Here is a 72,089-nt window from a genome sequence, read left to right as displayed (position 1 = left end):
TGTAGTAGTATTATAGTAATGTAGTAGTATTATAGTAATGTATTATAGTAATGTAGTAGTATTATAGTGATGTATTAGTATTATAGTAATGTAGTATTATAGTGATGTAGTAGTATTATAATAATAATGTAGTATTATAGTAATGTAGTAGTATTATAGTGATGTAGTAGTATTATAGTAATGTAGTATAATGTAGTAGTATTATAGTGATGTAGTAGTATTATAATAATGTAGTATTATAAGTGATGTAGTAGTATTATAATAATAATGTAGTAGTATTATAGTGATGTAGTAGTATTATAATAATGTAGTATTATAGTGATGTAGTAGTATTATAATAATATAGTATTATAGTAATGTAGTAGTATTATAGTGATGTAGTAGTATTATAGTGATGTAGTAGTATTATAGTAATGTAGTAGTATTATAGTGATGTAGTGGTATTATAATAATGTAGTATTATAAGTGATGTAGTAGTATTATAATAATAATGTAGTATTATAGTGATGTAGTAGTATTATAATAATGTAGTATTATAGTGATGTAGTAGTATTATAGTAATGTATTATAATGTAGTAGTATTATAGTGATGTAGTATAATGTAGTATTATAGTAATGTAGTAGTATTATAATAATGTAGTATTATAGTGATGTAGTAGTATTATAGTGTAGTAGTATTATAGTGATGTAGTATAATGTAGTATTATTATAGTAATGTAGTAGTATAGTGATGTAGTTTAATGTAGTATTAGAGTAATGTAGTAGTATTCTAGTAATGTAGTATATTGTAGTATTATAGTAATGTAGTAGTATTATAGTAATGTAGTAGTATTATAGTAATGTAGTATTATAGTGATGTAGTATAATGTAGTATTATAGTAACGTAGTAGTATTATAGTAATGTAGTATTATTATAGTAATGTAGTATTATAGTAATGTAGTAGTATCATAGTAATGTGGTTATAGTGTAGTATTATAGTAATGTAGTAGTATTATAGTAATGTAGTATAATGTAGTATTATAGTAATGTAGTAGTATTATAGTGATGTAGTATAATGTAGTATTATAGTAATGTAGTAGTATTATAGTAATGTAGTAGTATTATAGTAATGTGGTATAGTGTAGTATTATAGTAATGTAGTAGTATTATAGTGATGTAGTATAATGTAGTATTATAGTAATGTAGTATTATAGTGATGTAGTAGTATTATAGTAATGTAGTATAATGTAGTAGTATTATAGTGATGTAGTAGTATTATAATAATGTAGTATTATAGTGATATAGTAGTATTATAATAATAATAATGTAGTATTATAGTAATGTAGTAGTATTATAGTGATGTAGTAGTATTATAGTAATGTAGTATAATGTAGTAGTATTATAGTGATGTAGTAGTATTATAATAATGTAGTATTATAGTGATGTAGTAGTATTATAATAATATAGTATTATAGTGATGTAGTAGTATTATAGTAATGTATTATAATGTAGTAGTATTATAGTGATGTAGTATAATGTAGTATTATAGTAATGTAGTAGTATTATAATAATGTAGTATTATAGTGATGTAGTAGTATTATAATAATGTAGTAGTATTATAGTGATGTAGTATAATGTAGTATTATTATAGTAATGTAGTAGTATAGTGATGTAGTTTAATGTAGTATTAGAGTAATGTAGTAGTATTATAGTAATGTAGTATATTGTAGTATTATAGTAATGTTGTAGTATTATAGTAATGTAGTAGTATTATAGTGATGTAGTATATTGTAGTATTATAGTAATGTAGTAGTATTATAGTGATGTAGTAGTATTATAGTGATGTAGTAGTATTATAGTGATGTAGTATATTGTAGTATTATAGTAATGTAGTAGTATTATAGTGATGTAGTAGTATTATAGTAATGTAGTGTTATAGTAATGTAGTAGTATTATAGTAATGTATTATAATGTAGTAGTATTATAGTGATGTAGTATTATAGTAATGTAGTATTATGGTAATGTAGTATTGTTATAGTAATGTAGTATTATAGTAATGTAGTAGTATTATAGTGATGTAGTATAATGTAGTATTATAGTAATGTAGTAGTATTATAGTGATGTAGTGTTATAGTAATGTAGTATTATAGTGATGTAGTGTTATAGTAATGTAGTATTATAGTAATGTAGCATTGTTATATAGTGATGTAGTATTATTATAGTAATGTAGCATTGTTATATAGTGATGTAGTATTATTATAGTAATATAGTATTGTTATCTAGTATCATAGAAACCATGATTTCGGGCACGGTCGTGCGCAGGGGGCCTTAAAGTTTATTAAAAATCAAAAAAAAGAATTTCTTTGCCATGACTAAGAGCACAGGAGCTGCTCGAAACGCGTAGGCCAGGGCATACCGCCTACTCACAATTTTTCTGGGACTGCGTCTCCCTACGATTTTTATTTGTATCACCCCAATAAAGATGGGAACACCGCTTCCTTTTTAATTAACAACTGAACTCAGCGCTGGATCATTTCCTCTGTTACTCCTGGTTTGACTCGGCTTGTTTACTACTCTTCTGCTCTGCGTTTGGCAACTCGTACTCTCCTGGTTTGACTCGGCTTGTTCACTTCTCTTGTTGCTCACGGTTTTGCCGTGGGCAACTGTCCCTTTCTCCCCCTAGCTCTGTGTACCCTTGTCTGTTTGTCTGTCGTGCACTTATTGAGCGTAGGGACCGTCGCCCAGTTGTACCCCGTCGCCTAGGGCGGGTCGTTGCAAGTAGGCAGGGACTGAGTGGTGGGTAGATTAGGGCTCACTTGTCTGTCTCCCCACCCCCGTCATTACATAATCACAAGCCAATACCTAGTCTACCCTGGTCCCTGACACCACTATGGACGCCCTTGGGACCCTGGCTCAGCAAATGCAGGGTCTCTCCCTACAGGTCCAGGCCCTGGCTATGAGGGTCAACCAGCCTGATGCTACCATGGTAGTCCCCCTCACCTCACCTCTTGAACCCCACCTCAAGTTGCCCGACCGGTTCTCAGGGGACCGGAAGACTTTTTTCTCCTTTCGGGAGAGTTGTAGGCTCTATTTTCGTTTAAAGCCCCACTCCTTAGGTTCTGAGTGCCAGCGGGTGGGTATAATTATGTCCCGGCTCCAGGAAGGGCCCCAAGAATGGGCCTTCTCCTTGGCTCCTGACGCCCCTGAACTTTCCTCCGTTGATCTTTTCTTTTCTACTCTCGGACTAATCTATGACGAGACTGACAAGACTGCTTTTGCCGAGAGTCAGCAGGTGACCTTACGTCAGGGTAAGAGACCTGTTGAGGAGTATTGCTCTGACTTTAGGAAGTGGTGCGTAGCTTCTCGGTGGAATGACCCTGCCTTAAGGTGCCAGTTTAGGTTGGGTCTGTCCAACGCCCTGAAAGATCTGCTAGTTCGTTATCCTTCTTCTGACTCACTAGACCAGGTTATGGATTTAGCGGGACGACTTGACCGACGTCTCAGGGAACGACGACTTGAACGTCTTGATGTTTTCTCCTCTGACTCCCCCATGATGCCTCCCGAAGTTCCGTTGCTTCGTTCCTCCCCGGAAGACTCAGAGGTACCTATGCAACTCGGGGCCTCCGTGTCCCCCCAACAACGTAGAGATTTCCGCAGGAAGAATGGTCTCTGCTTCTACTGTGGGGATGACAAGCATCAAGTGAACAACTGTCCTAAGCGTAAGAAGTGATGATTGGGGAGGTCACTTGGGCGCACAGGTATTTCCCGTAAATATGAAACGTAATAAAATCTTGCTTCCCTTTCAGGTCTCTTTTGGTGGTAGGTCTGCTACCGGCAGTGCCTTCGTGGATTCAGGGTCTTCTGCTAATATCATGTCTGTGGAATTTGCTATGTCTCTAGCTATGCCTTTGATTGATTTGCCTAAACCTGTAACGGTAGTGGATATCGACTCCACTCCTCTTGCTAATGGTTGTTTTACACCGCATACCCCTGTTTTTGAACTCCTTGTTGGCTCCATGCATTTGGAGCAGTGCTCTGTACTGTTAATGCAGGGATTATCGTCCGATTTGGTTTTAGGCCTTCCCTGGTTGCACTTGCATAATCCCACGTTTGACTGGAATTCTGGGGACCTTACCAAGTGGGGTAATGAATGCTTGACGTCATGTTTTTCTGTTAATTCTATTTCTCCCCCTGAGGTGGTGAACACGCTACCTGAGTTTGTTCAGGACTTCGCCGATGTTTTCTCTAAGGAGGCCTCCGAAGTGTTACCTCCTCATAGAGAATATGATTGCGCAATCAATTTGGTACCAGGAGCTAAGCTTACTAAGGGTAGGATATTTAATCTCTCTTGTCCCGAACGTGAAGCCATGAGAGAGTATATCCAGGAATGCCTGGCCAAGGGTTACATTCGCCCCTCTACTTCTCCGGTTGGTGCTGGCTTCTTCTTCGTAGGGAAGGATGGTGGTCTTAGGCCATGCATTGACTACCGAAGCTTGAATAAGGTCACTGTAAGGAACCAGTATCCCCTTCCTCTGATTCCTGATCTCTTTAATCAGGTTCAGGGGGCCCAATGGTTCTCTAAGTTTGATCTACGGGGGGCGTATAACCTTATGCGCATCAAAGAGGGGGATGAGTGGAAGACTGCGTTTAACACGCCCGAAGGTCATTTCGAATACCTCGTCATGCCCTTTGGGTTGTGTAATGCTCCCGCGGTCTTCCAGAATTTCATAAATGAGATTTTAAGAGACTACCTGGGGTTATTTCTTGTAGTGTACCTTGATGACATACTTGTGTTTTCCAAGGACTGGTCCTCCCACATTGAGCATGTCAGGAAGGTGCTCCAGGTCCTTCGAGAAAGCAAACTGTTTGCTAAGACCGAAAAATGTGTGTTTGGGGTGCAGAAGATACCATTTTTGGGCCAAATCCTCACTCCTCATGAATTCCGCATGGACCCCGCCAAGGTCCAAGCTGTGGCGGAATGGGTCCAACCTGCCTCCCTGAAGGCGTTACAGTGCTTCCTGGGGTTCGCTAATTATTACAGGAGGTTTATTGCTAACTTCTCGGTCATCGCTAAGCCTCTTACGGATCTCACTCGCAAAGGTTCTGATCTCCTCCACTGGCCTCCTGAGGCTGTCCAGGCTTTTGAGGTCCTTAAGAAGTGCTTTATCTCGGCCCCGGTGCTGGTTCAGCCCAACCAAATGGAGCCATTTATCGTGGAGGTTGACGCGTCCGAGGTGGGAGTGGGGGCTGTCTTGTCCCAGGGTACCAGGTCCCTCACCCATCTCCGTCCCTGTGCCTACTTCTCCAGGAAGTTTTCACCCACTGAGAGTAACTATGATATTGGCAACCGCAAACTCTTAGCCATTAAATGGGCATTTGAAGAGTGGCGCCACTTCCTGGAGGGGGCTAGGCACCAGGTACCGACCACAAGAATCTGGTTTTCCTAGAATCTGCCCGGAGGCTAAACCCGAGACAAGCTCGTTGGGCGTTATTTTTTACCAGATTCAACTTTGTGGTTACCTATAGGGCTGGGTCTAAAAATGTTAAGGCTGATGCACTGTCGCGTAGCTTCATGGCCAGCCCTCCTTCGGAGGAAGATCCTGCTTGTATTTTGCGTCCAGGTATAATCATTTCCGCTATTGATTCTGATTTAGTCTCTGAAATTGCGGCTGATCAAGGTTCAGCTCCCGGGAGCCTTCCTGAGAACAAGCTGTTTGTTCCCCTGCAATTCCGGCTAATGGTACTTAGGGAAAATCATGACTCTGCACTATCTGGCCATCCTGGCATCCTGGGTACCAAGCACCTCATTGCCAGAAACTATTGGTGGCCTGGGTTGCCCAAAGACGTTAAGGCCTACGTCGCCGCTTGTGAAGTTTGTGCTAGGTCCAAGACTCCCAGGTCCCGACCAGCGGGCTTACTATGTTCTTTGCCCATTCCCCAGAGACTTTGGACCCATATCTCCATGGATTTTATCACCGATTTGCCTCCATCTCAAGGCAAGTCGGTGCTGTGGGTTGTAGTAGACCGCTTCAGTAAGATGTGCCACTTTGTGCCCCTCAAAAAACTACCCAATGCTAAGACGTTAGCTACCTTGTTTGTCAAACACATCTTGCGTCTCCATGGGGTCCCTGTCAATATTGTTTCTGATAGAGGGGTACAATTTGTTTCATTGTTTTGGAGAGCCTTCTGTAAAAAGTTGGAGATTGATCTGTCCTTCTCCTCTGCCTCCCATCCTGAAACTAATGGCCAAACTGAGAGGACTAATCAGTCTCTAGAACAATATTTAAGGTGTTTTATCTCTGACTGTCAATATGATTGGGTCTCATTCATTCCCCTCGCCGAATTTTCCCTTAATAACTGGGTCAGTAACTCGTCAGGGGTCTCCCCCTTTTTCTGTAATTTTGGGTTTAAACCATGGTTCTCTTCCTTTTCACCTGGTAGTTCCAACAATCCCGAGGTAGAGGTCGTTCATCGAGAACTGTGCACAGTCTGGGCTCAGGTTCAGAAGAATCTAGAGGCGTCCCAGAGCATACAAAAAACTCAGGCAGATAGAAAACGTTCTGCTAACCCCTTGTTTATGGTCGGGGATCTGGTGTGGCTATCGTCTAAAAATTTGCGCCCTAAGGTCCCGTCCAAGAAGTTTGCTCCCCGGTTTATAGGGCAGTACAAGGTCATTGAAGTCCTCAATCCTGTCTCCTTCCGACTGGAGTTGCCCCCATCTTTTCGAGTACACGACGTGTTCCATGCCTCCCTCCTTAAACGCTGCTCCCCGTCCTTGGCTCCCTCGAGGAAACCTCCGGTCCCTGTTCTCACCCCTGAGGGGGCAGAATTCGAGGTGGCCAAGATTGTGGAAAGCAGGATGGTCCAAGGCTCCCTCCAGTACCTGGTCCATTGGAGAGGATACGGGCCTGAGGAGAGGACTTGGGTACCCGCTCGGGATGTTCATGCTGGGATATTGGTCAGGAGGTTTCACCTTCGTTTCCCCAGTAAACCAGGTCCACTTAGAAAGGGTCCGATGGCCCCTCATAAAAGGGGGGGGGGTACTGTAAAGGATCTGCCAGGCACAGCTTCGGGGTTAACGCCCATAGATAATCAGTCTGCACCTGCTTCTATGTCTGTGAGACTGACTCCATCTTCCACCACTCAGGGTGGCAGGCTTAGGAGTGGGAGAACCTATCACAGCCTGGCCAGACGGAGCTAGCTCCCGCCCTCTGTCTATTTATACCTGCCTTTCCTGTTCCTCCTTTGCTTGTGATTCTTCTCGTTTGGTTTCCTGGCCCTGCTGCAGCTTCTTGTACCATTGTCCTTGCTTCATATTGACCCCGGCTTGCTGACTACTCTCCTGCTCTGCGTTTGGTACCTCGTACACTCCTGGTTTGACTCGGCTTGTTTACTACTCTTCTGCTCTGCGTTTGGCACCTCATACTCTCCTGGTTTGACTCGGCTTGTTCACTTCTCTTGTTGCTCACAGTTTTGCCGTGGGCAACTGCCCCATTTCCCTTAGCTTCTGTGTACCCTTGTCTGTTTGTCTGTCGTGCACTTATTGAGCGTAGGGACCGTCGCCCAGTTGTACCCCGTCGCCTAGGGCGGGTCGTTGCAAGTAGGCATGGACTGAGTGGTGGGTAGAGTAGGGCTCCCCACCCCCGTCATTACAGTTATGTGATATCAGAGGACATTACAGGGAGGAGGTATAAGAGGAAAGGACTACAACTTCCATCATGTCCAGGCTGTTATTATGTGATATCAGAGGACATTACAGGGAGGAGGTATAAGAGGAAAGGACTACAACTTCCAGCATGTCCAGGCTGTTATTATGGGATATCAGAGGACATTACAGGGAGGAGGTATAAGAGGAAAGGACTACAACTTCCAGCATGTCCAGGGTGTTATTATGGGATATCAGAGGACATTACAGGGAGGAGGTATAAGAGGAAAGGACTACAACTTCCAGCATGTCCAGACTGTTATTATGGGATATCAGAGGACATTACAGGGAGGAGGTATAAGAGGAAAGGACTACAACTTCCAGCATGTCCAGGCTGTTATTATGGGATATCAGAGGACATTACAGGGAGGAGGTATAAGAGGAAAGGACTACAACTTCCACATGTCCAGGCTGTTATTATGGGATATCAGAGGACATTACAGGGAGGAGGTATAAGAGGAAAGGACTACAACTTCCAGCATGTCCAGGGTGTTATTATGGGATATCAGAGGACATTACAGGGAGGAGGTATAAGAGGAAAGGACTTCAACTTCCAGCATGTCCAGACTGTTATTATGGGATATCAGAGGACATTACAGGGAGGAGGTATAAGAGGAAAGGACTACAACTTCCAGCATGTCCAGGCTGTTATTATGGGATATCAGAGGACATTACAGGGAGGAGGTATAAGAGGAAAGGACTACAACTTCCAGCATGTCCAGACTGTTATTATGGGATATCAGAGGACATTACAGGGAGGAGGTATAAGAGGAAAGGACTACAACTTCCAGCATGTCCAGACTGTTATTATGGGATATCAGAGGACATTACAGAGAGGAGGTATAAGAGGAAAGGACTACAACTTCCAGCATGTCCAGGCTGTTATTATGGGATATCAGAGGACATTACAGGGAGGAGGTATAAGAGGAAAGGACTACAACTTCCAGCATGTCCAGGCTGTTATTATGGGATATCAGAGGACATTACAGGGAGGAGGTATAAGAGGAAAGGACTACAACTTCCAGCATGTCCAGACTGTTATTATGGGATATCAGAGGACATTACAGGGAGGAGGTATAAGAGGAAAGGACTACAACTTCCAGCATGTCCAGGCTGTTATTATGGGATATCCCGACGTGGTTTTCAAGCCAAAACTACATGAAAAAGTGATGTTACTTCTTTTTTTCCGTGGTGCGGTTTTCAATTCCACATGCAGAAATGTGGGGCTGCTTTTAGATTAAAATCAACGGGAATAAAGTCGTGTTATTTATGATGCCTGGTGAATGCCGTAATTTAACTCCTTAACGACTGCCCACCGTTATTTGACGGCAGGCGGTGCATGTCCTTCTTCTACAGCGACGTCTTTTTTCAGCTCCTGATCTTAGAGCAGCCTGCTGAATACAGCTGGGGTCAGAAAACATTCGGACCCCAGCTGTTTAACACTTTGATCGCCACAGTCCTTTACCGCGGCAAAATCAAAGGGAACTCCCCGGTTTGATCTTGTCATCGGAAACCCGGTGACGTGATCAAACACCGGGGAATCCCTCTGCAGTCAGCCCTGGGGACCTAGAAAGGACCCCAGGGCTGTCTGTTCAGTTTGCCTGATGTTAGGGCACACTACGTGATGTCATTATGTGATGTCATAGTGACACAGTATGATTTATTAGCATGCAGGAGTATGCTAATACATTACAAGTAAAAAATAAAGTTATAAATAAAGTAATCCCTTAAAAGGGATTAAAAAAAGTAACAAAAAGAAATAAATAAATAATAGTCATTATTTTACATAAAATATATTTTATTTTTTTTCTTATTCAAAAATTTGTATTGAGTTTTAGAACACAAAATTACAGAACATATTGGAGGGAAGGCCTCCACCCATAACTAAAAGAACAAACAAGGTCAGTGGACCAAAGCAAAAACAAACAAGAAAAAAGGGAAAATCAATAATGTGCATCACATCTTGACATGAAACAGAATTGTCAGTGTACAACAGTAGCATGAATAATCCTAGAGGCATAACATCAGGAGGTACAGTGAAATCACTTAACTCAAACAGAGAAGGAGAGGCACATAGCCCTAGTCAGGGGGAAAGAAAGTACAGAAAAAGGCCCCAAGAGAGGGAAGGATAGGAGGGAGGGGAGAGGACAGGAGGGATCCTGGACTCCAGTTCCGGCGTATTATGAGTAAAAAAAAAAAATTCAACAGCGAGCAAGAGCCGTAGTGTATTTCACAGGGGCATAGGCCGACTCAGGTTACAACCGTGAGGTAAGAAGGCGAAGAAAGAAACACTATCCAAGGAGACCATGTAGACGTGTACTTTACCACAGCTGCCGGGGAGTGAGCCACCAAGTGTTCCATTCGCTGTATCAAGGCAACTTCCCAAAACCACTCATCTAATGTTGGGGGTATTGCCGTTTTCCACCTGCGCGGGATCACTGACTTTGCCGCCTGAAGTAGATGTCTAGTTAGGGAGCTTTTATAAATGTGTAATGGCATCGGGAACATGAATAAAAGAGCTGCCTCCGGAGAGTTGGGGACAGAGACTCCAGTAACCTCCAATATCAATTTAAGTACCGCATCCCAAAAACTCCTCAACAAGGGGCAACTCCACCAAACATGAGACATGGAACCTCCTACAGCACCACAGCGCCAACAATTATCAGGCACAGACGGATACCATTTATGAAGCGCAGCCGGGACCCGATACCATCTAGAGACAATTTTATAACTAGTTTCCTGGGCCCTAATGGCTATAGAGGCTTTTTGTGAGAGGGAGAAACACCGCTTCCATTGTGTATCAGTAAATGTAGTATGTAATTCTCTCTCCCAGGCCCCGCAGAAGGAGGGGAGTTGTTGGGAACGCTGCGAAAGGAGTAATTTATATATTGTGGATATGGTATGGGTAGGGGGCTGGGAGGAGACACATAGGCGCTCAAAGTCCGTCAACGACCTGTGAAGACATAAAATATATTTTATTGCCTCTACATTACATAAAAACAACAAACCTACACATATTAGGTATCAGACCATAATATCCTGAAGAATTAATCGAATGGGTTATTTAGCGTGAAACTTGAACGGGATAAAAAAAAATAAGAAAAACGTTGCTAAGAATCACTTTTTCTTATATTCACGCCGTAAAAATATTTTTTTTCTACCTCCAAACTATGAAAAAAAATTTAATTTCTCCCGCATAAAACAAGGCCTCATACGGCCGCGTCAATGAAAAAATAAAAACGTTATGGCTGCTGAAATGCAGAGAAGTAAAAACTGAAAAATGTAGCTGGTCATTAAGACCTTTTCAGGCCCGGTCATTAAGGGGTTAAAAAAAAAGAAAGAAAAGAAACCAATGGCGGAATTTAAAAAAACAAACACGTTTGTGTATCTAGGGCAGATTAACCACTCTCGAAGAAGACGACGTATTCTTAGGAAAATAAACTGAATAAGGTCTAACAAGAAGTAGCGTTCTAGAAGATTTAAGAACGTCCCTGTCTGACATGACCAGGACCAAAATGGTTTTCCAAATTTTCACAGTATTTATTATCTTATTAATTTCATTTATTTCTTAATATTTTTAGATTAGACTGCAGGGTCACTGAAACGTAAGACAACGTCAAGGTGAAAAGGGTGAAGAATATCTTCACTGACCTCCGGCGATGGACATGGGCAGGAGCCATGTGACTAAGAGACTGGTAAATCTCACCTTGGAGATCATCTACTTGCTGACCGGAGAGGTGAGGTCAGATATTACAAAAAATATTGCAGTATTGTGAACCATAACAACGGTGACGTTTCTCTCAGGATTATGGACCTTTGAAGAAGTCAGGTTGCGGCTCCACACCCAGCCGCCATCACTGTACATCAGGATTCAGGAACGCTCAACACCCCAACATGATGCCGTTACCCGATTCAATGCTTCATAACAGGCAGAAGCAGATGATTCAAGATCTCACCAACCAGATCATTGACCTGGTGACGGGAGAGGTGAGCGCTGCCGGTAATGCTGGGACATTATATAATAACTCAAGGTATAATGTGTCTGGGTGATAACTGTATCATTGTGTGTCAGGTTCCTATAAGATGTGAGGACATCACCATCTATTTCTCCATGGAGGAGTGGGAGTATATAGAAGGACACAAGGATCTGTACAAGGACATCATGATGGAGAACCACCAGGCCCTCACGTCACCGGGTAAGAGGGATCTGTACAAGGACATCATGATGGAGGACCACCAGGCCCTCACGTCACCGGGTAAGAGGGATCTGTACAAGGACATCATGATGGAGGACCACCGGAACCGCACATCACTCGGTGAGGAAAGATTCATCGTGATCCTTACTCTTATAGCAGTGTTTATAAATACGTTTGTGGATGGATGTGGGAGTCAAATATAGAGAGGATTTTGCCGAACTGTCTCTGTCCCTTCTGTCATGATCTCATCGTAAGGCCTCATGCACACGACCGTATTTTTTCCCACCCGTAAATACTGGCGTAAATACGGGTCCGGTGTCACACGTATTCCACCCGTTTTGCACCAGTATTTACGAACCCGTGCTCGTAAATATGGGTCCGGTGTCACACGTATTCCACCCGTATTTACGAGCACGTTTTTGGCGGCAAAATAGCACTGCACTAATCGGCAGCCCCTTCTCTCTATCAGTGCAGGATAGAGAGAAGGGACAGCCTTTTCTGTAATAAAAGTTAAAGAAATTCATACTTACCCGGCCGTTGTCTTGGTGACGCGTCCCTCTCTTCACATCCAGCCCGACATCCCTGGATGACGCGGCAGTCCATGTGACCGCTGCAGCCTGTGATTGACCTGTGATTGGCTGCAGCGATCACATGGCCTGAAACGTCATCCAGGACGTCGGGCCGGATGTCGAGAGGGACGCGTCACCAAGGCAACGGGCGGGAGACCGGACTGGAGGAAGCAGGAAGTTGCCGGTAAGTATGAACGTCTTTTATTTTTATTTTTTACAGGTTTATACTGATCGGTAGTCACTGTCCAGGGTGCTGAAAGAGTTACTGCCGATCAGTTAACTCTTTCAGCTCCCTGGACAGTGACTATTTACTGACGTCGCTTAGCAACGCTGCCGTAATGACGGGTGCACACATGTAGCCACCCGTTATTACGAGAGCTCCATAGACTTCTATGGACTGTCCGTGCCGTTATTACGGCCAGAAATAGGACATGTTCTATCTTTTTTAACGGAACGGGCACCTTCCCGTGAGAAAACGGGAAGGCACCCGTCGCCAATAGAAGTCTATGAGCCCGTTATTACGGGTCGTGATTACGACCCGTAATAACGGGAGTTTTTACGGTCGTGTGCATGAGGCCTAACTAGGTTTTTTTTTTTCTACCGCACACAACTCACTTGGCTTATGAAAGCCCATGGTAAGATTGGGCTGGACAATGCCACAGAATAATTGATGGTCAAAGGGGTTGTCCAGTCCTAAGCACCCCCCACCCCCCTACTGTACCGTATACAGGAAGAGTATCTCCAATATGGCCACCCCCGGGGAAGGTTTTATAAATAACTACATCATTTTAAAAAAGGAGAACGAAAAATGATCTATATACACAGTATTTTTCCGACTATTAGACGCACTTTTTATCCTAAAACTTGAGCTGTAATCTTCTGGTGCGTCTAATAGTCGGAATGCAGACACCGGCCAGTGTAAGAAGAAGCTGGAGACTGAGCTCCGTGATTCAAAAGGCCCTCGCAGTGCAGTGTTATGAAATCAGCATGTCCTGTGCGGTGTGTAAAAAAAAAAATCTTTGTGTTACCTGTAAGTCACATCTTACACACATAATTCTGTAAAATCTGACTGTTCAGTAAGCAATTTGTATACACAACACAGTAAATCTGTGCCGGTACTGATCTGCAAGGACCTTCTAGCCCCACCCCTTCCTATGAACAGTATCAACTCTTAGGGTATGTTCACACGCAAACTCAAAAACGTCTGAAAATACGGAGCTGTTTTCAAGGGAAAACCGCTCCTGATTTTCAGACGTTTTTTAAGCCACTCGCGTTTTTCGTGGCTTTTTTTACGGCCGTTTTTGGAGTGGTTTTCTATAGAGTCTATGAAAACTGGCTGAAGAAGTGATCTGCACTTTTTCGCGGCCGTTTTTCAAAACGGCCACGTAAAAAAACGGCCCGTCGGAACAGAATGCCGTTTTTCCTATTGCAATCAATGGGCAGATGTTTGGAGGCGTTTTGCAGTTACGATTTTTCGGGCATTTACGGCCCGAAAAACGGCCGAAAACAGGCAGTGTGAACATACCCTCAAACAGCGACCTCAGCAGATTCATCGCTATTAACCACTGCCTCTCCACACCTATGTCTGGTGAGTACAGGAGAGGGTGGCGGCACTATAGCTGCCAACATATTGTATCACTATGGCTGATATTGTTTTCGGGCACTGCATCTGTACAATATTACCAGAATGTTACCCATAGGAAAAGTACAGTAGAGGAAAAACAAACCAACCACTTTCTCTTTTATGCTTCAAATTATAGGTGCCTTATGGTCCGGTGTGTCCTATAGTCCAAAAAATACGCTACTTAAATCTAACCAATTAACCTATAATTAAGTACATCACATTTCCTTTAACCCCTTCCCGTCATAAACATCTTTCAGATTTTAATTTTTAGTTTTTTCCTCCCCACCTTCCAAAAGCCAGAACTTTTTCATTTTTCCGTCGATATAGTCGCATGAGGGCTTGATTTTTGTGGGACGAGTTGTAGTTCTTCGTACAGCCATTTATTGTGCTATATAATGTACTAAGGAACGGGAAAAAAATTATTTGTGGGGTAGAAAATGAAAGAGGGAGATGAGGTGACCGAAAGAGAGATTCTGGCGTTTACATTTTTTTTTTTTTACGGCGTTCACCGTGCGGGATAAATAATGTGATATTGTTATAGTTCAGACTTTTACGAATGCGGCGATACCAATTATATTTATTTTTTTACTATGCTCTAGGGGGAAAATGGGAAAAGGTGTTTTTTTTTAACTTTTAATTTTTTATTTACATAAAAAACAACTTTATTTTACAAATTGTAACTTTTTTTATTAGTCCCCCTAGGGGGACTCCAACCAGCGATCGATATACTGCAATACTAATGTATTGCAGTATATTGTCTTTCTGACAGGCATCTATTAAGATGTCAGGGCTTAGTAGGAGCACAAAGATGGCAGACCTGGGGGTCTTCATTAGGCCCCCAGGCAGCCATAGCACCCATCGCCACCCCGCGATTGCATTGCGGGGGGCGCGATGAGCTGCTAGAGGGGGTTACCCCCTCTTTCTAACGATTTAAATGCCGCCGTCGCTATTGACCGCGGCATTTAACGGGTTAAATGAGCGCAACCCTGCTTGTTACTGTGAAGTGTCGGCTGTAACATAAAGCCGACACCCGCATCGTATGGAGCGGGTTCACTCAGTGAGCCCGTTCCATACTTCCCCCTACCCGGCTATGACGTATGGATACGTCAAATGTCGGGAAGGGGTTAAAAGAGGTCTGGATGTGTTTACATGAGATCTAGGTGTCGTGTAAGCATGTTTGGGTTACATTGTATGCACAACCCATCTTTGGCCAAGCTTGGAGCAGGTTTAAAATTTATTTACGTTATGAAGAATCCTTTTGATGTCCCCAAATATTTTGCTAAAATTTGGGTTCTAAATATATTCTATTTCCCCACAACAGGTTTACCGGAGACCATTAAAAGATCTGGAAGGACACAATGTTATTCATCCTCCGAAACAAAAACATATACAAATCATACACCGCACTATCCAATTACCAATATTAAGGAGGAACTGCTCTCATGTGACTGGGGAAAGCTCACACCCAAAAAAATTACACCTGCCCGTAGTACACAATATCCATCTACTCCTATTACTAAGGACCCATTACATGGAGGAAATCTCTTAGACACCGACATTTACTCACTCGAAAATCATACACAACATGAAGCATCTTTTCCAAAGCTGCCAGCCTTACGGGTCAAAGAAGATATCACAAACTCTTCCCAATGTTCAACCATGGACCAGACACCATATAATTCTGCAGATATTAAGAATGAGCCCCTCTCTTGGGCTGGAGGAGGAGATCTCATAGTCACTGACATTTTAACACCCACAGACCCTACAAAACAATATTTATCTCTTCATGTTAAGGAAGATGCGGCCTCACATAGAGACATTAAAGGAAAGCGAAGATCTACAGCTATTTATACCGAACAGCCTTCCAATCAGGAACATCAAGTGAATCAGAAATTATTTTTGTGCGCAAAGTGCGGAAAAAACTTGAAATGCTTTTCAGAACTCATCTCACATCAGAGGAGCCACACAGGGGAGAAGCCCTATACGTGCTCTCTCTGCGGCAAGGGATTCTCTCTCAAACGAAACCTCTTAAGCCACAAAAGGATCCATAGTGGAGACAACATGTTTTGTTGCTCGCACTGCGGGAAGAGTTTTATAGGCAATTCCCATCTTATCAAGCATCAGAGAATTCATACGGGAGAAAAGCCATTTTCTTGTACGGAATGCGGAAAGTGTTTTATCACTAGGTCAGATCTGATCAGGCATCAGAAAATTCACACGGGTGAGAGACCGTATTCGTGCTTGGAATGCGGGAAGTGTTTTATGCAGAACTCGGATCTTATTCGTCATCAGAGAATTCACACGGGGGAAAAGCCACATTTCTGTTTGGAGTGTGGGAAGGCTTTCAATCTCAAATCCAATCTTCTAGTTCATAAGAGGGTCCACACAGGGGAGAAACCATATTCCTGTTCAGAGTGTGGGACTCGCTTTATTAACAAATCACAGCTTCTTATACATCAGAAAAGTCATAGAAAATAAACGTGCCTTTTAATCTGAAGGCGGGACAAACTCCTATGTGGTTACAAATCAAAATCACTATACAAAAGATACCTTGTGCTGAATAAAATATATGCAGATCATTTAAAAAGCCTTAAATATATTTTACCTAAGGGGCCAACTAAGTTTGTGGTGATGCGCCAAGTTTTATTATGCTATGGATTTTCCTTAAATCAGAAATTTGGGTGGAAAATGGCCAAATGAAGTTTGAGTGTGTGTGTGTTATTTGAACCTTATACACCCTAATGTGTACATTTAAAGAGAATCATACAAAAACACCATGGAACGCATATGGAATCCAGACATAGTGTCCTCTGTTCTACAAAGCTCTACAACTCCTCCGACACAATTTCTTAGTAAAAGTATTCTCACTATACACCAAGTGTCCCCTTGTCACTGCGGCATCTCCAGCATCTGTCCGATACCGGAGGGTAGATACGATGAAGGAATTCCGGAGTGTGAATTCTGGTATGCATCAGAATCTTATATTGGTTCTCTTTATATGAAGCACAAAGAGACGACTTCGCTGCATGGGACCAGATAATTTGCCACAGCGACAAGGGGAGCTCCCTACCCAGATATGTCTCCCATGTAACCATATACCTATGCCTGGCAACCATAGGCACAGTCGGAGAGGAGAGAATAGCATATATCGCAGATATTAAACAGACGGTCGTTTTGCAGAGAATTTAAAAGGGTGTGGGCTTAGAAAAACTACTCTCTGAATACAGAGAATTGGAAAAATAGGTAATTTGTAGGTAGCTGAAGTACATAGTTATATAGTTTGTACGGTTGAAATAAGACACATGTCCATCAAGTTCAACCAAGGGATGGAAAAGGGGAAGTAAAAAATTTCTACACATAGGAGCTAATATTCTTTTGTTCTAGGAAATGATCTTTGCCTTTTTGCAGCATCTCATGTCCCTGCTGTGACAGCTCCTGCGGTGACTATTCCATAGATTCACAGTTCTCACAGTAAAGGAGGCTTGTCGCCTCCGCAGGTTGAACCTTTCTTTCTCCAGACGGAGGGAGCGTCCCCTTGTTTTTTGAGGGGGTTTTACATGGAACAGGATTTCACCATATTTTTTTGTATTCATATATTTATATAAGTTAATCATGTCCCCCCTTAGTCGTCTTTTTTCAAGGCTAAATAGGTTTAGTGCTTTTAATCTTTCCTCATAACTTAGATTCTCTGCGCCCCTTATTAGCTTCGTTGCTCTTCTTTGTATTTTTTCTCCTTTCTATGAACTGGAGCCCAGAACTGGACTGCATATTCGAGATGAGGCCTCACTAATGCTTTGTAAAGTGGTAATATTACATCCCTGTCCTGCCAGTCCAGGCCTCTATAATACACGACAATATCCTGCTGGCCTTTGAAGCAGCTGATTGACATTGTGCTGTTATTTAGTTTATGATCTACAAGTACACCCAGATCCTTCTCAACAAGTGACTCCCCAAGTGTAGCGCCCCCTAGGACATATGATGCATGCAGATTGTTGGTACCCAGGTGCATAACTTTACATTTATCTACATTAAACCTCATTTGCCAAGTGGATGCCCAAACACTGTTTGTTTAAATCCGTCACGAAACATCTTCCATGGTCTGAACTATATTACATAGCTTGGTGTCATCTGCAAAAATAGAAATAGTGCTATTAATCCCATCCTCTATATCATTAATAAATAAGTTGAATAATAGTGGTCCCAGCACTGAACCCTGGGGTCACCACTTATAACCGGGGACCATTCAGAGTAGGAATCATTGACCACAATTCTCTGGATACGGTCCTTGAGCCAATTCTCAATCCAATTACAAACGATACTTTCTAAACCTATAGTCCTTAATTTACCCATTAGGCGTCTATGAGGGACAGTTTCAAATGCCTTTGCAAAGTCCAAAAACACTATATCCACAGCGGCCCCTCTGTCTAGGCTTCTGGTCACCTCGTATAAACACTATATCCACAGCGGCCCCTCTGTCTAGGCTTCTGCTCACCTCTTCATAAAACAGATCAGGTTGGTTTGACAACTTCTGTCCTTAGTAAAACCGTGCTGGCTGTCACATAATATTTATTGTCACATAATCCTGTATATAGTCCCTCAATAGCCCCTCAAATATTTTCCCCACGATGGATGTTAAGCTTACTGGTCTATAATTACCCGGGGAAGACCTAGAGCCCTTTTTGAAAATATTCACCACATTTGCGCTGCGCCAGTCCCTTGGCACTATACCAGTCACTAGAGAATCTCTGAATATTATGAAAAGGGGGACAGAAATAACTGAACTAAGCTCCTTAAGAACTCTAGGGTGTAACCCATCTGGTCCCGGGGCCTTGTGTACATTTTTTTATTTAAACTCGTTTTATTGAAAGAATTTGCACAATACAAATGTCCGCAGTACATAACTGCAAAGAAACACATTTAGGTAGTCATACATTACATGAACATAGAGGCATAGTATCAATGGTGGTATTTAACAGGTCATAACATATTAGACCACATATTTGACCCTCAATAAGAACATCCCAGCGGCAATATACTTTTTAAGGTCAATTTTTAAGATATTTCAGACAAAATATAGAAATCCTGCAAGTAGCCAATCATGCAACATCCGCCCTCCTCAAGGTTGCAGCACCTGGTCCCTCAGATCTGTGAATCTATGCGGAGTGTACAGGGTGCACGATGCGTCACACCAAATCTGCCATATTTTATAAAATGTACTAATACACCCTCTTTTCTTATATAAAACTCGCTCATATGGAATAATGGAATTAATCAGCGATTTCCATTTCGTCACCCTATGAGGCCTCTGATCCATCCACCGAAGTGCGATGGTTTTCCTCGCCATAAACAATACCTCCTGCAATAGAATACGCATGTGGAATGGCCACTGATCCTCAGGCAGCACCCCAAATAGACAGATCTTGGGTGAAGGGGGGATCGGCTGCTTCACCACTTCCTCGACCACTTTCAACACATCCCCCCAAAGGAAGGCCACCATTGGACAATCCCAGATCATATGCCAGAAATCAGATCTGGGAAAACGGCATCTATGACATTCAGTGCTAGGATATCTACCCATTCTATGCAATCTCACCGGCGTGAGATAACTCTGATGAACTATAGATAATTGAATCATTTTGTTATTTGCTGCCGGTGAGGCAGAAATAGGAGATGAAAGTACATCCTCCCATTCCTCCCCTGTCAGATCTGGTATCAAGCCCTCCCATTTATCCTTTACCGGTAACTTGACATTGGCCAGTTTAGCTTGTATAAGAGCAGTGTAGACAGCCAAGATCAGCCCCCGGGGGCCCTGTGATCTAAAAACACCAATCAGAGGGAATCGTGAGAATTCGTGGTCTGACCTAGGGTATTGACTTGCGAGAGCATGTCGCAGTTGCAGATATCTATAGAAGCTTTTTCTAGGGATTTGGAAGTCCTCTTGCATTTGTGTAAAGGATTTAAAGGCATTATCAGTATACACATCCCCAATTCTACACACCTCAAAGCCACACCAGAAAGGGGGGGCTTGCCCCTCCATTAGATGAGAAAGAAGGGGATTATCCCACAGTGGCATGTCCACCTGTATATCTGCATATGCATAAATTTGTTTGGCAGCCATCCAGGCCTGCACTGCCACCCTGTGGATTGGAAGCATTTCTTTATAGGTTCCCGGGGAGCTTTCCAGCACTGGCCAAAGATGTAAATATGTAGCGAGGTGCTGTTCCCTCGTTGGTAACGGATCCGACCCTGTCCATAGCTGTAGATACCGCAGTTGCCCAGCTAGATAATACATAAACAGGTCCGGCAGTGCCATTCCTCCCTCATGTTTAGGTCTCTGCAGAGCGGACAAGCTAAGTTTGGATCGATTGTATCCCCATATAAAAGCCAGGAATAATGCATGTAGGGATTTAAAAAAGGCCTTATATACTGGTATGGCTGCGTGCTCCAGGACATATAGACATTTTGGCAGAATAACCATTTTAATTAAATTTACGCGGCCCGTCACTGCCAATGGAAGGGCCCCCCACACCTTGAATTTGAGCTTAATATAATCTAACAGAGGCAATATATTGGTAATTCGATCCTGCCTATAGTCTCGGTTTATAATACCAAGGTATTTAAAGGACGACACCACCTGCAAACCGTGCTCAGCATCCGCCCACCCTACTTCCTTCAAAAGGCATGAAAAATTATTTATTCCAATTAACGTATAGGCCAGAAAATCTACCGAATTGGTTCAGGATTTCAATAGCTAGCCCCAAGTTGTCCCTCGGGTATGACATGTACAATATCACGTCATCTGCGTACAAACTAATCCTCTCCTCTCTTCCCCCCAACACTATTCCCCGATATTCTGGGTGCGTTCTGATACGTATCGCCAAAGGCTCAATAGCTACTGCGAACAATAGCGGGGAGAGAGGGCACCCCTGCCTAGTACCTCTACGGAGTTGAAAATAGGGGGACATTATACCATTAATCAAAATTTGCGCCCTCGGATCTTTATACAGGATTGTTATCCATTTAATGAAAGTGGGGCCAAAACCAAAACTCTGTAATCTTTCAAACAAATATGCCCACCCAACGGAATCGAAGGCCTTGGCCGCATCAAGAGATGCCATTGCCCAGTCCTCCTTCAGTGCCTCACCTATTTGAGCCAAAATTTGAACCTTGCGTATATTGTCAGATGTGGACCTCCCAGGCATGAAGCCCGCCTGATCCGGGTGAATGAGTTGTAATATCACCTTATTCAATCTATTTGCCAGTACCTTTGCTAGTAGCTTGTAATCTAGATTCAATAATGAAATAGGACGGTAAGAACTACATTCACTAGGGTCTTTGTCAGGTTTTAGTAACACTACAATTGTGGCGTCATAGAAGCTGTCCGGAAGTTTTCCCTCCCTCAGGGCATGAGAATACATAGAGCATAATGGGGGAATGAGCTGGTCAGAATAACTAAGGTATACCTCCAGTGGAACCCCGTCCGGGCCCGACGCCTTACCCTTCGACATATCCCTCAATGCCTGTGTAACCTCGTCTTCCGTAATGTCAAGTTCTAACATGTCCCTGCCTGCCACATTTAACTGTGGAAATTTCAATTCCTCCAAATATGATATGCACTCGGACCAATCATACGTAGACTGGGAGGAGTATAAATCCCTATAAAATTGGGTGAAGCGGGCAGCTATGCTGGGAGTATCAGTCAAATCACGGCCCTGACTGTCCTTAATCTTTAGTATTGCTGAGCTCTGGGAGCTGTGATGAATTAAATGAGCCAGCAATTTACTAGATTGGTTTCCCAATTCAAAATAGGTTTGCCGAGCAAAAAACAGTTTCCTATCAGCTTTTTCTTGTAGCAATAATAAGTATCTACGGCCCACCGTCAGCCATGCATGTTTGTTTGCCTCCGAGGGGTTCTCTATGCATTCGCCTTCCAGTGTTTTACATTGATACGCCAACTGACCCTCTTCCTTTGCCGCCTCACGTTTTATGTAAGAGATTGTAGATCGCAAGCAACCTCTCAGATAGGCCTTCAGGGTATCCCATAAAATATTTAGGTTATCACACGAGCTATTGGTATCTTGGAAAACCTCCAATTGATCCGGTATGCGATCTTGCGGCCCTATCAGGGTGAGCCAGAATGGGTGAATTTTCCAGTTACCAGTTCTCACAGCCCCTGGGTGATCGAATCGCGCTACTATCGGAGAGTGATCTGACACTCCCCTCGCTTCATAAGAAATATCCGTTACCATAGGGACCATTAGAGCGTTCCCAAAGATATAATCTATACGGGACAGGGAGTTTCTGCCGATAGAATGACATGAGTATACCTTTACATTCGGATGTCTGCACCTAAATATATCTATCCAACCCATTTCTTGAAACAACAAATTCAACGCTGTCGGAGCCACCGGTACAGCCCCAGAGTCCACTTTCCCCCTGAATCTATCACATCTGGGATCCAAGACCATGTTAAGGTCCCCCATACCCAATACCGTAGCTTGTGGATATGCGGCAGCAAATGCGGCAGCCTCATGTAAAATCTGTGCATTCGCCGGAGGAGGAACATACAGGCCCAGTAGTACAAATGGTATAGTGTCGATGTAAGCATGTATAAACACATATCTACCTTCCTTATCCACTTTAAGTTTGACCACTTCCCACCTCAGAGATTTGTGGATTAATACAGATACCCCCCGGGAGTAGGACGTATGAAAGGAGTGCGAAGACCATTGGATCCAAGGTCTACGCAATAATCTCATTTTATCTGGGATTAAATGCGTCTCTTGCAGACATATTATAGAGGGATTAAATTTCCGGATACATGCAAAAATGGCCGCCCTCTTCCGCGGGGTACCCAACCCCCGTACATTCCAAGACATGATCTGTATAGACGCCATTAGTGGACCTGGAAACTAAGTCTACCTCGGAGGGAAGTTGGCTCCCGGCTCCTGCATAATACCAATATACATTCTCTAGCGACATTTCCCACCCCTCTTTGCACTGTATGATTTTTTAGACATTTGCATTCATAAATTAGTATAATTTCGCCTATATACGGCGTTGAAAACATGAACGACAGAACTAACATATAAACAGTAAATTGCATCGGCAATGCAAGATGACACATAGGCCATTGCCGAATCATGCCCTCCTCGTGGCACTAAAGAGTAACGGGGGAGGCCCCGTGCTATTAGGCAGTGTTAAAGTATCCTTCCCTATCTGCATCCCCAAACACCACATTACATCTTAAGCCCTTTCCAGAAATTCGCACAGGAGAACTATAAATCAAGCATCAGTTTAAACAATACATCAGTAATATTCGACCGCCAAATGCTTTCTGGGCAGATACCAGGATCACTCCTGCGATTTCTCAACTGAGACCCCTTCTTCACTTCGACCGGATCACTCCTTCCCAGTACAGGCTAAGTACCTTAAGCAGAATGGAAACGGATTGGTAGTCCCGGCAGTCCATCCAAATTAAATGGGGAGGATAAGAATGACCCTTTTCAAGGCCTCCAGAGCTATCAAACCACCGGATAAATCTTCCAAACTGGGTTTACCGTAACATTGGCATCCCTCCTTAAACACAGGAGACCAACCGAAAAACTTTAGCCTGTATCAAGCGCATGAGGAACTCCAAAACCAACTTTAAATTCCAGCACTTTCCATCTTCACCCCCCCCCCCAAAGGATTCACACGCGGCGGGGCGATCTCTTCCCTCTCACCCGATCGTCGGCCTCCACCGGAGAGTTCAAAAAGATAGAACGGTCGTTATCCACTACCCGCAGGATACGCCATGGAATATGGGATATTGAGATCCCTGAGCCGCCTTTTCACCGCCATGAACGTAGCTCTACGCTTTTGTAGATCAGCCGAGAAATCCGGGAATATGGAGATGGCGACGCCATTATACGTAATTCCTTGCAGTCGGCGGGCTTCACGTAGGATCATGTCCCTGTCGTTACAATTAAGCAACCGGGCCAGCATCGGCCTCGGAGGGGCCCCAGGTGGAGGTGGTCTTGCCGGTACTCTGTGCGCCCTTTCCACTGCAAAGGCCTGCGAATAAGGTGCATCTGGCAGTATCTCTTTCAGCCACTTAGATATAAATTCGCCCGGATCTTGGCCCTCCGACTTCTCAGGCATTCCTATTATCCGGATATTATTCCGGCGCAGCCTATTTTCCAGATCATCATTTTTTTGTTTTAATAACTCAGTCATGGATTCCAGATCAGTAATAGCACGTGGCATGGCTGCCGTCCTGTCTTCCACCCCGACACTCTATCTTCCACATGTGTCACTCGTTCTCTCAAGGCCTGCATATCCTGCCTGATAAGGCCTATATCAATTTTCACCTCCTCCATCTTACCGGTCAGCGAGGTCTTGCATGCTGATATGGCTGCCAGTAGTTTATTCATCACCTCCGACGGGGTAGGTTCCCGCTCCTCCACCACCATTGAAGAAGAGGCCGTCCCTCCAGGCTTCTCACTGCCTTTTGAACGCTGCTGCAGAGAAGCGCGGCCGCCATCTTGGGTATCTCCCCGGGCATAGCTCTGTAACTTTTCCGTGGCCGTTTGGCCTCTCGTGGGGCCCATAACTCCACTCTTACCACCCGACTGCTGCCTGGATCTCCGGGACGTAATGATGAAGGTAAGGAACGATTAGGAAAATCACAGGATCAATATAGCACGAGACCACAGCGGAGCTCTCAAGTCATGCGACTGCTCCCGTTGCGCGCCAAGCCACGCCCCGCCTTGTGTACATTTATTTTATTTAATTTAGCTTGCACCATATCTACATTCATCCAATTCAGTATATCAACTGATATATTAACAGCACTGGCTACATCAGCTGCTCTTTCTTCTGTTGTATATACAGAGCGGAAGAACCCATTTAGTAACTGCCTTCTCTTGATCCCCTGTGACCAACTCCCCATTACCATTATCTAGGGGTCCTACATGTTCAGACCTTGGCTTTTTTGCATTTATATACTTGAATAATTTTTTGGGATTTGTTTTACTATCCTTGGCCACCTGCCTTTCATTTTGTATTTTTGCTGACTTTATTACCTTTTTACAGATTTTATTAAGCGCTTTATATTTTACAAAGGCTGCAGCTGTACCCTCAGATTTGTATTTTTCAAATGCCCTTTTTACAGAATGTGTAAGACATGTGGGGTTTTAATTTTAGTCGTTTATACTTGTTACCTGTAGGAATAAATTTTGCACTATAATTACCCAAAGTAGATTTGAAAATCTCCCATTTATCATTTGTCCCATTATTTAACATTAGTTCTTCCCAGTTTATATCCTGAATTGCAGCCCCCCCCCCCCCACATTACGTAATGTGAACATTGTGAAGTAGCAAAAAAACCGGGAGTGACGTCAGGATCGCACCTTGACCCCGTCAGATTTGGCGGTTTTTTTCAATTGTTTTCAATTGTGTTAATTTGTACCAACATGTTATATAAGATGTGTCCTCTCCGATATGTGCATGGCCTGAGGAAGACGATTGTTTATCGTTGAAACGCGTAGCCACTCTTAATAAATTTAACCTATTATCAATACCTCGAGACTCCGGTCCATATCCTTCTCACCACATAGCAGCGCCATCAAAAGATCCACTTTTTTACCTGCACTTGTCTCACCTCTAGTCGGGTCTTCCACAATCTGGCCCATAAAATTTTCCTGCTTCAGGTTGAGGAAATGTCTCCCCTTTGCAGTTGAAGCCGAACCATGACACCAATTAATATCCCGGTAATTAAAATCTCCCATTATCACAACAGTACCCGCCTGTGCAGCCCGCTCCATCTGTTTATATAGCTGACATTCCACGCGTTAGATGGTAAACTAGATTTGGAATGTGAGGGTTGAAATGGTAAAACAGTCCGCAGACATGGGTCTACAATGTCAGCAAAATAAAATAGACCAGCTCTCGACTAAGGCCGAGTCATTCTCGCAGTGAGGCCATCGGGTAAGGAAGGATTAAATAAAAAGGATGTCATCAGAGATTTTAAAGGGGACAAAGAATATAGGGTATTAGAAAGTTTGCAAATATTCCTAGTAAACGACATTGAGCTAAGCAAGGGCATCGGCAAAGTGTCTGCAGCCCCAGACCACAACAGTGCATTCGGATGAATAGGGGCAATCCAGAGTTTCTCAATCTCAGTCCATTTATTATATGCACGTAGCGAGGCCCAACTAGGGATCCTACAGTAACGGTAGACATTGGGGACAGCTAAGCCACCCAATGAAATGGTCGAAAGTAGGACTGATTTCAGGATTCTATGTCGTTTACCCGCCCAAATATATTTCAGTAGAGATGTTTGAAACTTACGAATATCCTTTTGCGGTATAGGCACTGGGAGAGTTTCTAAGAGATATAGGTATTTTGGAAAAATAGTCATTTTAACCGCAGACACTCTGCCAAAGAAGGACGGGGAGGGCGGACCACTTAGATAAGTCTTTTAATTTCCCGAAAAAAAGGGGAGAAGTTAGATTTATACAGGGAGGAATAGGAGCAAGTAATCTGAGCACCTAAATATTTAATTGTCTGCTTTCCACGCATTATTAAAGGAGGATTTCAGGGTCGATGTAAGCAACGGGGAAAGGCAGGGCTTCTGTCTTGGAGTTATTAATCCGAGTATAAGCTATATTAATTTAGGACCAAGTGTAAGTTAGGTAAAGAAATGTGTGTGTTGCGTAGAGTCAAGAGGACATCGTCAGCAAACAGGGAAATTTTAAATTCCCTATCCCATACCATAATTCCTTAAATATCTGGATTACTCCTGATACGGGAAGCCAATGGCTCGAAAACATAACACAAAAAGAAGGGGGGGGGAGAGAGAGGGCCACCCTGACTAGTGCCATTGAAAATAGAAAGACTCTAAGAAGTCGCCTGTGGCAATTTTAACCACTGCATTTGCAGAGGAGTATAATGCCTGTATTGCAGTAAGAAAAGGGCCAGAGATGCCCATCGATTTTAAGGTGGCGAAGAGGAAGGACCAATCCAGCCGATCAAAGTCTTTCTTGGCGTCCAAACTAAGGAGTAGACCGGACGAATCAGTTTTATTGAGAACATCTACCAAATCTATAGTACATCTAGTGTTGTCTCCAGCCTGTCAATGCAAAACAAAGACAACCTGATCTTTGTGAATCAAGCCAGGTAGAAGTGAGCCAAGCCTATTGGCCAAAATCTTGGTAAATATTTTGAGATCAGCATTCAACAAAGATATCGGCCGATAGTTAGAACAGTCAGATTGGTCCTTCCCCGGTTTAGGAATAACCGTAATAAAGGAATGAAGCATGGGGGGGGGGGGGCGGACCATCGCACCCGATAGGAAAGAATTAAAGAGAGCCAACATATGCAGGAATAGTGAATCTTGAAAGACTTTATAATAGAGGTATGAAAACCCATCAGGACCCGGGGATTTACCATTAGGAAGATCTTAAATAGTATCCCGTAGTTCTTCTATAGTAATGGGCGCATTGAGCATATTGGAATCAGTGGATGTAAGAGTAGGGAGAGGACAGGAGTTTAGATATTCCGAGAGACGTTGGGCACGGACAGATGGATCTGTAGGGAGTTGTGACGAGAGAGAATATAACTTTGTGTAATATTGGAGGAATATATTGGCCTGCTAGGTAGGGTCAAATATCAACTGGCCTTGTGTATCTCGGAGTACAGATGGAGCAGATTGAGATTGTTTATTGCGCAATTGTGCTGCAAGCAACGAATGCGCCTTGTTCCCCCTCATAGTAACGTTGCTTAGTATACAGTAGTGATTGTTCTACCTTGGCTATAGAGAGATCTTTCAACTTACTCCGCGTCTCAATAATACGTCGAAGAGTAGATGTGGAGGGGAACAGGGACATTTTATTTTCTAATTTAGTGAGAGTCGCCGTCAGATCTAAGCGTTGTTGCACCGTGTCCCGTTTGAGGCGGGAGGAAATGGCGATACAGTGCCCTCGGAGAACTGCCTTGTGAGCCTCCCATATTGTGGATAAGGTAGGGTCCGAGTATTTATTAAGAGTAAAATATGAGTTAATGTGAGTTTTAAGGGAAGCCTTATGTATCAGGGATTTAAGTAAGAGTTTGTTCAATCTCCAATGACATATCCGGGTAGTCCGTAAATCAGAATGCAGATCAAGCATGATCGGAGCATGGTCTGACCATGTAATAGGGCCAATTTCAGCAGACAAGGTTGAACGGAGGCGGGGTATGTTTCCCAGGAATAAATCTATCCGGGTATGTGTACTATGTGGGTGTGAGTAGAAAGTATATTGTTTTGCCGAAGGGCTAGAGACTCTCCACAGATCATATAAGTTATACTTACGGATCAATTGACGAAATGCCGATGTATGCCTACGTAGTTCTAAAGGTGGTGTGGGTGTACTGAGGGAGTGCCTGTCCAATATATCAGAGAGAGGGAGATTAAAGTCACCACCTTTGGATGGTAGACGGGAGATTTTAGCCAAAACTTTTTTAAAAAGGGGATTTGTAGCGTATTCGGGACATACACGTTACATAAAGTGAGTGCAACACCTTTCAGAGTCCCTACGAGAACAATATACCTTCCCTGCGGATCAGTGATGGACTTAGTAACTTGCAGTGGATAATCTCTAGAAACTAAAATAGAGACACTTGCCCTTTTCTTATTTTGAGTAGCTGTGTAAACAACAGGAAAATAAGGCAAGGCAAATTTGAAAGATCCGGATGTGTCATGGCGCGTCTCCTGGAGGAAGGCAATATCCGCCTTTAAATGTTTCAGCTCCCGGAGCGCAAGTCTCCTCTTAACATCAGAATTTAGTCCCTTAACATTCAGGGAAACTATACGCGCCATAACAAATCCGGAAGCACTGAGTCAAACATTAATATAAACCCCCGAGGGCAGACCAACCTGTATCCAGAGCGGAATGTTGGGAGGTTGCAGCGCATCCCCAGCATTATAGTCCCATGCCACAGACCAGACCTCCTAATAAAAAAACAAAGTCGGAGGAAAGAAGGGATGGGGGGAGACACAAACAAAAACATATAGCAACTTTGCGCTATCAAGTCGATCAGGCGACTATGAATGGAAATAACATTCCACATGAAGACTAGCAAAGTCGAGAAATTCTTGTGAACAATCAACAATGAGAGCACTAGATGCAACATATGCACTAAGAGGGTACAGCGTCTCCAGAGGGGAGAAGAACCACTAGAAGACAAATCTGTCAGCAGCAGTTACCAACCCCTGCATTGGGGATGTACAAATCTTATACGATCCTGAATAGTAGCCCTCCACCACAGCCTACATTAAAAAGAAAAAACAGTTCAGGAAGAAATACCATGTAATATAGAAACAAAGAGAACGTTCAATGCGGTCTAAGCACTTATCAATGCTAAAACGAGTAGTAGCCTATAGGGACATATCTCTGAGATGGAGGTTTGTGTCCCCGGTGAAATGTGGAGCCCTGTATAGTGCCGGGTTTCTTCCTTGGGGATACTTTGTGCCAGATAGGAGGGGGGCGGCGGTGGCAGTGGAGTAAGATCCCAGTTAGGCAATTTCGGCAACGGAATATCCAGAATATCACAGAAGGCACGGATATCCGAAGGGGATAACAGCAGAACGGCCGCCCCGCCTGGCTGTAAGACTGAACGGAAATCCCCAGCAATATAAGATGTTGTTGTCTCGCAGGGTAGAGAGTAAATGGCGTAATTGTCTACTCTTGTGTAGAGTGATCCAGGGTAGGTCAGGTAACAGTTGGATGGTGGATTCCTTAGATTGAATAGAACGCGGAGTTCTGGCTTTCGCCATAATGGTTTCTTTACGTTCAAAGTCAGTGACACAACAAATGATATCCCGTGGTAGAGAAGCGCCTTTAGGTCTCAGAGCTCTAGCCCATTTTTTAGTATGTTCAGCAGAAGCACCTATAGCATTGTTGAAAATGGTCGTCAGAACGATTTTCAGATTTGTCATGTGCAGCTTTAGGTACACCACGCGCTCTAATGTTATGACGCCGACCCCTATTATCAAGGTCTTCCAGATGCTTATGGTAATCAGAGCTAGCCGTATGTTGGGCCAAAACTGTAGATTGTAGCTGGGAGACATATTGGCGAGTGGAGTCATGGTCGTCTTCTAACGACTCCATTCTATACAAGATTTGTTGTATGTCTTGGCATACTGCAGCATTGCAGGTATCTTTCACCTCGGCTATGAGGGATGTAAAGTCATCTCTAGCTGGCAGAGGTACGATTGCCAATCCTGTCTCTTAGAGGAGTGGGGGTCTCAGAGTCCGAGCCATGACCGCATGGTGACAGTGGAGTAAAGATGGAGAGGTTCTCGAACTCAGGTTCCCACCCTGAGTCCCTGGCACGTTTAGAAGAAGGGACTTCACCTCTTTGGGGGTTTGGCTAAGAGTGGAAAGTTCTCTAGGGTGAACGGTAAGTCACTGACCTGAGAGTCCCGTTGCGGAGATGGTGGCTTCGGGGAAGCACCTGCCTCCGGTCCCTGAGTGTAGGTCAAAGGCCACGACAGGAGATTGCAGCCGGCCGACCACGTGTTAGTTCCTGGGTCCCAATTCGGGAAATTGCTCATCAGGCAGTTGCGTAGCCATCGCTGGCGACATCAACTTTGCAGTACTTGCAAGGGGAATTCTTGTCCACAGGCTCCGACAGACACCAGGACTGCGACACAGTGTCCTAGGAAGGTGAGTAATGGCGCCGGTATGTGCGAGCGTAAGAAAGCGTCCAGAGTCCCAGCACTTGGCGCTCCAGAAGATGCCACCTTGCTGTCCGGCTACTTGGCAGAACATTTCACCATTGTGTGTGTGTGTGTGTGTGTGTGTGTGTGTGTGTGTGTGTATTAGGAGGCTAAATCTAGTATATACACTGCCGTTTTTAGGATGATTAATGGCGGAGCTCTGAACTGTGCGTCTTACTCCATCAACTTTCAGGAACGAAATCCGGGTATCGATTGGATAAATGAGATTAGATACTTGTTGTGTACCATGTCAGGGCTCTCCTTCTCCGCTCTCAGCACTACACTGAAGTCTGACACACATTGTAATGTCCCGTGTCATATTCAGCACAGCGCCAAGGCCGGAACAGAGAGCCCAGAAGGCGGCTGCTGTCCACTCAGATCAGATCTTCGACGCAGCCTGCAAAGACACCAAGCACTAGCCCTAACTTCTGGGAGTAGCTAGTTTCCGGCACCTTTACAGCTACCCAATCCCCCCCCCCCCCCCACGCAGGGATTTCTGTTATTTCTATTCACACAATAGGGTGCGTGTGTTAGTCCAGTACAAACTGCCATCTAGGTCCATTTTGCATCTGTTCTGTGCCAGTTTGACTAATTTTTACAGTTGAATTTCACATGTAGATCATGAAACAGCTCCCCCTGTAGATGGCACCACTGAAGCTCCCTCTAGAAGTGGAACCCCAAGCCAGAGAATTGTTGACGCTGTGGCCGGGGATTCCTTCCAGGAGAAGCCACTGACGCCACCACCCATGGGAGCCGGACCCAAAAACTCTGCAGGTAACATTTTTGGATCCGGCGCCGTACGGAGCCGCAACTGAAGTCCCGTGGCAGAATAGATCCCAGAGATCTATGGGATCCGTTCTAGCATCAGTTTCCCTCCGGCTGTTTTGCAACACCCCGGAAAGAAAGACCGGGGCAACGGACATATGGGGACGGCCTCCAAGTGTGATGTATTTCGGTTATTTTACATTTACCAGTTCCTTGGGATCTCTTGACGAGATCCTCCTCAAATCTCATCTGCCCTGCCACAGCTCATGTGAGCCCACCTGCCACAACAGGGCAAACTCTTAAGTGGGTCCATAAGAACAAAAACAACTCTCCGGGGCCTAAGCCTGAAAAATGAACTCCGAGTAAAGCTGGTTCCTGCCTACCCTAATATAAAACACCTGTGGACAGAATGCCCGACCAAAATGAAGGCAGTCACCATTGCCACATGTACAACACAAAAGACAGGATGTGCCATAAATGGGACCAACACCATTATTGGGAACAAGGGTCTCCAAAACCCCATATCCCCTGGTGGCTGCTGATTTTAGGTGAGAAGAGAGTGGAGAGGTGGCTGCAAACCTCTATGGAAGTTAGAGAAAAAAAAATCTGAGCAAGCGCTTGGCACCTGCATCTCTGGACTGGATATCCAAATGTCTGCGTTTGGAATCCCCCCTCACATGGTAGCTTATGGGTGACGCACGTCTTGTGTCATTATGTGCTTACTAGCGCACACTCATTTGTATGACTTTTATATCTCCATTATCCCACAATAAAAACAAAGAAATTTATTGGGTCAGTGTTTTTGCTTATTGTTATGCAGCAATAAAACAGCACCTTCTTAGAAGATATTGTATGATATAAAGCAGGTAAATGCTTTGGACACTCTTGCGACGAAAACCACATTATTCAGATCACAAAAATAAGCACGCGATTTAATACAAAATATACAGGTTTTTAATCTTGGTAAAATAATTCTTCATAATTTGGAAGTTCCAGAATCATTCAATATACAACAAACTAGTGCTGTATTGTATAGAAAGTGTTTTTTTTTATAGTATTACCAAACACAAAACATAAGACTCAATAAAATTAAGGCAGAAGCGCATATATACAAAATGCTAAAAAAAAGTATAAAGAAAACCCACAAAATAAAAAGGCGTAATAAACACTGAAATGGAGGAGAGGTTTTAATTACTAGGTAGGTCTCACATCCAGCTGATAGGAGTCAGGTTTTTAAAAATATTTATTTTGAGGTAGTGGTTAGAGGCACATAAGAAAATCTTTAACCTAAAAAAGGAGAAAAAAAATAAATAAAATAAATTTAATTTTATTTCAGAATTCTGCACCCCCCCCTGCAGGTTAGAAAGGTTATGATTGTAACATTAAGGCAGCTGCGCAGCAGGTACACCGCGTAACCGTCCTGTATCCCACAGGGAATTCCGGTTGAAAAACTGCACCAAATTGTGGTGCAGTTTTTCGTCCAGAATGTCCTCTGCGGAAAACGGCAGCATTAGCCGGCATAATGGGATGATGTTTCCCAGGAAACTACCGCAGCCAGTGATTGACAGCAGTGGTGATCACATGGGAGGAAACATCATCCCAGGAGGCCGGCATGCAGAACATCAGAGGTATTAGGAGGGGGGTGTTTGTTTTTCTCCAAGTTGTGATTTTTGCTGCGATTCCACCGAAAACGTAACAGTTTGTGGCAGGTTCTTTGAATGCAATGGGGAAACCAGCAACGAAATACCAAATATGTTGCGGAAAGCCTGCAGTATTTCTGCCACATGTAGAAGGGACTCATATGGAGCTTCACTCTAAAGGCCTTTTACATTTGCCTGATCATTGGCCAACGAGAGTTCATATAAACACAAATCTCCCGATGTAAACAAGTGACGTGCTGCCAACATGATAGAAATGTATCGGGAGGACGAGTGCTTATGTACGGGGACGAGCAATCTAAGGTCCTTGTGAAAGGAGCGCTGATCAGCGAGCGGCTTGTTGATCGGCGCTCGTCTTCACAGCCTGTATCGGGCAGTGTAATAGGAGATTTAGGCCATGTTCACATAGTGCAGTTTCAATATTTTGTGTTCCAGCTCTTACTTTGTCAATTAATGCTTCTTGTTGAATCTTGTCATTTTTGAAGTCATCGTTGACGTCCAAGACCAGAATTGGGGTGTGTCTGAGGGACTCAAAATCCAACCTAGATCAAAACCAGATAAGAGGGGTGGAATTTGTCCGAAGCAGGAAGGGGTTCTCTTGGTCAGACACCAATCACCTTTGGATGAACCAATATAAAACATACACTGGACTGACCTACATATCTCAGGCTACAGGGAATCAGCGGTCACGTGGTAAGACTTACTGTAGAGTCCGGTTGTACAGCCATTTCTCGTGTTTATAATGAAGGCTTTCCAAGTATTCCAGTTCAATGCCTTGTTCCTCCTCTCGGCCTCGAGAATGAAGTCTGTTCATACATCTCTGAATATCAGAAGACCAAAATTATGCTGCATTAAGAGGTCCTCTGTTTCTAGGTTATAAGCCACCAATGAACATATTCGTTAGGGTGTATTCACACAGGCAGATTTTGTTGTTCAGGTTTTTGTGTGTTTTTAAAGCCAAAGCCGGGTGTGGATCATAAAAACGGAGAGAAAGTACAAACAGATGCTCTTTCCCTTGTTTGAATCCTGGTTTTGGCTTAAATCTGCATAAAAAAAATAAATAAAAAAACCTGAACAAAACCTGCAGCTACACCCTTAGGCCTCCTGCACAGGTCAGTATTTTGCATCAGTATTTGGGAGGAAAAACCAGGAGTGTCCAAAACACCAAAGAGGTGCAAATCTTTCCATTATAGGTTCTCTATTTATTTATGTTCCACTATTAGTATTTGGAAGCCAAAACCGACATGTGCCTGAGGCCTCACTGAGATATAAACCCCTCTCTACCTCCGGAGTTGCTTGTAGATATATAATTCCGTCCAGCTCAATTTCACTCTCAAACTGGTTCAGAAGCCACGTGTGCCAGTCCTGATAGATCGCCCACTCCATCTCATTGATGCTCCCGGATTCAAATAAGCTTGAGGCAAAGACATACCTATAGGGGCAAAACCGAAGGTCACACACCCGTTTCTCTTATGCGACATTTCCCTACTGAGGACAAACACTCCGGCTCCATGCACACCACCGTAGATTGTTGGTAATCACAAACCCATTCATTTCTATGGCCCACAGGAAGGTGTCCGTGCCGCACAAAAGCTCCGCAAAAGATAGAACATGTCCTACCTTTTGTTTGGACGGACAGTGCTCCTATACGTTATATGGCCTGTAAATGCGGGTGGCTGTCCACAGCCGTCCGCACCCGTAACATCTAAACGTGATCACAGGCACGGTCGTGTGCAGGGGCCGTAACTTCATGTGCTTACCGATCACTGTACACCGAGCGCTCAAAGAACTGTACCGGATGCTCGGCTTCCCTCAGCTTAGGAGAGGCCGGCTTCAGCTGAGCCCGCACACGGCTTAAGCAAGCGTATGTCTGGAAGGTGGAAGCCCACCGTGTTGGTTTGTCATACAACATCTGAAGGAGGTTTCCGCCACTCTTTTGTGATGTAGAAAGTTCCTTAAAAAGGGGAAAAGATAAAAAAAAAAAAAAACCATATAATTATTCCCACCAGGACTGATTAGAGAAAACAGGGCACTTTGGCAAGAAGTAAAGCGGGTCTAATATCCACTTATATTGTGATATGGCCTTCCATGTATTTCTTGGATCCATGAGAACAGCGCCCACATAATGGTGCCAGTGTACAAGCAACGCCCCCATACAGTGCCAACTGAACACTGTACCAACAGCCAAACATAATACCGGAATTATTCTCCGCCTGGATGCAGTGGCCACATTACCAGGCAGGAAGAGGGTCGGGGGACCCATGATCGACATAGGTGCAGGTTCTACAGCCGGGACCCGCAGCGATCAGACATTTGTCATATCCCATGAACACTGTCTGCCACACATGTCTACATGGTTTGTATGGTTGAGAATAACCCATTGTGGTTTTGGGGGTCTAAATAGCACTTTCAAGCTTTTGATATGTCAAAGTGTGAGACATATCGAAAGTGTGAATTATTGGGGGTCTGGAGGCCCCCGCCATTGCTGAAACAAAGATGCAGCTGTGACCAGCGCTGGAGATGGCTTAGGCTACGTTTACATTTGGTTTTTCTTGCCTTCCGTAGGATGTATGTCAGGAGGAGTTGTGACTTGTGCTTCCGAGAGGAGGCACTGAATTTCCTGGGCACATCACTACTTTAAGCGCTGAGCCAAGGGGAGGCCCCGGCTCACCATATACATTGCCAACGCTCTGGCCGGGGATTCCGCTCCTGGAGAAGCCCCTGACCACATATGGATGGTAACACCAGGGGCTTCAAGTCCCAAAGTCCTCGACCAAAGAACTACAGGATGCTCTGGCCTGGGACTCTATAGTAAAAAGCCCCTGACATGACTGTCCATATATGGACAGAAATGTCAGGGGCTCCCCCAGGTCTGGAATCCCCACCCCAAGCGCTACCTGATTCAGTTTCCGACTGTATAGCAGCCAGACGGAAGCCAAAAGGATATGCTTTTGGACTCTGTTGGGGTAATGGAGCCCTACGGACACGTTTAGTGTGAACATAGGGAGCTTTCCCAACGTAAACGCTACAAGTAGGATCAAAACGAGATGTGAACACAGCCTTACATACATCTGAGAGAAGTCTTCAGCTTGACCGGGACCACTGATCACAGCCTTAGGCTAGATTAACACGAACGTGGAGAAACGGATGTGAAAAAAGGTGACCCTTCACATCCAAGGTGCCCCCGTGCGGGTCCCGTTTGCACAGACCCCCATAGACTTGAGCCTACGGAGGGATCCACGAAAACAAAACAGGCTCCATCTTTCAACAGACCCGTCACACAGTCCGCTGAAGCAACGGCCGTCACACGAACGTATTTAAATCTGGTGTGATTAAGGCTTAAGCTGCTAAGAGAACTCCTGCACCTTCGTTTCAGCAACGGTAGCGGTCTCAGTACCCGGCTCCCACCCATCCAAAATTTTGATATGTTTCCATGACAGATCAAATGTTTGATGAAAGTATAATTTACTATTTAGGATGATTTGCTGGTTACACCTATAAGAGTTTAGGGTGGATTAAGTGGGTGAATGGTGCTTGTGTTTGGGAGGCTGAATGTGCAGTTTACAATCTCCTCCTAAAGAGGATTCAAAATAAACACATATTAAATATTCCGCAATTCATTTAAAATCAGCAGTGCCGGTCCATCACGGCGGCGTAGACGAAGTCTCATTAAGAGATTGTACTATAAAAATCGGGACCTTTCCTCGTGACCCACCTCATGGTCGTTTTCGGTCGTCTGTACGTTACACCACTTTGCTATGGGTTCGGGCACAACCTCCCATTCATCACTCGCTTTCTCCAGAATTCTGACAAACGTTGATTTCCCAGCGGCTGCGGAAACAGAACAGTCAAAGGTAATAATTTTTGTATTCTATGAAATTTAGGTTTTTTTTCTTCCCCTCTTTGGGATAAGCACGAAGGCTAAAAAACCAACTGTGTCGGGCATTCCGTTTGACCAGAGGAAGGCAACTATTTGCCTGAATCTTGTTTTGCTGGGAGCCCCATATGAATGGAGCGATTAGCCGGGCCTGCGCTCTCTGACCCACTTACCTTCTCTGGGGCTACCGCTCAACTATCAGCAGCCCCGTAAAAATGAATGGAGCGGTGACCGAGCATGCCCACTACCGCTCCATTCATGTCAGGCTCCCAGGAACGGCAAGGCAAGTCCAATCTCGTGATGGGTGGGGGTCCCAGTGACCTGATTCTCATCAATCAGATATTTATCAGCTATCCGGTGGTTGGGTGATCAGGATTGTGTCAGATGGTGGAACAGGATCCCAATGTATCTCAGGCAAAACACTAGAGGCATCAGCTTTACCCAACACAGTCTATGTATAGAATAGTTTTTCACGGTCGTGTAAATGTAGCTGAAAGTGAACAGGTCCATGAAAACCATCAAGCGCCTCTCTGATGCCATAAAAATATGGCCTGAGTACCACTCAGCATTAAACGAGCGTCAGAAGTGCAGATAAGCCTGTGCCGCTTCTCTCCTGTGCGGTTTCCTCAAAGAAGTGTACGAGTCAATAGAAACAAAAATGTCACCACACTCACCCTCGCGCTTCTGCCGCTCGCTTTAGCGATCCGTGGGGTATCGGTGTTTGGACTCCCACCACTCAAAACTTTAGACATGTCAAAAAGTTTTTAAAAGTTTGGATGTCCTTTAAATGATTTAACACCATACATTACATAGAAACAGCAGGAAAAGAACGGAAAATGTAACACTACCTGATTAAAAAAATATATATAGTACAAATGTCAGTTATCGATTAACAGATACTGATAAATGGTAAGAAACATGTAATTCTAGGCTGCAGTATCTCAGAAGGGCACACGGGGGCGCTGCCGCCATTATAACGAGCGTTTGAAAAGCCCACCAGCTTTTAGCAGCTGAAGAGCTCCAATGAAATCAAAGTGCGGATGTGGCGGGAGAACTCAGCTCCAACACCGGACGGTCCTGTCAGTCACGCACGTTATATACGGAATAATCTTACACGACCAGATATATCCTGCAGCTTGTCAGGCAGACCGGCGGAGGCGCTGGTTACATAAACCGTCGCCGCTCTCACCTATGTTACCCTCTATGGAGAGCTTCTTGCTGCGCTTGTGAAAGCTGCGGTCCAGGTCGCGGCTGTAGCACGTCCTCTTCGGCGGAGTGGCCATGACTGGTTGCAGGATACAGGAGTCCAACGCGTACCGGGACTATGTGCGGCGTAATCTACAGGCAACTTTTTATAAGGTCCAGACCCGCGCCCAATCAGAGCGAAGCTCATATATCCCCTTGCCAATAACGCGGTAGGCAAGACTACAGTAGCCAATCAGAGTCGGTGGGAGAGGCTTGAAAGGCGCGGGAGTTTAGAAACGATTGAGCATGACAGGAATTCTGTAGACGCACGCGCCTTTATATGCTGTACTTCATAGTGTGAACTGGTTCAAAAGAACGGCCAGAAAAGCAACTGCTATTTGACGTCAGAGCAGTGGCACAACTATAGGAGTCACAGTTATGACCGGGCCTGCGCACCCCCCCCCCTCTATAAAAGGTTACTATAGTAACTGACAGTATACTTACCCTCCTCGTTCTGGAGCGCAGCGGAGGTCCTGACGTCTCTTCGCGTTGTGACGTTGCAATGCTGTGCGCTGCGCACAACGTCACGACTCTGGAAGGAGACAGGACCTCCGCTGCGGCCGCAGAGGAGGGTAATTATACTGTTACTGTCTGCTGGGTTGTCCAGTCCCTAAAAATTGATGGCCTATCCTTTATTTACACTGTGTCCGCTGCGTTAAAATCACGGACTGTCTGAACGGCCCCATAGAGTAACATAGGTCCGTGCGAGGTGCGTGAAAATCCCGCGTGTTGCACGGACGTATTACACGTTCGTCTGAATAAGCCCTAACAGTGACAATAGTGACTATAAGAGGGCTGATTTCCCTGCTGTGCAGCCCCAGTTACAATGGAAAACTATAGTGTAAAAAAAAAAATAATAAAGTCCCCAAAGATCTTTTTTGACCTGTCGAGGGAAAGGCCATAATAATAATAATTAAAAAAAAGTAAAAACAAAATAAAAAAAATTTGATGAAATAAAAATCCCCCTTCCCTCCTCCATTTTTCGGATTTTCACTTTTGTTTTTTCTTTCCCACCTTCCAAAAGCTATAATTTTTTACATTTTCCCGTCTATATCGCCATACGAGGGCTTGTTTTTTGCGGGACGAGTTGTAGTTTTTCATGGCACTATTTATTGCACCGCATAATGTACTGGGAAGCTGAAACAAAAATATGTGTGGGGTAAAATGGGCAAAAAACAGCGATTACGCCATTTTTTGGGGTTTGTTTTTACGCCGTCCATGAGGCGGTACAATCGACATATTCACCTCATTCTACAGTTGATACGATTACGGCGACACCAAATTTATATGTTTTGTTTTATGTTTTACCCGTTTTAGAAAAATAAAACTATTTGCTAAATAAAAAAATTGTTTTGTGTCGCCGTCTTCTGAGAGACATAACTTTTTTATTTTTCCATCAATTTAGCGGTGTGAGGGCTTCAATTTTGCGGGGCGAGCTGTAGTTTTCGCAGATATATTTTCGGGGTATATGCGACTTTTTGATCACTTTTTATTCCATTTATTTGGAGAGCTAAGGTGACCAAAAAACAGCAAATATATATTTTTTACGGCGTTCACCGGGCGGGTTAAACAACGCTATATAATGCCCCTCCTTGAGCGAGTCCCCGTTGCCAACTCTGGCCGGGGATTCCGCTCCAGGGGGAGCCACTGACGACAAAGTCCATATATGGACAGTGACCTAAGGGGTTTCCTCTTGGAGCAGAATCCCTGGCCAGATCATCGGCAACGAGGATTCCGCTCAAGGAGTAGTCACTAATTCTGAAGCAGGAAACTATCAGCTTCAGAATTAGACAGCGGGACGTACCCCTGGCCGCCAGGGACCGCGGGACTGTCCCGCTGAATCCGGGACGGTTGGCAGGCATGGTATTGCAGTATATTGTGACTCTGGCAGTCTCCTTTGAAGCCCTGGCGATTGCGTGTTTGAGGGGGCGCTCTCCTGATTCTAACAATTTAAATGCCGCGGTCACAATTGACGCATTTAGGGTATGTTCACACGATGAGAGGCATTTACGTGTGAAAAGACAGACTGTTTGCAGCTGCCTCGTTTCACACGTAAATGCTCCTCCTCGTAATTTACGAGGCGTCTGAGACGCTCGTAAATCATGAGCTGTGCTTCATTGAGTTCAATGAAGAACAGCTCAAATTACGTGGCAAAGAAGTGCCCTGCACTTCTTTGCCGAGGCAGTCCATTTACGCGTCGTCGTTTGACAGCTGTCAAACGACGACTCGTAAATGACAGGTTGTCTGCACAGTACGTCGGCAAACCCATTCAAATGAATGGGCAGATGTTTGCCGACGTATTGTAGCCCTATTTTCAGGCGTAAAACGAGGCATAATACGCCTCGTTTACGTCTGAAAATAGGTCATGTGAACCCAGCCTTAGGTTTAAAACGGGCGGAATCAAAGTGAACTTTGATTCCGCCCGTTGCAGTGAGGTGTCGGCAGTATTACAGCCGCCCCCCGCTGTGTATGAAGCGAGCTCAGCCCGTGAGCACGCTCTATACTTCCCCTTAACCCTTATCGCGTACAGTTACATGATAATGCGTTAAGGGGTTAAATACCCCACCAAAAAAAAAGACGCGCTCCCCGACTAATCATTGTCATAACGCTAGCCCTGACCCAATTACCTAAAAATACACACGTAATATATCAAAATTCACGGCAGATCATGCCGATCACAAATAAATAGTCTATTTTAGGGTAACACTAAATTATTACCAGAAAAAAAATAGCTAAAATGCCTTTTTTTCTTTTCAAACTAAAAGCCCAAAAATATTCAAAAAGCCAAAATTCTGTGTATAAAAATAAGAAAAAAAACCTTCATCAATCACTAAGAAAAAAAATCATAAAAATCACGTTGCTTTCCCAACAAATGAAAAAGGTATGCGAAATCGCGCCTGTTCCTCGGCGAATAACAAGTTATTGGGCCGCAAAGAAAAGAGGCGCCAGCGACTAACGCCACAGAATTTAATAGGTAAATATATTTGAGAATTTTTAACTAGTTCAGTCTTTGGGGTCGGAACACTTATTTACATACTCATTTACATACTCATTACCTACTCATTTACATCTCATTTTAATGACTTCTTTTAGCAGGGAACATTGTAGTTTTCTCATTGCTACTATATGTAGCATACCTATAAGGAGCAGGTGGGCATTATACCCACACCGTGCCAGGCAGAGTAGTAAAGGGCCACACCAACCTGTCACACACATATTAGCAGAGCGGGAAGCTCTTCCGTTCATCTGCGCATGCGCGCCTAGGTGTACCAACGCAGCTATGATGTCACCATGCGCGACGCTGTTTTTTCGGCCATTTTGAATGATGGCAGCCGCCGTGTGTACTATTGGAGGGTTCCAACTTGCGTCCCGGCGGCGGCCAGTGACGTCACATGCCAGCATTTACTGCTGCTTTATATGTGCGGGAGTGACAGGTAGCATCCATCCCTGCATGCAGTCAGTCATACATTCATTGTGGGTATACATGGTGGGCACACTGCTGGCAGATGAGACATGGGTGGATGTGCTAGAAAGGGCAGATTGGTGGGTGCATGCAAGAGGCATAATGGGCACAGGGGATATAGGAGGCTATACTGGGGGCTGAGAGGAGTCAGGTGGATGCATAGGGAGGGGTTATTGGCACAGTGCTTAGTATAGGGGGGAGTTAGGTGGATGCTGAGGGTAGTAGTAGTGGGCCAATTGTTGGGTGTAGGGGTGACGGGTGGGATATATGGCACAGTGCTGGGAGTCGGGGCAGAGAGTTGGCATAAAGGATATTTGGCGCAGTGTTGGGTCTAGGGGCAGAGGGGAGACGGGTATGGAGGGTGAGATAATTGCCACTGTTATGGGTGTATGGGCGTAGAGGGTAGAGCAGTGGGCACTGTATGGGCAATATAGCCAGCACAGTGCAGCGTATAGTGGCAGAAGAGACAAGCGGGTGTACAGGGATGTCACTGTGATGGGCGTACAGCAGAGGGTGGGCGTAACTGGTCAGGAAATGTCACTGTGCCGAGTGTAGAAAATAGTATTGCGGCTCAGGGATTAACACTTGTAGCACTGAGGTCATGGGTTCAAATCTGGACAAAACATCTGCATGGAGTTTGTACGTTCTTCCCGTGTTTGCGTGGTTACTCCCGGTTTCCTCCCATACTCCGAGGGGTTATTTGGCTTCCCATGAAATTGGACCATGTATGTGCGAATGTAATAGGATTAGATTGTGAGCACCATTGGGGACGGGGTTACATCGGAACGGGGACAATCTATGTACAGCGCTGTGCAATATGTTGGCGCTATATGGGTAAAGCCACACGGGGTGTCACTGACCCAGCAGCGATGCGGCCAACAACCTTGCTCGTTGATCGGCGCTCGTCGGTAGCTCGTTGATCGGCGCTCGTCGGTAGCTCGTTGATCGGCACTCGTCGGTAGCTCGTTGATCGGCGCTTGTCGGTAACTCGTTGATCGGCGCTCGTCGGTAGCTCGTTGATCGGCACTCGTCGGTAACTCGTTGATCGGCGCTCGTCGGTAACTCGTTGATCGGCACTCGGTAGCTCGTTGATCTGCGCTCGTCGGTAACTCGTTGATCGGCGCTCGTCGGTAGCTCGTTGATCGGCGCTCGTTGATCGGCGCTCGTCGGTAACTCGTTGATTGGCACTCGGTAGCTTGTTGATCGGCGCTCGTCGGTAACTCGTTGATCGGCGCTCGTCGGTAGCTCGTTGATCAGCGCTCGTTTGCTCCTTTCACAAGGAGCTTTGTATGGGGACAAGCGCTCATTACTACGATCGCTCGTCCCCGTACATTTCTATCATGTCGGCAGCACATGGTTGTTTACACAGGGAGATCTGCTGCCGACAACAACAATATTTCAAGTTGCATAATGACAGCATTGAATTTGATATCTAAACCAGATTTTTTGTGTTTTTTTGCCCCGCATCGGTCAACTCTAGGCCTGTGCCTTCATTGTGGAGCAGAGGCCATACACCAACTTCCGTATGGAGAAGGAAAAGAATCACATGACTAATAGGATATTGAACCTCACCCTGGAGATCATCTACCTGCTGACAGGGGAGGTGAGATATTCTGGGAAAGATGTCACAAGACGTCACTCATCTCTATTACAGATGCAAAAAAAATGTCAAACAAGAGACATTTTGCTAAAAAATATTTTGAATAAATTATTAAATATGAATAATAACATTCCCATAAAGAGAAATTATTGTTGTATATTATTTCTCTTTGTGAATTAAGTTTGACTCTATGATATCTCAGCTTTCATTCCTGATAATAATTTTCCTTTTTGCTAAATACATATATTTCGCATGGAAAAGTCGTTTTTCGTTCACTAGCTAAGCCTTAGTTGAGATTTAGTTGGTTCTAATGGGTAACATGTTAGGTTAGTACTTTTAAACATCCAGTATTCAGTTTTGGGTTCTCCCCCCTCCTAAATAGGGAAAGTCTACTCTCATGCAGACTCCCTGAGCTCTCCCCTCAATAAGCACTTCACTGCCCTAGACCACAAGGGATACTGTCATTAAGCCCTTCACTGCCCTAGACCAACAGGGATACTGTCATTAAGCCCTTTAATGCCCTATACCACCAGGGATACTGACATTAAGCCATAGGCCACCAGGGATACTGACATTAAGCCCTAGACCAGCAGGGATACTGACATTATGTCCTTCACTGCCTTAGACCACCAGGGATACTGTCATTAAGCCCTTCACTGTCCTAGACCACCAGGGATATTGACATTAAGTCTTTCTCTGCCTTAGACCACCAGGGATACTGTCATTAAGCCCTTCACTGCCCTAGACCACCAGGGATACTATCACTAAGCCCTTTACTGCCCTAAACCACCAGGGATACTGACATTCAGCCGTTCACTGCCCTAGACCACCAGGGATACTGTCATTAAGCCCTTTACTCCCCTAGACTACCAGGGATACTGACGTTAAGGCCTAGACTACCAGGGATACTGTCATTAAGCCCTTCACTGCCCTAGACCACCAGGGATACTGTCATTAAGCCGTTCACTACCCTAGACCACCAGGGATACTGTCATTAAGCCCTTTACTGCCCTAGACTACCAGGAATACTGACATTAAGGCCTTGACTACCAGGGATACTGACATTAAGCCCTTCCCTGCCCTAGACCACCGGGGATACTGTCATTAGGCCCTTCACTGCCCTAGATCACCTGGGATATTGACATTAAGTCTTTCTCTGCCTTAGACCACCAGGGATACTGTTATTAAGCCGTTCACTGCCCTAGACCACCAGGGATACTGTCATTAAGCCCTTCACTGCCCTAGACCACCAGGGATATTGTCATTCAGCCGTTCACTGCCCTAGACCACCAGGGATACTGACATTAAGCCCTAGGCCACCAGGGATACTGACATTAAGCCCTAGACCACCAGGGATACTGTCATTAAGCCCTTCACGGCCTTAGACGACCATTGATACTGTCATTAAGCCGTTCACTGCCCTAGACCACCAGGGATACTGTCATTAAGCCCTTTACTCCCCTAGACTACCAGGAATACTGACGTTAAGGCCTAGACTACCAGGGATACTGGCATTAAGCCCTTCACTGCCCTAGACCACCAGGGATACTGTCATTAAGCCGTTCACTACCCTAGACCACCAGGGTTACTGTCATTAAGCCCTTTACTGCCCTAGACTACCAGGAATACTGACATTAAGGCCTAGACTACCAGGGATACTGACATTAAGCCCTTCCCTGCCCTAGACCACCGGGGATACTGTCATTAGGCCCTTCACTGCCCTAGATCACCTGGGATATTGACATTAAGTCTTTCTCTGCCTTAGACCACCAGGGATACTGTTATTAAGCCCTTCACTGCCCTAGACCACCAGGGACACTGTCATTAAGCCCTTTACTGCCATAGACCACCAGGGATACTGACATTCAGCCGTTCACTGCCCTAGACCACCAGGGATATTGACATTAAGTCTTTCTCTGCCTTAGACCACCAGGGATACTGTTATTAAGCCCTTCACTGCCCTAGACCACCAGGGATACTGTCATTAAGCCCTTTACTGCCATAGACCACCAGGGATACTGACATTCAGCCGTTCACTGCCCTAGACCACCAGGGATACTGTCGTTAAGCCCTTTACTCCGCTAGACTACCAGGGATACTGACGTTAAGGCCTAGACTACCAGGGATACTGGCATTAAGCCCTTCACTGCCCTAGACCACCAAGGATACTGTCTTTAAGCCCTTCCCTGCCCTAGACCACCAGGTGTACTGTCATTAAGCCCTTCACTGCCGTAGACCACCAGGGATACTGTCATTAAGCCCTTCACTGCCCCAGACCACCAGGCGTACTGTCATTAAGCCCTTCACTGCCCTAGACCACCAGGGATTCATGCATTAAGCCCTTCACTGCCCTAGACCACCCTGGATATCGACAGTAACCTTTTCTATCCCCTAGACCACAAGGGTTTCTGACATTAACATACTGCCCTAGACCACCAGGGATACTGTCATTAAGCCGTTCACTACCCTAGACCACCAGGGATACTGTCATTAAGCCCTTTACTCCCCTAGACTACCAGGGATACTGACGTTAAGGCCTAGACTACCAGGGATACTGGCATTAAGCCCTTCACTGCCCTAGACCACCAGGGATACTGTCATTAAGCCGTTCACTACCCTAGACCACCAGGGATACTGTCATTAAGCCCTTTACTGCCCTAGACTACCAGGAATACTGACATTAAGGCCTAGACTACCAGGGATACTGACATTAAGCCCTTCACTGCCCTAGCCCACCAGGGATACTGTCATTAAGCCCTTCCCTGCCCTAGACCACCGGGGATACTGTCATTAGGCCCTTCACTGCCCTAGATCACCAGGGATACAGATATTAAGCCATTCACTGCCTTAGACCACCAGGGGTACTATCATTAAGCCATTCACTGCCTTAGACCACCAGGGATACTGTCATTAAGCCCTTCACTGCCCTAGACCACCAGGGATACTGTCATTAAGCCCTTTACTGCCCTAGACCACCAGGGATACTGACATCCAGCCGTTCACTACCCTAGACCACCAGGGATACTGTCATTAAGCCCTTTACTGCCCTAGACTACCAGGAATACTGACATTAAGGCCTTGACTACCAGGGATACTGACATTAAGCCCTTCCCTGCCCTAGACCACCGGGGATACTGTCATTAGGCCCTTCACTGCCCTAGATCACCAGGGATACAGATATTAAGCCATTCACTGCCTTAGACCACCAGGGGTACTATCATCAAGCGATTCACTGCCTTAGACCACCAGGGATACTGTCATTAAGCCCTTCACTGCCCTAGACCACCAGGGATATTGACATTAAGTCTTTCTCTGCCTTAGACCACCAGGGATACTGTCATTAAGCCCTTCACTGCCCTAGACCACCAGGGATACTGTCACTAAGCCCTTTACTGCCCTAGACCACCAGGGATACTGACATTCAGCAGTTCACTGCCCTAGACCACCAGGGATACTGTCATTAAGCCCTTTACTCCCCTAGACTACCAGGGATACTGACGTTAAGGCCTAGACTACCAGGGATACTGTCATTAAGCCCTTCACTGCCCTAGACCACCAGGGATACTGTCATTAAGCCCTTTACTGCCCTAGACCACCAGGGATACTGACATTCAGCCGTTCACTGCCCTAGACCACCAGGGATACTGTCATTAAGCCCTTTACTCCCCTAGACTACCAGGGATACTGACGTTAAGGCCTAGACCACCAGGGATACTGTCATTAAGCCATTCACTGCCCTAGACCACCAGGGATACTGTCATTAAGCCCTTTACTGCCCTAGACTACCAGGGATACTGTCATTAAGCCCTTCCCTGCCCTAGACCACCGGGGATACTGTCATTAGGCCCTTCACTGCCCTAGATCACCAGGGATACAGACATTAAGCCATTCACTGCCTTCGACCACCAGGGGTACTGTCATTAAGCCCTTCACTGCCCTAGACCACCAGGGATACTGTCATTAAGATCTTTAATGCCCTAGACCACCAGGGATACTGACATTAAGCCCTAGGCCACCAGGGATACTGACATTAAGCCCTAGACCACCAGGGATACTGTCAATAAGCCCTTCACTGCCTTAGACCACCAGGGAAACTGTCATTAAGCCGTTCACTGCCCTAGACCACCAGGGATACTGACATTAAGCCCTAGGCCACCAGGGATACTGACATTAAGCCCTAGACCACCAGGGATACTGTCATTAAGCCCTTCATGGCCTTAGACGACCATTGATACTGTCATTAAGCCGTTCACTGCCCTAGACCACCAGGGATACTGTCATTAAGCCCTTCACTGCCCTAGACCACCAGGGATATTGTCATTCAGGCGTTCACTGCCCTAGACCACCAGGGATACTGACATTAAGCCCTAGGCCACCAGGGATACTGACATTAAGCCCTAGATCACCAGGGATACTGTCATTAAGCCCTTCACGGCCTTAGACGACCATTGATACTGTCATTAAGCCGTTCACTGCCCTAGACCACCAGGGATACTGTCATTAAGCCCTTTATTCCCCTAGACTACCAGGGATACTGACGTTAAGGCCTAGACTACCAGGGATACTGGCATTAAGCCCTTCACTGCCCTAGACCACCAGGGATATTGACATTAAGTCTTTCTCTGCTTTAGACCACCAGGGGTACTATCATCAAGCCATTCACTGCCTTAGACCACCAGGGATACTGTCATTAAGCCCTTCACTGCCCTAGACCACCAGGGATATTGACATTAAGTCTTTCTCTGCCTTAGACCACCAGGGATACTGTCATTAAGCCCTTCACTGCCCTAGACCACCAGGGATACTGTCACTAAGCCCTTTACTGCCCTAGACCACCAGGGATACTGACATTCAGCAGTTCACTGCCCTAGACCACCAGGGATACTGTCATTAAGCCCTTTACTCCCCTAGACTACCAGGGATACTGACGTTAAGGCCTAGACTACCAGGGATACTGTCATTAAGCCCTTTACTGCCCTAGACCACCAGGGATACTGACATTCAGCCGTTCACTGCCCTAGACCACCAGGGATACTGTCATTAAGCCCTTTACTCCCCTAGACTACCAGGGATACTGACGTTAAGGCCTAGACTACCAGGGATACTGGCATTAAGCCCTTCACTGCCCTAGACCACCAAGGATACTGTCTTTAAGCCCTTCCCTGCCCTAGACCACCAGGGATACTGTCATTAAGTCCTTTAATGCCCTATACCACCAGGGATACTGACATTAAGCCCTAGGCCACCAGGGATACTGACATTAAGCCCTAGACCAGCAGGGATACTGACATTATGTCCTTCACTGCCTTAGACCACCAGGGATACTGTCATTAAGCCCTTCACTGCCCTAGACCACCAGGGATACTGTCATTAAGCCCTTTACTGCCCTAGACTACCAGGGATACTGTCATTAAGCCCTTCCCTGCCCTAGACCACCGTGGATACTGTCATTAGGCCCTTCACTGCCCTAGATCACCAGGGATACAGACATTAAGCCATTCACTGCCTTCGACCACCAGGGGTACTGTCATTAAGCCCTTCACTGCCCTAGACCACCAGGGATACTGTCATTAAGCCCTTTAATGCCCTAGACCACCAGGGATACTGACATTAAGCCCTAGGCCACCAGGGATACTGACATTAAGCCCTAGACCACCAGGGATACTGTCAATAAGCCCTTCACTGCCTTAGACCACCAGGGATACTGTCATTAAGCCGTTCACTGCCCTAGACCACCAGGGATACTGACATTAAGCCCTAGGCCACCAGGGATACTGACATTAAGCCCTAGACCACCAGGGATACTGTCATTAAGCCCTTCATGGCCTTAGACGACCATTGATACTGTCATTAAGCCGTTCACTGCCCTAGACCACCAGGGATACTGTCATTAAGCCCTTCACTGCCCTAGACCACCAGGGATATTGTCATTCAGCCGTTCACTGCCCTAGACCACCGGGGATACTGACATTAAGCCCTAGGCCACCAGGGATACTGACATTAAGCCCTAGACCACCAGGGATACTGTCATTAAGCCCTTCACGGCCTTAGACGACCATTGATACTGTCATTAAGCCGTTCACTGCCCTAGACCACCAGGGATACTGTCATTAAGCCCTTTATTCCCCTACACTACCAGGGATACTGACGTTAAGGCCTAGACTACCAGGGATACTGGCATTAAGCCCTTCACATCCCTAGACCACCAGGGATACTGTCATTAAGCCGTTTACTACCCTAGACCACCAGGGATACTGTCATTAAGCCCTTTACTGCCCTAGACTACCAGGAATACTGACATTAAGGTCTAGACTACCAGGGATACTGACATTAAGCCCTTCCCTGCCCTAGACCACCGGGGATACTGTCATTAGGCCCTTCACTGCCCTAGATCACCAGGGATACAGATATTAAGCCATTCACTGCCTTAGACCACCAGGGGTACTATCATTAAGCCATTCACTGCCTTAGACCACCAGGGATACTGTCATTAAGCCCTTCACTGCCCTAGACCACCAGGGATATTGACATTAAGTCTTTCACTGCCTTAGACCACCAGGGATACTGTCATTAAGCCCTTCACTGCTCTAGACCACCAGGGATACTGTCACTAAGCCCTTTACTGCCCTAGACCACCAGGGATTCTGACATTCAGCCGTTCACTGCCCTAGACCACCAGGGATACTGTCATTAAGCCCTTTACTCCCCTAGACTACCAGGGATACTGACGTTAAGGCCTAGACTACCAGGGATACTGGCATTAAGCCGTTCACTGCCCTAGACCACCAGGGATACTGTCTTTAAGCCCTTCCCTGCCCTAGACCACCAGGTGTACTGTCATTAAGCCCTTCACTGCCGTAGACCACCAGGGATACTGTCATTAAGCCCTTCACTGCCCCAGACCACCAGGCGTACTGTCATTAAGCCGTTCACTGCCCTAGACCACCAGGGATACTGTCATTAAGCCCTTTATTCCCCTACACTACCAGGGATACTGACGTTAAGGCCTAGACTACCAGGGATACTGGCATTAAGCCCTTCACATCCCTAGACCACCAGGGATACTGTCATTAAGCCGTTTACTACCCTAGACCACCAGGGATACTGTCATTAAGCCCTTTACTGCCCTAGACTACCAGGAATACTGACATTAAGGTCTAGACTACCAGGGATACTGACATTAAGCCCTTCCCTGCCCTAGACCACCGGGGATACTGTCATTAGGCCCTTCACTGCCCTAGATCACCAGGGATACAGATATTAAGCCATTCACTGCCTTAGACCACCAGGGGTACTATCATTAAGCCATTCACTGCCTTAGACCACCAGGGATACTGTCATTAAGCCCTTCACTGCCCTAGACCACCAGGGATATTGACATTAAGTCTTTCACTGCCTTAGACCACCAGGGATACTGTCATTAAGCCCTTCACTGCTCTAGACCACCAGGGATACTGTCACTAAGCCCTTTACTGCCCTAGACCACCAGGGATTCTGACATTCAGCCGTTCACTGCCCTAGACCACCAGGGATACTGTCATTAAGCCCTTTACTCCCCTAGACTACCAGGGATACTGACGTTAAGGCCTAGACTACCAGGGATACTGGCATTAAGCCGTTCACTGCCCTAGACCACCAGGGATACTGTCTTTAAGCCCTTCCCTGCCCTAGACCACCAGGTGTACTGTCATTAAGCCCTTTACTGCCCCAGACCACCAGGTGTACTGTCATTAAGCCCTTCACTGCCCTAGACCACCAGGGATACATGCATTAAGCCCTTCACTGCCCTAGACCACGCTGGATCTCAACAGTAACCTTTTCTCTTCCCTAGATCACAAGGGTTTCTGACATTAACATACTGCCCTAGACCACCAGGGATACTGTCATTAAGCCCTTTACTGCTCTAGATTACCAGGGATACTGACGTTAAGGCCTAGACTACCAGGGATACTGACATTAAGCCCTTCACTGCCCTAGCCCACCAGGGATACTGTCATTAAGCCCTTCCCTGCCCTAGACCACCGGGGATACTGTCATTAGGCCCTTCACTTCCTTAGACAACCAGGGACACTGTCATTGGGATGTTGTGATAAACCCATTAACTACCCTAGCGAATTATGCCTAATTATTTGGCAATATACAGTAATATTTATTTGCTGGTGTTTTGGATTGCTCAGCTTAGAGGGAACTTGGTCCCCAACAGCCCTGATCACTAGCTACAAGGGTTTAGATGGGACATTGGTTAGGTGTAAAATATTCTTCAGTGGACACACTGGAATCCCGAAATGTCTACTTGATTACTTTCCTGGTATTCTACAATGCAGGATTATATACTGGTTAAGAAGTCAATTGAGCGTGTGTCAGAGGGATGGAAGGTATCCCGGGACCCCATTGCAGTGCCTCCATTTCACTTAATGATACATGATAGAAAAAATGAGCAGAAGATCCTAGACCTCACCAACAAGATCATTCATCTGCTGACTGGAGAGGTGAGCGCTGCTGGGAATGCTGGCCTTTTATACAGTAACACTAAGCAAGGTGTCTGGATGATTACTGTATCATTGTGCGTTTAAGGTTCCTATAAGGTCTGTATTTTTCTCCACAGGACTATATGAAGGATCTTAAGGAGATTCACAATGACATCATATTGAAGAATCGCCAGTACCCTGGTAATCATTTTGTTATTTCAAAAGAAATATAATTTAAAGGGTAACTAAACTATTGACATGTGATAGTGAAAGATCAGAAGTTTTGATTGGTGGGAGTCCGAGCACTGAGACCCCCACCAATCGCTAAAACGAAGTGGCTGAAGCGCTGAGATGAGTACTGTGCCGCTTTGGTTCTGATCGGCTTTCCCTGGAAAGCCGAGCGAGCGGTGTACGGACTCATAGACTTTCTATTGAGCCCGTACACCTAGCCGAGCGGAGCCGATCAGAAACGAAGCGGCACAGCACTTATTCGAGTGCTTCTAACGCTTCCTTTTAGCAATTGGTGGGGGTCTCAGTGCTAGGACAAAACTTCTGACATGTCACTATGACACGTCAAAAGTTTTTTAAAAGTTTAGTTACCCTTTAATAAATCAAGTCTCCTTTGCTTGTTGATAGGAATCAAAATTTTTAAAAAGTACAATAGGTCTCAGAGATAGGTCCCCCATACACAATGGCTTCCAAGGAGATGCTGAATTGCATGGTGAACAGTTACCAATGAGAATAATTCGATTGAGGTAACTCAGGAGGAAGTTAGAATATAATCATTTTGCTTATCAGGTTGTAATAAAAAAAATCCAAAAATTATCTCAGAATATAAAGAACGCCCAAACCCATGTGCCAATGATTGTGAGCAACCTCCGGAGAAGAGAATTCATGCAGATGCCTGTACAGGTTAGTGAATTACATAAGTTGGTTTTGGTTAAGATGAGGCGTTCCTTTACATCTCTCACGCGCCATACTTTCTACGCAGTCAAACATTTTGTCCTTGACACGATTCCAAAGAAGAACCGAAGTTGTGGGGAAACTGCTGAGGGTTATGATGATTTCAAGGAGAAAATAAATGACAGAGGCACATTTCCAGGTATGTAACATCTTAAATTATACAGTCAAAGTCCCTGCTTCTGGACCTAGTCATAAGGGTAGGAGAGGGGTTAAGTCTGGGATCTATTAGTTCTGTCTTCTATTTAATCCTGCTTTTCCTTGGTATTCTGCCAGTTATTGATTTATCTTCCCGGTTCCTTCTGCTAGTGTTCTCTGTGTTTTGGTTTGTATCCTCAGATTGGCTTTTGTTTTTTCCCGTAGTACTTTGAGGGGTCTCTCAGGCAGCTAGCGCCAAGTCTGGCAGTGGGTGCGTATTTGCTGGAATATAGTGCATCCTCCCTGTCCCGATACCTATGGTTTCTCAGTTTATTTAGGAGAATATAGAGAGAATGATAATCAGTGTCCCCCAGCATGCAGAAATGGTATAATCTTGAGCTGTGATGCTGTGCTGAAGCATCATAGGGTTGATAGCAAAGCAGAGAGGAAGAGAAAGCTGGGGAAATCTAGGAATCAAGATGGAGGCTTTTTTAAAGCATAGACAGATCAGCAGTTCAAAAAGTAATTACTTTATACATAAAAGATGTGTGGAGTGTGGTATACAGTCAGGTGGGGGCGCAGACATGGAAAGTTGTGTTTCCACTGGAGGCCTTCTTTAAAGAGGCTCTGTCACCAGATTCTCTAACCCCTATCTCCTATTGCATGTGATCGGCGCTGCAATGTAGATAACAGTAACGTTTGTTTTTTTTAAAAAACGTTCATTTTTGGCCAAGTTATGAGCTATTTTATATATATGCAAATGAGCTTTGAAATGGACAACTGGACGTTTTTATTTCGTTATGTCCAACTGGACGTGTATTGTGTTTTTAACTGGGCGTGTTTATGTGTATGACGCTGACCAATCAGTGACCAGTCAGCATCATACACTCATCTCCATTCATTTACAAGCAGCACAGCGTTCTTACTAGAACGATGTGCAGCCAGATACACAAGTGTCCTGATAATGAATACACATGATCATCCAGCCTGGACGTCATGTGTATTCAGAATCCTGACACTTCTGAATCTTTTCAGTGAGATTGCAGCAAGCCACGCGTAATCTCTTGCTGGAAATCTCAGAGAAAAGAGTCAGAAGTGTCAGGATTCTGAATACACATGACGTCCAGGCTGGATGGTCATGTGTATTCATTATCAGGACACTTGATTAACGTTAATCTAGTGTCCTGATAATGAATACACATGACCATCCAGCCTGGACGTCATGTGTATTGAGAATCCTGACACTTCTGACTCGCAAGAGAAACAAAATCTCGTTTAGCTCCGTAATCTCGCGAGATTTTGTTTCTCTTGCTGCAATCTCACAGAAAAGATTCAGAAGTGTCAGGATTCTGAGTACACATGACGTCCAGGCTGGATTTCATGTGTATTCATTATCAGGACACTTGTGTATCTGGCTGCACATCGTTCTAGTAAGAACGCTGTGCTGCTTGTAAATGAATGGAGAGGAGTGTATGACGCTGACTGGTCACTGATTGGTCAGCGTCATACACATAAACACGCCCAGTTAAAAACACAATACACGCCCAGTTGGACATAACGAAATAAAAACGCCCAGTTGTCCATTTCAAAGCTCATTTGCACATATATAAAATAGCTCATAACTTGGCCAAAAATGAACGTTTTAAAAAAAAAACAAAACACGTTACTGTTATCTACATTGCAGCGCCGATCACATGCAATAGGAGATAGGGGTTAGAGAATCTGGTGACAGAGCCTCTTTAAATTCACTCTTTGTGTTTTTCTACAGAGGGACCTTATGATCTAAAAACATCAAAAACTCTTTCGAGTTCCCTTTTACCACAAGATCGTAAGGAAGAAAATAAAACGACCTCACCGGATTGCAAGGTAAGAAATAGCCAGATTAAAAAAAGTGAGTCAATGGAAAAGTACTGTAAAAGATCACTTATACCCAAAGCCGTACTGTAATCCACCCCGTATATTTAAGTAACTCAACCCAAATGCCAAAAAATTAGGATATGGTTGGACTCTAAAAACTTATAGGACACCAGTGACAAAGAAATTGTAGGATCGAAAGGATAAATGTTGATGTGTTATACAGGAGAGCGACACCCACCGATTGGAGACTAAGCTGGGGAAGGAATTACTCAGGATAAAGATTAAAGAAGAGGAAACGACAACATATATTAGCCCAGGTGAGGAATAGCCACTATAGAGAAGATGTTGAGTTGAAGGATGGATCTACAAGTGGTCATATAGAATAACTGCCTTCACGTCATTACTATAATGCGGCTGCTTTTTAGTCTTCTCTTGACATTGACCATTGGTCTTCTACGGACTGTGGCAGAATATAATTTCAGCAGCTCGGTCATATAATCACTGGCTTGTAGACCATGTGGAAATAGACCCTCGTTCTGATTGCTTTCAGATGGAGATACAAAAGGAAATAGCAGTGGTTGTAGGCTTCCAGGAGACAACCTATTAACTAGAGATGATGAACCTCCTCATCACGACATGGATATCTTGGTAGGTTGACTGCCGTGAGTCTCTGACACCATAGTATGGATAAGTGAAGCACATGTGGGAGAAGCTCTTTGACCAGATAGACCTGATAGTCCATAACTTCTGATAATTCATCAACAGACACAAAATTGCAGCGCCAGTGCGTTAGCAGGAAATAGTTCCAGGATCTGTGATCTTCAAGGGTAACTAAACGTTCAACAAACTTCTGACACGTCATAGTGACATGTCAGAAGTTTTGATTGGTGGGGATCCGAGCTCTGAGACCCCCACCAATCACTAAAACGAAGCGGCAGAAGGTCTCGTGTGAGCGCTGAGCCGCTTGGTTTCTGTTCGGCTTTTTACGGAAATGAATGTATTGGAGTTCGGGCTCAATAGAAAGTCTATGAGCTCGTACTCCGATACATCGGCTTTCTGGAAAAAGCCGAACAGACACAAAGCGGCTGAGCGCTCACACGAGCACTTCTGACGCTTCATTTTAGCGATCGGTGGGGGTCTCAGTGCTCGGACCCCACCAATCAAAACTTCTGACATGTCACTATGAAATGTCAGACGTTTGTTAAATGTTTAGTTACCCTTTCAAGGTCTAAATCTTTACATATATACAGGCGTGTCAGGATTGCTCTCAGTACTAAAGCTGTCATAATATCAGCATTTTACTGTATGTGTGAATATGGACTGGCTGCATAGGGGTACTCCTGTACTACAAATGTAATAACCAGTGATTTGTGGACCCACTGTGCTACTCCACTGGTTTGACTTTCGGCCACCTCTAAGTAGCCTCTCCAGGATTCACCATTTAACCACCGTACGGGGATCTGGACTTAGCTGCGGGGAGACTACAAAGTTGCTACCACCTGAGGGGGTCACGGTGTAAGTAGCAGCTGGCCCTAAGGATCAGGAGGCAACGATGACATGCATCATGGGTTCAGGCACAGGCAGATGATGCCATAGCTGGAAAGTATAGGTCTGAGTTCACAGTTCTTAGTGGATAGCGGGTCTTCAGGCTAGCAGCAGGATACGGGTTTCCAACAGGTAGCAGACAGGCTTGTATCAGGTAGCGGGATACAGACTAGTAGCAGGTATGGGATACAGACTGGTTACGGGATACTGAGAAGTAACAGGATACGGACTGGTAGTGGGTAGCAGAATACAGATTGGTAGCGGGATACTGACAAGTAGCACGATACAGACTGGTAGCGGGATACAGACTTGTAGCGGGATACAGACTTGTAGCGGGATACAGACTGGTAGCGGGATACAGACTTGTAGCGGGATACAGACTTGTAGCGGGATACAGACTGGTAGCGGGATACAGACTTGTAGCGGGATACAGACTGGTAGCGGGATACAGACTTGTAGCGGCATACAGACTTGTAGCGGGATACAGACTTGTAGCGGGTAGCAGGATACAAATAGGAATCTTTGCAGGAAAAAACTAAGTTGCATCAAAGTTGCTCAGGCGTCAGGTGACCAGTGAGGCTGCTTTAAGTAGGCACTGGGCAACTGGGATTGGTTGGAGAAGATTGTGACTACATGCACGCTGGCCCTTTAAGAAGAGGAGCGCCCACGCCCTAAGTGCAAAGAGAAGAGAAGGTACAAGAATAAAGGCACCAGGATGCCGACGGGGAAGGTTAGTAACCGGCGGCGATGGGGACCGCCAGCAGGAACGGCACCTGCCGCCGGCGATACAGCAAATAACTGACCCTGGCCTTTTTTTGTAGGGGAGCCTAAACACTGACAAACATAAAGACCATTCACAAGATGGATCAGAAGAAGAAGAGGAAGAAGAAGAAGAAGAGGAGGAGGACTGGCTAATGGTGAAGATTAAAGAGGAAAATGTTCCCACGGAAATCAACTCCGGTGAGAGAATAAGCAAAATAATGACTCTCCGGTATCAGTGTGCGCTTTAGGAAAATAAATGGCTCAAGTAAATCCACCAGATTAATGTAATCCGGCATTTTTGTTTTAACACTGTAACGACCGCCCACCGTCTTTTAACGGCAGGCGGTGCAGGTGCTTAGTCTACAGCGACGTCTTTTGGCGTCGCTGTAGAAGAGGCTGATGAGCGCTCATCCTCTAAGCAGGAGCTGTAATTAATCTAAAGGTTATGGCTGCTGAAAGGCAGAGAGGTAAAAACTGAAAAATGTAGCTGGTCATTAAGGGGTTAATGCAATTTTTAATTCACTTGGACTATTGTTCTCTTTATTGCTCCAACCTTCTTTTTTTCTTACCTTGGGCAGAGCAATTTGATCAGTATTTACAAGAACTGCAACAAAGCAAACAAACCAGCAGGCGGGTGACAGTGAGTACATTTATATACATATACCGTTTCTTTTTTTTGGACCATAAGAATCACCCAGAATTGAAAGCGTAAAAGAGGAGAAAAAGTTTGTTTTTGACTGTACTAATAATAAGGCAATACAGTACCACAGTGTCCGACCACAATACTCGTAATAACCGAATAGTCCAAAAAATAGGGTCATTCTTTTTTCCCTTACCTGTGACTCTAGACTTATTAATTATTTGTATATTTTTTGAAGGGCGCCGGGCCATCTTCGTCTGACAAACGCATGAAACGTGAGTATCTTTAAGCTGGCGTCTGCTATATCTGAAGAATGAAGGAATTCTGGGCATCCAGATCAAAGAAAGTTCCTACGTATGATCAGTTTGGCATGTCGTCACCAGTAATGTATAAATTACTGCATGTATTTACCCTTTCAGCACTGTTTTGGGGCTTTTTAGGTTGTGCACATGCTGGGAGCCACGGCAGCTTTTCTCAGCCTCTGGGTGGGCCAGCTGCTTGTTTCTAACCTTGTACAAACTGTAATAGAAACAATGGAGCAGGACTTCTCATCTCACAGACTGTCACTGTGCTCCTTCCTGGACTACAAGGTTTGGGGAGGAAAAATATTTATTATCTCTCTAATTTGGGTGAATAAACGAGGGTGCAGGATCAGCTGGTCGACTAACTGGCACTAACAGAGGACCTGTATCTCTCCTGACATGTTTATTTTAGTAAAGACCATGAGATAACAATTCTGGAACATGTTTTCTTAGAAATCTGCCTTGTACCGTTCCTCTGTTATTCCTCCGGGAAATTTATGAATAAATTAACAACTGGGTGTTACCATTACCCTTGTCAAAGGGGCGTGTCCCTACACAGTCTCACTCAGTCAGCACTGATTGAACATGATGAATGATTGGATGAATGATCCTGTCATGGACATGATACACAGAGCTCTCTAGACCAGTATTACTGGCATGGCCTATCAAAAAACGATACATATGATATGACATATAGAGAGGATGTTAAGCAGGTCTTGTTAGTCTCCCGCTTCTTCATATACTGGCAGCTGCACCAGAAGATTACAGCACATTTTTTTGCCTGACATGTGCCTTTAAATGTTGAAATTGTTACCATGATTGCTGTTTTACTGCTATAGGGAACTGATGCTCCTTGTCGGTATAAATGTAAAAAAAAAAAAAAAATCTGGAGTCTTAACTTTTTTTTTTCATATAAATTAATTTTGCTATGAAATGATTACGAGAATTATAATTAATTTTTTTTAAATATATTTTAGTGCGTCGAAACGCGTCACACATCATTCATTTTCTTTTCTCCCAACAGAATCCCAAAAATTCCGGGCAAAACCTTTTAGTAAAAATGAATTGATGGACATGGTTCAGTTTTTGGATGAGCACGGATATGAACACACAACTGCAGGCCACGTACATCAAAAGAAGAGCGGAGTCCTGAATCAGTTGTCTAATCTGCTCTATGAAAAATACGGAACTCTGCACAGCAAGCGCCAGATTCAAAAACGTTATTCTGACTTGAAGACAAGGGAACAATGGCGCCTTGCATCAATTAGGAGGAAAATACTTCGGGGTATGTTATTAAGTGTGTTAAATCCATTGAATTGTTGGATAACTCTAAAAATAATTATCAATTTTGTAAGTGTTGAAATAATCATGTCAATGCCTGATTTTTTATCTTGAAAAATTTACGTAAATATTTTGAATTTTATTTTTCAGTGAAGATGTTGTGTAATGAATCAGAAATTCTTCCCGCTACGTTTACCGAGGACAATACAGATATAAAGGCAGAGAATATTAAGACAGCCACTGTTACTTCTCAGGTATAGATCAATGTTTTCTGTAGTACTAATATATCTGTGTAGGGTTTTTTTTTGGTCTCCTTTTTTTGGACAGAATGATAGGTATCATGATTGTATCAGAATTGTGGATAAAGTGTTCTCAAAATGAAAATAGAAATAATATATAAAACATTTAAATTTTTTATTGTTTGGAAAGTGAGAGGGTTACAAGTACACTACTGTAGAATACATAGATATAAAACATTGTAAATAATGGTAGGTGTAGACTAAGCAGAGAGGGTAAGTGTAAACTAAGCCGAGAGGGTAAGTGTAAACTAAGCCGAGAGGGTAAGTGTAAACTAAGCCGAGAGGGGAAGTGTAAACTAAGCAGAGAAGGGAAGTGTAAACTAAACAGAGAGGGGAAGTGTAAACTAAGCCGAGAGGGGAAGTGTAAACTAAGCAGAGAGGGGAAGTGTAAACTAAGCCGAGAGGGGAAGTGTAAACTAAGCCGAGAGGGGAAGTGTAAAATAAGCCGAGAGGGGAAGTGTAAACTAAGCCGAGAGGGGAAGTGTAAACTAAACAGAGAAGGGAAGTGTAAACTAAACCGAGAGGGGAAATGTAAACTAAGCCGAGAGGGGAAGTGTAAACAAACCCGAGAGGGGAAGCGTAAACTAAGCAGAAAGGGGAAGCATAAACCTAAGCCGAGAGGGGAAGTGTAAACTAAGCCGAGAGGGGAAGTGTAAACTAAGCCGAGAGCGGAAGTGTAAACTAAGCCGAGAGGGGAAGTTTAAACTAAGCCGAGAGGGGAAGTGTAAACTAAGCCGAGAGGGAAAGTGTAAACAAAGCAGAGAAGGGAAGTGTAAACAAAGACGAAAAGGAAAGTGTAAACAAAGCCGAGAAGGGAGGTGTAAACTAAGCCGAGAGGGGAAGTGTAAACTAAGCCAAGAGGGGAAGTGTTAACTAAGCCGAGAGGGGAAGTGTAAACTATACAGAGAGGGAAAGTGTAAACAAAGCAGAGAAGGGAAGTGTAAACAATACGAGAGGGAAAGTGTAAACAAAGCCGAGAAGGGAAGTGTAAACTAAGCAGAGAGGAGAAGTGTAAACAAAGCCGAGAGGGGCCGTGTAAACTAAGCCGAGAGGGGAGGTGTAAACTCAGCAGAGAGGGAAACTGTAAACTAAGCGGAGAAGGGAAGTGTAAACTAAGCAGAGAGGGTAAGTGTAAACTAAGCCGAGAGGGGAGGTGTAAACAAAGCCGAGAGGGTAAGTGTAAAATAAGCCGAGAGGGTAAGTGTATACTAAGCAGAGAAGGGAAGTGTAAACTAAACCGAGAGGGAAAGTGTAAACTAAGCCGAGAGGGGAAGTGTAAACTAACCCGAGAGGGGAAGTGTAAACAAAGGCGAGAGGGGAAGTGTAAACTAAGCCGAGAGGGGAAGTGTAAACTAAGCAGAGAAGGGAAGTGTAAACTAAGCAGAGAGGGGAAGTGTAAACATAGACGTGAGGGGAAGTGTAAACTAAGCCGAGAGGGGAAGTGTAAACTAAGCCGAGAGGGGAAGTGTAAACTAAGGCGAGAGGGGAAGTGTAAACTAAGCCGAGAGGGGAAGTTTAAACTAAGCAGAGAAGGGAAGTGTAAACTAAGCAAAGAGGGGAAGTGTAAACTAACCCGCGAGGGGAAGTGTAAACTAAGCCGAGAGGGGAAGTGTAAACTAAGCAGAGAAGGGAAGTGTAAACTAAACCGAGAGGGAAAATGTAAACTAAGCCGAGAGGGAAAGTGTAAACTAAGCAGAGAGGGAAAGTGTAAACTAAACCGAGAGGGAAAGTGTAAACTAAGCCGAGAGGGGAAGTGTAAACTAAGCCGAGAGGGGAAGTGTAAACTAAGCCGAGAGGGGAAGTGTAAACTAAGCAGAGAAGGGAATTGTAAACTAAACCGAGAGGGGAAATGTAAACTAAGCCGAGAGGGGAGGTGTAAACTAAGCAGAGAGGGAAACTGTAAACTAAGCGGAGAAGGGAAGTGTAAACTAAGCCGAGAGGGGAAGTATAAACTAAGCAGAGAGGGTAAGTGTAAACTAAGCCGAGATGGGAGGTGTAAACTAAGCAGAGAGGGAAACTGTAAACTAAGCCGAGAGGGTAAGTGTAAAATAAGCCGAGAGGGGAAGTGTATACTAAGCAGAGAGGGAAGTGTAAACTAAACCGAGAGGGGAAGTGTAAACTAAGCCGAGAGGGGAAGTGTAAACTAAGCCGAGAGGGGAAGTGTATACGCCGAGAGGGAAAGCGTAAACTAAGCCGAGAGGGGAAGTGTAAACTAAGCCGAGAGGGGAAGTGTACACTAAGCCGAGAGTGTAAGTGTAAACTAAGCCGAGAGGGGAAGTGTAAACTAAGCAGAGAGGGAAACTGTAAACTAAACCGAGAGGGGAAGTGTACACTAAGCCGAGAGGGGAAGTGTAAACTAAGCAGAGAGGGAAACTGTAAACTAAGCCGAGAGGGGAAGTGTAAACTAAGCCGAGAGGGGAAGTGTAAACTAAGCCGAGAGGGGAAGAGTAAACTAAGCCAAGAGGGGAAGTGTAAACTAAGCCGAGAGGGGAAGTGTAAACTAAACAGAGAGGGAAACTGTAAACTAAGCGGAGAAAGGAAGTGTAAACTAAGCAGAGAGGGGAAGAGAGGGGAAGTGTGTAACCACATAGTGACTGAATAATACCCCCATACTGTTACTGAATAATACCTCCACACCATAACCACATAGTGACTGAATAATACCCCCATACTGTTACTGAATAATACCACCACACCATAACCACATAGTGACTGAATAATACCACCATATTGTTACTGAATAATACATCCACACCATAACCACATAGTGACTGAATAATACCCCCATACTGTTACTGAATAATACCCCCACACCATAACCACATAGTGACTGAATAATACCTCCATACTGTTACTGAATAATACCACCATACCATAACCACATAGTGACTGAATAATACCACCATATTGTTACTGAATAATACCTCCACACCATAACCACATAGTGACTGAATAATACCCCCATACTGTTACTGAATAATACCCCCACACCATAACCACATAGTGACTGAATAATACCTCCATACTGTTACTGAATAATACCTCCACACCATAACCACATAGTGACTGAATAATACCCCCATACTGTTACTGAATAATACCTCCACACCATAACCACATAGTGACTGAATAATACCTCCATACTATTACTGAATAATACCACCACACCATAACCACATACTGACTGAATAATAGCCTCATACTGTTACTGAATAATACCTCCACACCATAACCACATAGTGACTGAATAATACCCCCATACTGTTACTGAATAATACCTCCACACCATAACCACATAGTGACTGAATAATAGCCCCATACTATTACTGAATAATACTGCCACACCATAACCACATAGTGACTGAATAATAGCCCCATACTATTACTGAATAATACCTCCACACCATAACCACATAGTGACTGAATAATAGCCCCATACTGTTACTGAATAATACCTCCACACCATAACCACATAGTGACTGAATAATACCTCCATACTGTTACTGAATAATACCATCACACCATAACCACATAGTGACTGAATAATACCCCATACTGTTACTGAATAATACCTCCACACCATAACAACATAGTGACTGAATAATAGCCCCATACTATTACTGAATAATACCTCCACATCATAACCACATAGTGACTGAATAATACCCTCATACTGTTACTGAATAATACCACCACACCATAACCACATAGTGACTGAATAATACCCCCATACTGTTACTGAATAATACCGCCACACCATAACCACATAGTGACTGAATAATACCCCCATACTGTTACTGAATAATACCACCATACCATAACCACATAGTGACTGAATAATACCCCCATACTGTTACTGAATAATACCGCCACACCATAACCACATAGTGACTGAATAATACCCCCATACTGTTACTGAATAATACTGCAACACCATAACTACATAGTGACTGAATAATAAATACCCCCATACTGTTACTAAATTATACCGCCACACCATGACCACGTATTATTACTACTACTACTACTACATAGTAACTGAATAATACCACCACACTGTTCCTGAAAAAACCCACTATACAAAGACCAATATTACCTCCATATAGTATAGTACCATATAGTCATAGATAACTGTGATAATAGTATAGTTACATCCAGTGACTCACAGGTGACGTCTCCTCTGACTGAAGTCTTCCACTTTCGTTTTCTTCTTCATCTGGGCCAAACCGCCATGACGACTTCTCCCGACCACGAATTATCTCTGCTGAATTTGATACACACACAACTTTAAATCTTCACTTTTCCAGCACATCTCTCTCTACCCACTGATAGTGCCCCCTTTGTGTACCACAGAGTAATAGTTCCCCCACTTAGCAAAAGTGCCTGCCCCCTTTATTGCCCCACACACAGTAATGTTGTCCCCACACAGTAATCATGCCCCTTTAGTTCCCCCCACAGTAATAGGATCCCCACTCTGTAATAGTGCCCCCACAGTATTGGTGCCACTTTAGTGCCCTCCACACAGAAATCCCTTAGTGATGCTCACCCAATAATGGTTACCCCTTAATTGACAGTAATAGTGCCCCCCCAATAAATGATAAAAGTTATACTCACCTAGCCCCGTTCCCACGACGATCGGAGCGGCACAGTCTCATGTTGCAAGCCTGCTCAGCTATGTTAGGCCTGCAACCTATGAGACACCGAGATGGGGCCCCTATGTAAGCCGGTGCAATGCAGTGAAGTCATAGCGTGCAGGGGTTCTGTCCTAACGCCTAATGTGGCCTGTAGCCTGTGAGAGCGAATAGTGGAGCATGGAGCTGATAGCTCCCTGCTCCGCCATAGCATTCATATGTATCTGCGTCCAAACCATGCAGATACAATTGAATGTGGCAGCCGCCCGAGGATCCGGGGCCAAAAATCTGGGCTTTATGCTCGGTGCTAGCAATGCCACTGTAGAGCAGTCACCCACAGTTTGTTTATCCTATGCATCTGCTTCACCCACACAAGAGACAGGGGAAGAGGCAGCAAAAGATGAGCTTCAGCCCCCTGTATGTACCATATATAAAAGCAATAAAAAAAGTGAGAAAAACTAATGTTTATAATTGTATAACGTGAGAAAAACCACCTTATATATTTATTAAAGCCGCTATATGTTAATTTGTCAACACGACTAATATTAGAAAATATACATTATAAAACAAGTGCATCAAGATTAGTTGTGTTTCCTCGTCTAGTTTTTCATGTTTTTTTTTTTGGGGGGGGGGGGGTCTCTGGGAAAAACAAATCATTATAGTAAGCGTCGAATCTGATATAGTCCTATTTCCCAACTACCGTTAAATTGGTTAATAATCTTTATTGTGCTATTGCAGCAAACAGACATACAGACAAAAACAACACATAGGGTTAAAATTTTCAATGCATGGATAGGGATAATAGCCGTGCGTGGCTATGCTAATAAGCATGTGTGTCTGCCGTCTGTATCGTCCGTGGTAGCAGTGTACCGTCTGAATAAACAGCAGCTATACCAGTGAACACATGTGTCTGTCGTCTGTATTCGCATCCAGACAGGTTCAGCGGTCACTGAGACCAACAACGGATTGCTAGGCAGTTAGATTTTTAAATTGTTAGTTAGTATTGCCCTAATTCCAGCATGTGTTAAAATAGAACAGAGAGCCCCCCCGACATGTTTCGCTACAGATGTAGCGTCCTCAGGGGTTCATGGGGCTACTGGCGGCGCGCCGAGAAACTCACAGTGTTATGGGAATCCCCAATGACGTGTTAGGGGGGTGTGTAAGTAGATTGGACCAATGGCAATGAAGATGGGTGGGAACTGTCCGCCCACCACTTGAGTGGCAGCTATAGCTGCAAATGAACAGATCAGTAGTACGAACGTCCAGATAAGAACGCCCACGCATGCGCACTAGGACTTTAATGACTCTTATATTAATAGACCACCCATAGGAGTGAAGATGTGTGAGTAGTGGTTTCTGTTCACATCTTATTAAAGATGCGAAGTTGCTTATATTATTGTGCTAGAGACCAATGCATGAATAGAGAGATATAAATAAACCGATCTATGTGCCGATCCGTGCTGTTGTCAATGTCTGAAAATAGACTGTTGCGGAACAGATGAAGAATGCCGATGCATCCTCACATACCGCAGAATATTTAGGGCGGGGATATGAGAACTATACAGAAAGTACAGTAAAATATATATGCCATTATAGTAAAAAACACTGTAAACATGATTGTAATATCTACATGTGAAATGATTTCAAGCAGGCACACAATAAAGGGAAGAAATTCACATACAGTATACTACATGATACTCAAAAGCACAAACAAATACTTCTCAAAACTCATATGGATGGTTCTTTATCCATTGGATTTTAGATTTGAGGATACCCAAGATAAAACAAGGAGAATCGGAGTCCGCCAGAACTCAATAGTTGAATGTTGTCTGTAATTCTGTACAGTGTCTAATGCAAAAAGTGGACAGAATCATATTATGTACAAGTGCCGCTGCATTAGCAGCACTGAACTTAATGTATTGATATAACAATCTCAGAGAAAAGCCGCAAATGTAAAACCTTCGTTAAGACCCAAAGGGCTAAGAGAATGCAAACGATGAATCCATCGTGCTTCCTCTTGCAATAACATGCGGTCTAAATTACCAGCTCTAGGTCCCAATTTCATCTGGGCAACCCCCCAGAATTGAAGCAGCTTAGTATCGCCACCGTGTAGCTGGTGCATGTGTCTGGATAGTGTAGTGTCTTCTTTATGGTTGATAGTACTGAGATGTCTAGAAATTCTCCTTCTCAGTTCCTGTACGGTTTTACCCACGTATAGCTTGGGACAGGGGCATTTCGCAATATATATTACCCCGCTGCTCTGGCAGTTAATAAACTGCTTGATCGTATACACTTTCCCGTCAGATGGATTAGTAAAGGCTTTTGTCATAGGCATAAGAGGACAGAAGGAGCAACGACCACATGGATGGGAGCCCCTAACTGGGGATTTTAGCCAGGTTTGTTGAGACTTGCGTCTGGTAGAATAGTGACTATGCACCAGAAATTCTCGTAGGTTTTTTCTGACGAACAATCTTTTCAGATCGAATGTGATACATTATACAACAAATTTGTGGCTCGGGGTTATCCAAAAAAATGGCTGCACAGGGCCTATGCTAGGGCTAGGGCTACCAATAGACAGAATTTGATCCAGAATAACGGGACTAACCCTGCTAGAACTGAGTCATCCAGTGCCATACGCTGCATTGGAACATATGATGTTTGCTCCTCTCAAGTTGTGGACATCCTTAAAAAACATTGGCCAATACTCACCAGTGACCCTGATCTTAAAAAGGTCATCTCTGCAACTCCAAGTATTACGTATCGTAGGGGTAAAAACCTACGAGAATTTCTGGTGCATAGTCACTATTCTACCAGACGCAAGTCTCAACAAACCTGGCTAAAATCCCCAGTTAGGGGCTCCCATCCATGTGGTCGTTGCTCCTTCTGTCCTCTTATGCCTATGACAAAAGCCTTTACTAATCCATCTGACGGGAAAGTGTATACGATCAAGCAGTTTATTAACTGCCAGAGCAGCGGGGTAATATATATTGCGAAATGCCCCTGTCCCAAGCTATACGTGGGTAAAACCGTACAGGAACTGAGAAGGAGAATTTCTAGACATCTCAGTACTATCAACCATAAAGAAGACACTACACTATCCAGACACATGCACCAGCTACACGGTGGCGATACTAAGCTGCTTCAATTCTGGGGGGTTGCCCAGATGAAATTGGGACCAAGAGCTGGTAATTTAGACCGCATGTTATTGCAAGAGGAAGCACGATGGATTCATCGTTTGCATTCTCTTAGCCCTTTGGGTCTTAACGAAGGTTTTACATTTGCGGCTTTTCTCTGAGATTGTTATATCAATACATTAAGTTCAGTGCTGCTAATGCAGCGGCACTTGTACATAATATGATTCTGTCCACTTTTTGCATTAGACACTGTACAGAATTACAGACAACATTCAACTATTGAGTTCTGGCGGACTCCGATTCTCCTTGTTTTATCTTGGGTATCCTCAAATCTAAAATCCAATGGATAAAGAACCATCCATATGAGTTTTGAGAAGTATTTGTTTGTGCTTTTGAGTATCATGTAGTATACTGTATGTGAATTTCTTCCCTTTATTGTGTGCCTGCTTGAAATCATTTCACATGTAGATATTACAATCATGTTTACAGTGTTTTTTACTATAATGGCATATATATTTTACTGTACTTTCTGTATAGTTCTCATATCCCCGCCCTAAATATTCTGCGGTATGTGAGGATGCATCGGCATTCTTCATCTGTTCCGCAACAGTCTATTTTCAGACATTGACAACAGCACGGATCGGCACATAGATCGGTTTATTTATATCTCTCTATTCATGCATTGGTCTCTAGCACAATAATATAAGCAACTTCGCATCTTTAATAAGATGTGAACAGAAACCACTACTCACACATCTTCACTCCTATGGGTGGTCTATTAATATAAGAGTCATTAAAGTCCTAGTGCGCATGCGTGGGCGTTCTTATCTGGACGTTCGTACTACTGATCTGTTCATTTGCAGCTATAGCTGCCACTCAAGTGGTGGGCGGACAGTTCCCACCCATCTTCATTGCCATTGGTCCAATCTACTTACACACCCCCCTAACACGTCATTGGGGATTCCCATAACACTGTGAGTTTCTCGGCGCGCCGCCAGTAGCCCCATGAACCCCTGAGGACGCTACATCTGTAGCGAAACATGTCGGGGGGGCTCTCTGTTCTATTTTAACACATGCTGGAATTAGGGCAATACTAACTAACAATTTAAAAATCTAACTGCCTAGCAATCCGTTGTTGGTCTCAGTGACCGCTGAACCTGTCTGGATGCGAATACAGACGACAGACACATGTGTTCACTGGTATAGCTGCTGTTTATTCAGACGGTACACTGCTACCACGGACGATACAGACGGCAGACACACATGCTTATTAGCATAGCCACGCACGGCTATTATCCCTATCCATGCATTGAAAATTTTAACCCTATGTGTTGTTTTTGTCTGTATGTCTGTTTGCTGCAATAGCACAATAAAGATTATTAACCAATTTAACGGTAGTTGGGAAATAGGGTTTTCTCTGCCTTTGGCATTTGTTTTCAATTTTGTATATCAGACCTGCCAACTACCAAGGGCCCAACCCTCTCTATTTTGAATCTGATATAGTGGCTCAATAAAAAAATATTTGTCTCCTAGATTTTCCCGTTTATGGTCCAGTGGTGCCCACGACATTTTTTATGTCTGGACCTCTGCACTTTCTGATGATAGTGTCCAATGTTATAAATCGTTCTGCTGTGGGTAATGAATCCAAAAACTCCCCACTAAACTGTAGCGTGTGCGCCAGATGTTTCACCCAACGCAAAATTCATTCTCCCGTTACACCAAATTAATGTTATTTTTTGTATATTTAAAAGTTATAACATTTTCCAATGTAGTTTCTGTATGAATTCCTCACGGTTGTCAAGATCTCTGCTTGCTGTTATTCAGTAGGAACGTTCATTGTTTACTTTCAGTGGATAAAAATCCTTACATGGTCATGTGATGGAGACTCAGGTGCTGGGATCGTTACATGGTCATGTGATGGACACACAGGCGCTGGGATCGTTCCATGGTCATGTGATGGACACACAGGTGCTGGGATCGTTACAGGGTCATGTGATGGACACACAGGTGCTGGGATCGTTACATGGTCATGTGATGGACACACAGGTGCTGGGATCTCTACATGGTCATGTGATGGACACACAGGCGCTGGGATCGTTACATGGTCATGTGATGGACACACAGGTGCTGGGATCGTTACATGGTCATGTGATGGACACACAGGTGCTGGGATCGTTACATGGTCATGTGATGGACACACAGGTGCTGGGATCGTTACATGGTCATGTGATGGACACACAGGTGCTGGGATCGTTACATGGTCATGTGATGGACACACAGGTGCTGGGATCGTTACATGGTCATGTGATGGACACACAGGCCCTGGGATCGTTACATGGTCATGTGATGGACAAACAGGTGCTGGGATCGTTATATGGTCATGTGATGGACACACAGGTGCTGGGATCGTTACATGGTCATGTGATGTCACCTGCTTTGTATGGAGCCCATTCCATACTCCCCTTTCCCTTCTATGATGTAAATATACGTCAAATGTCAGGTAGGGGTTAATGTTCCTGCTGAATAACAACAAGCAGAGATCTTGAAAACCGTGAGGAATTAATACAGAAAGTATATTGCAAAATTGTATAACCTGTAATGTATAGAAAATATCATTCATTTTCGGAAACAGGAAAACCTCTATAACTAAATGGTGCTGTCTATTGTTGGACCTCATTTGGGGTTGCATGACACTATAATGGCGACTAGAAATCTCTTGGTTAAAGTCCAACTCCGGCCAAAAACATTCAACTTTGCATGTGACCGGATTGATGAAGCTCAATATAATCTCAAGGTTTTACCTACCTGAACGGTGTCATTCATAAGATCCCCTTCTGTCTTCTTCTAGGCCATAGACGAAGCCTGGGCTGGACAACGCAACACTGCTGTAAAGAGCCGACGCGAGTTTGTGTAGGAAATACTCCAACTACCGATACCTGATACATGTAGAGGTAGCGTGGTCACCAATACAAGAAGTCATTGACAGCTGGGGAGAAGGAGGGATCTGAGGGGCAGCATGGGGTCAATTATAGCTCCACCATTAAGTGCCACATTTTCTTAGTCTCCGACCAGCACAGGTGTTTTACCAGATGCTGACCCTTTGTTCTAAGTATAAGAAGGGGTTCCACCTTACCGACCCATATCTATGTTTGGACATTTCTCTGGAAGCACTCAGGTGAGCGCTGTGCCACTTTGTTTCTGATTGGCGTTACTCGGAACGTTGTACGGGCTCAATACAAAGTCTATAAGCCGGTACACCGCTCTTAGGAAAGCCGATTAGAAACGAATCGGGACAGCGCTCAACCAGGCACTTCTGCCGCTTCGTTTTAGCAATCAGTGGGGGTCTCAGTGCTCAGACCCCCATTTCTCAAAACTTCAGACATGTCAAAAATTAAAAAAAGTTTAGTTATCGTTTAAGATCCCTAAAACCCGTCAGCCTAGTCTGGTCTGGTTCGACTCTTTTCCCTTAAAGGGTAACTAAACTTTCAACAAACTTCAGACATGTCATAGTGACATGTCAGTGCTCGGACCCCCACCGATCAATACTTCTGAAACCCCCACCGATCGCTAGAACAAAGTGGCAGAAGCGATCGGGTTAGTGCTGAGCCCCTTCGTTTCTGATTGGCTTTTCTCGGAAAGCCGATGTAGCTGTGTATGGACTCAATAGAAAGTCTATGAGCCCGTACACCGCTACATTGGATTTCCGAAAAAAGCTGATCAGAAACTAAACCACTCAGCGATCGGTGGGGGTCTCAGTGCTCGGACCCCCACCGATCAAAACTTCTGACTTGTCACTATGATGAAAGTTTAGTTACCCTTTAACCACAGCATGAAGATTTTTCTCCTTTTTATAAAAAGGTTGTTTTATTTTAACGTTATACAAAGGTCACATTTTGTGAAGATTTCATACTGAAATAGAAAAGTAAAAAAAAAAATCATATTTACATTTATAATAAATGTAAAGAAAAAAATAAATAAAAGGACGGTTATGATTTTGGTGTTGAGAACGTTCTTGTATGTGAAATACCTCATTGCTTTATAACAAGTTGGATAAATAAAAAATATTTCGCTAAGAACATTTTGTGAATTTTTTTTATCGGGTTTCATAGTCATGTCGATATATATGTTGTGAGTAAAGGCTCTTTTACCCGGGCAAAACATTCATTCACATGAGCGCTTGTTCTCGATCATTGATTGCAGGGCAACGATCAGCCGATGACTTGTTCATCAGCTGATCTGCCCGTTTATGCGGTCAAGAAAAATGGTCGCTAGTCGGCAACACATGTGTGTAAACCGGGAGACGTGCTGCCGACATGATGCAAATTTATGGGGACAAACGATCGTAGTAACGAGCGCTCGTCCCCATACATAGATCCTTGTGAAAGGAGCAATCGAGTGCCGATCAACGAGCTGTCTTGTTGATCGGCGCTCGTTATTTTGGCCTGAGTAAAAAGACCCTAAGAACTGAAAGGATATCAAACTAACAACTTTAAGCAGAGATGTTCGGACTGAAGCTTTAGGGTAAGACTTTTGGGAAGACCCAGCGTCCCTTCATTTTAGAGGTTGGTGGGTTCTCATTGCCTGGACACCACTGATACTATCTTCTCACATTTCTTCATAGTGCCGATTTACATTTACTTCAAACTTTG

General features: G+C 44.4%; 3 protein-coding genes across 8 annotated transcripts in view; 2 read left to right on the top strand and 1 right to left on the bottom strand.

Annotated features, from left to right (window-relative positions):
• Positions 1–16,661, top strand: part of LOC142663427 (uncharacterized) — a 30,463-nt gene extending 13,802 nt beyond the window's left edge. The window contains exons 2-5 of one of the 2 annotated variants that reach the window (XM_075842063.1): positions 11,267–11,380; positions 11,490–11,672; positions 11,758–12,001; positions 15,396–16,661. In XM_075842063.1, the coding sequence (XP_075698178.1) occupies positions 11,345–11,380; positions 11,490–11,672; positions 11,758–12,001; positions 15,396–16,552 (1,620 nt within the window). In that variant the 5' untranslated portion in view covers positions 11,267–11,344 and the 3' untranslated portion in view covers positions 16,553–16,661. Of the gene's footprint in view, positions 1–11,266; positions 11,423–11,489; positions 11,673–11,757; positions 12,002–15,395 lie in introns of both variants that reach the window. The other variant, XM_075842062.1, reaches the window with a different exon arrangement.
• Positions 16,662–32,805: 16,144 nt separating this feature from the next.
• LOC142663453 (deoxycytidine kinase 2-like) lies at positions 32,806–41,585 on the bottom strand. Of its 3 annotated transcripts, none has more exons than XM_075842119.1 (7): positions 41,564–41,585; positions 36,954–37,069; positions 34,999–35,192; positions 34,523–34,670; positions 33,943–34,058; positions 33,681–33,780; positions 32,806–32,867 (listed from the first exon to the last, which is right to left on the bottom strand). In XM_075842119.1, the coding sequence occupies exons 1-7, from the start codon at positions 41,574–41,576 to the stop codon at positions 32,841–32,843; spliced, it is 714 nt and encodes a 237-aa protein (XP_075698234.1). In that variant the 5' UTR covers positions 41,577–41,585; the 3' UTR covers positions 32,806–32,840. The 3 variants fall into 3 exon arrangements, with proteins under 3 accessions (XP_075698234.1, XP_075698233.1, XP_075698232.1); XM_075842118.1 differs by having other exon boundaries at positions 41,498–41,576; XM_075842117.1 differs by lacking the exon at positions 41,564–41,585 and adding an exon at positions 38,305–38,529.
• Positions 41,586–41,692: 107 nt separating this feature from the next.
• Positions 41,693–71,516, top strand: LOC142663432 (uncharacterized). Of its 3 annotated transcripts, none has more exons than XM_075842076.1 (15): positions 41,693–41,794; positions 43,304–43,426; positions 51,748–51,912; positions 52,029–52,092; positions 52,723–52,803; positions 52,883–52,993; positions 54,758–54,855; positions 55,070–55,163; positions 55,397–55,494; positions 57,213–57,351; positions 57,732–57,793; positions 58,032–58,068; positions 59,120–59,380; positions 59,527–59,630; positions 70,289–71,516. In XM_075842076.1, the coding sequence occupies exons 2-15, from the start codon at positions 43,349–43,351 to the stop codon at positions 70,352–70,354; spliced, it is 1,458 nt and encodes a 485-aa protein (XP_075698191.1). In that variant the 5' UTR covers positions 41,693–41,794; positions 43,304–43,348; the 3' UTR covers positions 70,355–71,516. The 3 variants fall into 3 exon arrangements, with proteins under 3 accessions (XP_075698191.1, XP_075698189.1, XP_075698190.1); XM_075842074.1 differs by having other exon boundaries at positions 52,690–52,803; XM_075842075.1 differs by having other exon boundaries at positions 41,786–41,834; positions 52,690–52,803.
• The last annotated feature ends 573 nt before the right edge of the window (positions 71,517–72,089 follow it).

Source organism: Rhinoderma darwinii, chromosome 11 (genome assembly GCF_050947455.1).
Source record: "Rhinoderma darwinii isolate aRhiDar2 chromosome 11, aRhiDar2.hap1, whole genome shotgun sequence".
Taxonomy (NCBI): domain Eukaryota; kingdom Metazoa; phylum Chordata; class Amphibia; order Anura; family Rhinodermatidae; genus Rhinoderma; species Rhinoderma darwinii.
The sequence above is the reverse complement of the archived record's forward strand: the minus strand, read 5'-3'. Positions and strand labels throughout refer to the sequence as shown.

Excerpts from the sequence above, each read along its gene's own strand:
- LOC142663432 (XM_075842074.1), top strand. The coding sequence starts at position 43,349 with ATGGAGAAGGAAAAGAATCACATGACTAATAGGATATTGAACCTCACC. Across the intron at positions 51,913-52,028 it reads TTCATCTGCTGACTGGAGAG|GACTATATGAAGGATCTTAA; the intron begins GTGAGCGCTGCT and ends TTTTCTCCACAG. Across the intron at positions 59,631-70,288 it reads CAGCCACTGTTACTTCTCAG|GCCATAGACGAAGCCTGGGC; the intron begins GTATAGATCAAT and ends GTCTTCTTCTAG.
- LOC142663453 (XM_075842117.1), bottom strand. The coding sequence starts at position 38,398 with ATGGCCACTCCGCCGAAGAGGACGTGCTACAGCCGCGACCTGGACCGC. Across the intron at positions 34,059-34,522 it reads ATCTACAAGCAACTCCGGAG|AGATGTATGAACAGACTTCA; the intron begins GTAGAGAGGGGT and ends TCTGATATTCAG. Across the intron at positions 33,781-33,942 it reads CTGTACAACCGGACTCTACA|GTTGGATTTTGAGTCCCTCA; the intron begins GTAAGTCTTACC and ends GTTTTGATCTAG.